At 43.3% G+C, this 67785-nt stretch overlaps 1 protein-coding gene and 1 long non-coding RNA gene across 9 annotated transcripts; one reads left to right on the top strand and one right to left on the bottom strand.

Moving 5' to 3' along the window:
• Positions 1 to 8084: 8084 nt before the first annotated feature.
• LOC128323501 (uncharacterized) lies at positions 8085 to 12114 on the bottom strand. 2 transcript variants are annotated; one of them, XR_008306297.1, is made up of 3 exons: positions 11805 to 12114; positions 10717 to 10851; positions 8085 to 9358 (listed from the first exon to the last, which is right to left on the bottom strand). It is a non-coding gene; the product is annotated as an uncharacterized LOC128323501 (long non-coding RNA). The 2 variants fall into 2 exon arrangements; XR_008306296.1 differs by having other exon boundaries at positions 11809 to 12113.
• A 2195-nt stretch (positions 12115 to 14309) lies between these two features.
• SSX2IP (SSX family member 2 interacting protein) lies at positions 14310 to 52049 on the top strand. 7 transcript variants are annotated; one of them, XM_053246752.1, is made up of 15 exons: positions 22707 to 22851; positions 23568 to 23626; positions 27274 to 27406; positions 28331 to 28497; positions 28684 to 28884; positions 32013 to 32123; positions 34596 to 34731; positions 35303 to 35378; positions 35466 to 35643; positions 36854 to 37004; positions 38753 to 38889; positions 39449 to 39622; positions 41693 to 41804; positions 50203 to 50323; positions 51164 to 52049. In XM_053246752.1, the coding sequence occupies exons 3-15, from the start codon at positions 27364 to 27366 to the stop codon at positions 51339 to 51341; spliced, it is 1785 nt and encodes a 594-aa protein (XP_053102727.1). In that variant the 5' UTR covers positions 22707 to 22851; positions 23568 to 23626; positions 27274 to 27363; the 3' UTR covers positions 51342 to 52049. The 7 variants fall into 7 exon arrangements, with proteins under 7 accessions (XP_053102726.1, XP_053102725.1, XP_053102727.1 ...); XM_053246751.1 differs by lacking the exons at positions 22707 to 22851; positions 23568 to 23626 and adding an exon at positions 14310 to 14426; XM_053246750.1 differs by lacking the exon at positions 23568 to 23626 and having other exon boundaries at positions 22695 to 22851.
• The last annotated feature ends 15736 nt before the right edge of the window (positions 52050 to 67785 follow it).

Genomic DNA, 67785 nt, shown 5'->3' with positions numbered 1-67785 from the left:
TCTTCTCCATATTTTTGTGAATATCCTTTTGCTACTAATCTGGCTTTGTAGCGCTGAATCTCACCATCAGCATCATGTTTGAGTTTGAAAACCCATTTGCAGCCAATAACTTTTCTTCCTTGTGGTAACTTAGTAAGAGTCCAGGTTTTGTTTTTCTGTAGAGCCTCAAGCTCTTCAATTGCAGCCTGTTTCCACTTCTGGGCTTCTGGTTGTGGTAGCTGGGATATTTCCTCCCATGATGAAGGTTCTGGTTGTTCCGCTGTTCTTGCGAGGTAGGACAGCCTCGGAGCTGGAACACCTCTGTTTGAGCGCGTTGATCGCCTCACCTCACCCTCTGTGGTCCCTTCTATCACCTCAGGTGCGTCTGGTGGATCGCTGGGGGTCTCTGTGTCAAGTGTGGTTGGATCTGGATCTGCTGTCTCCTCCTCCTCCTCAGTTCCTCTGAGATCAGGAAGCATAATCCAGTCATCAGGGTGCTTGGTCTGGTTGCTTGCTTCAGTGTAGGCCCCCTCTGAAGGTGTAGCTCTTTCATCCTCTTCAAAACACACTGCTCTGCTTATGGTTATCCTGTTGGTGTCAGGATCCAGAATTCTGTAGGCTTTGGATTGTGCTGCGTAGCCTACAAAAATCCCTTTTGTGGCCCTAGGCCCTAACTTAGTCCTTTTTTCCTTTGGGATGTATGAGTAAGCCGTGCTTCCAAAGACACGCAGATGCGTCATGGACGGCTTATGACCATGCCAAAGTTCATAAGGTGTTGTTTCAATAGGTTTTGTGTTCATTCTGTTGTGTATGTATGTAGCAGTCATGATGCCTTCTCCCCAGAATTTCTGTGGGAGGTGTGCGTCAGCAAGCATGCATCTTACCATGTCCAGTAGAGTTCTGTTCATTCTTTCTGCGATTCCATTTTGGGGCGGGCAGTAAGGCACCGTAGTTTGATGCACAATTCCATGTTCTCTTAAGAACTGCTGTGTAGCATTGGACATGTATTCTCCTCCATTGTCTGTGCGCAGGATCTTTGGCTTCCAGCCAAATTTGTTGCTTGCCATCGCCACATATTGTTTTAATTTCTCCAGCATCTCTGATTTTTCCTTCAGTAAATAAACACACGTGTATCGTGAGAAATCATCTGTTATAGTTAGAAAATATTTATGATTACCTATGGTTGCTGGTAGTGGTCCAGATATGTCACTGTGGATCAGATCCAAGGGTCCTTTCGTCTTCCTTTCACTCTGCTTTGGGAATGGCTTGTTTACTGCTTTGAACTCGAGACAAGAAACACAGTTAGTTACAGTGTCACATGGTACAAAATCAATGCCATTAGCTAATCCCTGTTCCTTCATGTTTTGAATTGATTCAAAACTTCTGTGTCCTAGTCTTCTGTGCCATAATTGTAAGCAGTTTCCATGCTGACACAACTTGGCTAGGTTCATTACATTAGGCTGGTATGCCTCAGGTCTGGACTGGGCTGGTCTTTCTCTGTCTGTAAATTGCTCTTCCACATGATAAAGACCTTGAAATTCCGAGCCCACAAGGCAAACTTCTCCATTCTGGGTAACAACACATTGTCCATTTTTAATATACAATTCACAGCCTTGTTGCTCTAGCTTGGATATTGAAATCAAGGAGCTTGAGAATTCAGGGATATACAAAACATCTCTCAGAAAAAATGGTTTAACAGATCCATCCAGCAATTTGCAATATAAAATTCCTTCGCCCTTTTTCTTTGCTTTAATTGTAGTATTATTGCCCAAATAAACGGTCTCTTCAGGAATATCAAACAGTTCAGTATAGAAACTTAGATTTTTAGAAATATGGACAGATGACCCAGAATCTAAAATCAGCTTTTCATTATTTTTCATTAAATTAACACTATAGTTCTTGTTGAAATGTCTGTCTGTATACTTGGAATCTCTATTTTCATTCTCCTTTGTTTGACTGATATTCCCAGACCTCCTGGTCTGATTCTTGGGACAATGCGCCACCCGGTGGCCAAATTCGTTACATAGGAAACACCTGAAGGCTTTGTTTCCAGCTGACCTCATTTCAGCACTGGCGGTCATGTGACCTCTCTCTCTGGGCTGAGTTTCTCTGGTGTAATCGGCTCTCTTTGTATGCAAATGTGAGGTGCCCATGCGGTTCCCTCTTGCAGCATTTCCTCCAGCATTCCCTCCCCATCTCGGGTTACGTCTGGAATGATCAATTGTTGCTTTAAGAGCAAAGTTGCTAGCCAGTTCACTTTCATAGCGTGAGTTTAAAAGGTTTCTTCGGTTTGCCTCCGAAGACAATGTTTCTACAGCCTTTTCAAAGTTTAGATTGGTGTGGGTTTCCAATTGCCCAATTATAGTGCTATAGGAAGCAGGCAAGCTCAAGAACAGAGTCTCCAGCTTTTGACTCTCTGTAAATTCCTCTCCTGCTTGTCTAAATTGGAAAAAGAAATCTTCCAAAGTCCCAATAAAAGTAGAGAAACAGTCCCCATCTTTATATTGGAGATCTCGCAATTTTCGGCGTAAATTAAACGTGTATGCCCATCCTTTCCTCATATGCATAGAATCTAGCTTGTTTAGCATCTCCTTTGAGTTTCCAAGATCACAAATAGCATAAAGGAAAGTTTTACTCACGGAAGCTGCAATCATCGCTTGTGATTTTCGGTCCTTAATTAGCCAGAGTTCCTTCTCCTTTTTTTCAGCGTCCGAGGTTCCATCTGGCGGGGGGTCTTCCTCAGTAACTTGGTGGAGTCCCTCTGCTTTCAGTGCAATCTTCAGTCGAGTCTTCCATTCCAAGTAATTATCCGCTTCCAGGATGGTAAGCCTGAGTTTTCCCTCCAGGTATGCAGCCATGCTCACCGGCTCCAAAAGGCAGTTGCTGTAGATTAGCAATTCAAAGTGTCCACGCTAGATCTCAATGGATCTCCTGGAACAAACCTAACTATCTAGTTGCAGCACACGCAGCTCAAAATACTGCTCCCATAACTGGCTGGAGCCCATAACCTGTTGGAAATTCTCTGTGGTGAGAGAATCCCTTTTTCAATATAGCAGAGTGCACAGAGGCACAAACACAGCGGATTTAGTTATGCATGCATGTGTGCTAAGAGTAAAGTAACTTGGAGCCAATTGCTTGTTTCAAATCAATATAAAAGGTATTTATTAAGGAACTCCATTCTAGATAGGAAAGTGAGGATTTAGGATCTCTAATCTATCTATCTAAATGGATGCAGATGGATTCACCATCTTCTCTGCACATATGGTGCAGGGCAAGAGACTTGCCATGTTGCAAGGTCAACAGCCAGGTAGGAAGAGAGAGAAGGAGGAAGGAAGTTGAATCCCCTAAGATTAGCAATCTACATTTCAAAGGGATAGCATCAGAGCAGCAGGAAGTGATGACCAAATGTCTTTGACCTTCTAGCCCTCTGACTTACTAGTCTGTCCTCCACTGTCTGAGGCAAAGAGACAGCGCAAAGTCCTTTCCTTCCAACAACAGATACAACAGGATATTCCATCTAGCTCCTCTTTGGCCCCCTTTGCCTTGCATGTCTTGGGCATTAGAGGAGCAGGGGCTAGCAAACAGGAACAGAACATGGAAGATACTGGTGACAAATTCATGTTTTTCTAAAACTTTGGACTTTATATTGAAGAGTCTGCTGCAAATCTGTGTTTCAAATTAGAATATGGGCCTGTACCAAAAGAATTAAGGCACTAGGGCCTGTCCTTCCAGCTGCATCTGCTGCCTCTTGTGAGGAGCAGTCAGGCCTAGTATTTATTTATTCACCCTGGGAATGGCCATTTAGGGCACCACATTCTCCCCATCTTTTCTGTGTACTGCTCCTGCTCTTTCCTTGTTGGCACAAATTGTGAGTGAGTGGACACTTTTTAGGACATATCAGCCCCTGGGAATATTGCAAATGTTACAAAAAGACATTGTTACACACCAAACAGTGCTTGACATTCAGAGCAATGAACTGCTGGTAGAGTGAACAAATTTGCACCTGTGCAAGAAGTCAGTTTAGTTACACTAAAAATGAGGATTTGCAGAATTATGCTACAGTGCTCTTGTGCAAATATTCCCATGAAAACAAATAGGCATGCTGCAGTTGTGCAACAGTAGCCTGGAGCACAAGCACAACCAGCTAGCACAACAGTTTTGAACTAATACAATTTCCTTCCACAAGCATTTCATTGCTCTGGATGTCAGCCAGTGCTCTTTAACGATCAGTATAAATAAACATTTTCTAATTACAGAACTGGGTGTTTCTCACAGCAAAGTTGAATAACATTTCAAATTATTTTGTTTCTTATTTATTTATTTATTTATTTATTTATTTATTTATTTATTTTTACATTTATATCCCGCTCTTCCTCCAAGGAGCCCAGAGTGGTGTACTACTACATACTTGAGTTTCTCCTCACAACAACCCTGTGAAGTAGGTTAGGCTGAGAGAGAAGTGACTGGCCCAGAGTCACCCAGCTAGTATCATGGCTGAATGGGGATTTGAACTCGGGTCTCTCCGGTCCTAGTCCAGCACTCTAACCAAACAAGAAAAAGAAAATATTAATATGAAGCTAAAAAAGGGTAGGAAAATAAAACTAGGATTTGGAATGTTACATGGAGAATCTTGTATCCGCTTGCAGGACCTTGCAAGTGGAGTTATAAAACAGGCAGTTTCCCAAGAAAGTCACAACCATCAGCTTAAAAATAAAGCAAACCATTTTAATGAGTATAAAATGAGAAGCTTGACTATGATGTTAATGAGGGAACTCCCATGTGATGCAGACATGAAAGATGTACACCTGTCTGTGTTTGATGCTGTGTCTAGTAAATGAACATTTACTGAACTGATGACAGAGATGGGGAAGGAAATGGTGGTGAATGGTCTACTTAATGGAAAGACAACTCGTTGGGGAGCAGGGAGAGAAGCTGGGAGAGCAGGAAAGGAAGTAGTGAAAGAATCAGGAAGAGAATGGTGATAGAGTGGACATGGACAGAGGAGGTGAAAGGGACCTGAGGAAGGAAAGAACCCACTCAAGAGTGGGAGAGGACTGGGAGAGAATCGGAGAAGGAGAGAGGGGAACTGGTAAAAGAATTGGCAGAAGGACTGAGGAAGAGAAGGCACTGGGGAAAACCTAGGGAGAAAAAGACAGAGAAACCTCATTTTGCACTAGCTGCAGTTTCCGAATATTTTTCAAGAGCAGCCCGATATAGAGCGCATTACAGTAATCCAGCTGTGACGTGACTAAAGCGTGGGGAACTGTGGTCAGATCTGCGTTCTTGAGAAAGGGATGCAGCTGATGCACTAGCTGAAGCCGTGCAAAGCCAAAGCCACTGCCTCCACCTGAGCTTCCAAAAGCAGAGCTGGGTCCAGCAATACTCCCAAGCTGCGTACTTGCTCTTTCAAGGGGAGTGCAACCCCATCCAGAACCGGGAGAATCTCCCCATCCCAACTGGCTCTCCTTCCTACTTACCAACATTACCTCTGTCTTGTCTGGATTCACTTTCAGTTTATTAGCCCACATCCAACCCATCATGGCCTCCAGCCCCCAATTCAGGAAATCCGCTGCCTACCTAGGAACTGGTGACAAGGAGAGATAGAGCTGAGTGTCATCTGCATATTGCTGACAATTCAGTCCAAGTCCCTGAATGACTTCTCCCAGTGGTTTAATGTTGAAGGAGAACCGGCTGTCAGTGCTCCAGTGGAGGACAGATATAGGGGCTGGATAATGCAAATCTCAAGAAGTTGCTTGGAACCAGGAAAACAAAATAGAGAGAGAGAAGCGGTTCCCTGTTCTTCCGGGATGGGGGTGGGAGGAAGGCAAACTGTTCTGAAGCTACTTGGTGTTTTTTTGAGAGGAAGGGAAAGGAACAAAGATGGGTGTGTGAACGAGGCCGCTTTCACTGAGAGGGACACTCAACAGATGTCCCTGGCTGGAAAAATTGGTTGGAAATTATCCTTGCTTAGGCTCTGCCCTGTGCTACTTGTAAGGGAGCACACTGTGCACTCCTGGTGTGGATAGCATTAGGTTGCCAACAATTTTGCTTATGTCTGAGCACAGTGGTCCACATCTTTGATCTTATGGGATCAGTAGTTCCCAGTATCTCCTGGAGTTATCTTTTTACCCAGGGGTGCCCTCCCTGATTTTTGGTGCTAAATGATAGACCTAACAGAATTTCCTAGCCTAACCTAGTGGTAACATACACTCATGCACACTCACACAAGAAGGGAAAAGAAAACTGAGTAGGGAAGGGGGGAAATTCTGGGAGCGGAGGAAGGAGGGAGGTGCAATGGCGAAGAAGCAGAGGGTCACAGTCTCCAGATTGCATCCCAGAAACTGTGACATCTGGGGGGCTTTTTGTTGGCTGTTTATAAGGGGGAAAGATCCCTTGTGTACTGGAGCTACCGTACATGCTAAATCAGTCCTCCTCTGGGTCAATGGTTATGAAGGGTGACTCCTGGTGGGGGACAATGAATTTCCGGGTAGTTAGATGTGAAGAAGGGGTTTTCTTCGGACAAAGGTAGTTTTGACTCTAGAGATATTGGCTTGTTGATTCTGGAGATTTGGATGATCCGATAGGCATGACTTGGTGGCATCAGTGCCAAGGATAGGAGACAACGATGTGAGTGAAGGGGGAGTCATGGCTCTGGGTCTCAGGAGCTCTGGGGCTTACATAGGGGAAAACTCTATTTAGGGTGTTGGAATGCTCAGTTCAGGCTTCTAAAAAGTGGAGAACTGCAGCTGTGCTCCCTCCTTGGCTAATCTCCCTATGTTGCTTCTAGTCACAGTGGTGAACACTGTCAAACTCCTGGACCCTCCTTTGGACAGGCTGGTCCAGACTGCGTGCAAGAGGGGTGCATGGGGCCCAATTCTGGACCTAACAGGAATTATTAGGGTGTAACTTTAATTATACAGAGGAGAGTAAACCTGCAAAATACTTTGGTTAAAGTATCTATCTATCTATCTGAGGTTGAAGAAATTTGCCATAGCAATGTCAAAACACTGCAGTGGATTTTTATAGGTACAGTCTATAAATTATCCACATGCCCTGTAGCACCCCCAAACTGTACTGTATAAACATTCTTTGCTTTGCAAAGGGCAACAAGGGTAATCAGATCTTACGCTTCAGTGTAAGCTGATCACAGTAGTGAGAAAAGGAATGTTTCCATGCATATACTATTGCAGAACTAGCACAATGAACTCTGAGGTTTTCACAACTTTATTTGGAAGCAATCAGTTTGTGATGATATATCATAGAAATATATCAAGCCAGCTGGTCCAAACTGTTAGGATAGAAATTCTTGTCTCTAGTCACAAGAACAGCCATCTTATTGTGTAGCAGAATATATATGTTTAAAGGGCAAATGACATAAAATAAACCCAGTGACCATTCCAGGAGATTAATATTACCGTAGCATTAAACATCAGATTCAAATAATGTATGGATTTTCCTTTTAGTGAGGCCACTTCTCTAATCTCTAGAATTGTAACCAGGATCTCATATTCTGTAATGCTGCAGAAACATTTACAAATGACACTGATTCAAGAGCATAGTGCTTTCTGAAAAAGCATTATTTTCCTAGGATTATATGGTTTTCTTTCTGCAATTTAAATGCAAAGTCCTTATATTAGTTTCAACAGTTGAGAGGCCATGCTTTGAATCTTGGCCTCTGGAGCAGAAAACATTAAGCAAGTAATTGTTCTTTGGGCGATGTGACTCTCATTTTCCCAATGTACTTTGTGAGCACCGTTTCCATCTTTCTGAAATCTGCTTCTCAAATGTCTATGCTATCCGGTTAGCAAAAATATTTCACACGGCTTTTTGTACAGGAGCTTTTGTCCTCTGCAGAATTGCTCATATCACTAAGATCACAATCTTAGTAAGTGACAGGAAACACTGGACAGCACAGGAGTTATATAGTAACCAGACTCAAAGAATAAAATACGCAAATTCTGATTAATACAGTGATTATGAAGGGCAAGCCCTTCAAAAGCTGAACTTTTGATCCCAGAAGCCTGGAATATTTTTACAGTTACGTTCCTGCAAATACATGCTTTATTTTAAGTGAATAAGGAGTTCCAAGCACAGAAGCAAGCATGTCAACTGAAAGCCACTTTAATGAGGTTTGATAGCATGCCTGCCAAAGTATTTTTAGATATAAAATATACATTTCCTTGCAACTTGGAAAGCACATATTCAAATTTAATTGCCAAACTTTTGTTCTCTAAATGCTAAACCTTTATGGATTTAAACATTCAGTGCACATTAGACATTAGCAGATTGAGATCCAGTTCCCAGATTAAGGCAGACATTATTTTACCAGCTACGGTAACTACAGTTTGTAGGCATGCACTAGCATTACAAATTCTGTATACCAGCCAACAATTCAGTGGTTAACATTGGACTAAATTTCCCAATAGTACTTCTCAGGGAGTAGTCTAAAGGACTACTACATTTCAAAGGACTTCCTCTAATAAATTTAGTTAGGATGTCAGCCAGTGTGATTAGTTAGTGAATATGTAACCGGATCCCACATAATCCTGGTGTAAGAGTCAGCCACACATGTGTTGTTATGATTCATGGCATTTCCATAGCTGCCCATGTGTTGTTGATTCATGGCATTGCCATAGCGCCTCCCATTACTGTAGTGTCCACTCCTATTATGATGAGATAATAGGAGTGCATGAAGCAGCTGTGATGTCATGATTCCTCAACTTAGATTTAAATGTTAAATACGCTTATTGGGAAGTAAGTTTCGCAGGAATCAATGCAACTAATTATCACTTATAGGCTGAAATCCTATGCACAGTTTCTTGGGATCGAGTTCCAGTTACTGAAATCTGTGGAACTCAGTGGGAAGTGGGGTTCAGTGGGACTTCTGAGTAAACATACAAATAATGTATTAATTATTTAAAATAGAAAGTGTCTGTGTATATTTCCACTCCAACAGGTATCCAACAAAATACTTCACAACAAAATTCAAACACATCCTAGTAAAAATAAATAAATAAAATAAAAAGGAATAAAACAAAAATAAAAACTAAATGTAAGGAACATGGAGCTGTCTGTCTTAGCCCCATTCTCAGCAGAAGCTCTCCAGAAAGGAGACATTTTTGCCCATCTCTGAAGAGAGAGGAGGGAAGAGGCTTGTCGAATCTCCTTTGGAAGGGCATCCTAGATGGGTAACCAACAAAGAGCTGCTGCTTTTTGGTAACAGTTAATCCAGGCTCCAGTGGAGGTAGAACACGAGGCATAATCTGAGATGATGACCTGAACAAGCAGGCAAGTTCATACGGAAGCAGGTGCTCCCACACACACCCTGCTCTCAAGTTATTTAGGTCTTTATAGGTGAAAACCAGCATTTTGAATGTGCCTGGAAACCAAATAAGAGCCAACACAATTATTTCAGCACTACAGGCAAAGCAATAGGGATCTGTCAATAGTCTGGCTACCACATTCTGCACTGACTGCAATTTCAAAGGTAACCCAATGAATTCAAACGTATTATATAAAATACATTATAGTAGTCTAATTTGAACACAATTAAGACATCTCCCCGCTAACAACTGACATCATGTGGGGAGGCTGTTACAGCTGCCATCAGGTCGTCTGGTGGAGTAACTGCCCCAGGGTTTTGGAATGTACTCCCTGTCAATATAAGAACTTCTCCATTTCTGGCTGCCTTCAAAAAATTAAGACACATCTGCTTTCTCTGGGCTTTTGTTAAATCTATTTTTAAATATTGTTTTTATTGCGTGTTATTATTTTAAATTGCTGCTTTAAGATGTTTGTGTTAGGAGGTTTATAAATGTGATGGATCAGTCAAACAAACAAACAAACAAACAAACAAAAAGTGACAGCAAAACAAATAACTGTTTCCAGGAACTTGAGCACATTCCTTTTGAGGCAAGGCTACAACACCTGGGACATCTTAGTTAAGAAAAAAGACGACTGAGGGGACATGGCAGAGGTCTATAAAATCACGCATGGAGAAAGCGGAGAAAGTTGATAGAGATAAAATTTTCTCCCTCTTGCATAACACATCAGGGGTCATCCCATGAAACTGACTGCCAAGAAATTGTGGGAAAAGTAAGTACTTTTTCACACAACACATAATTAACCTATGGAATTCTCTGCCACAAGATGTGGTGACAGCCAACAGCCTGGATGGTTTTAAGAGGGGTTCAGATAATTTCATGGAGGACAGGTCTATCAATGGCTACTAGTCTGAGGGCTATAGGCCACCTCTAGCCTCAGAGGCAGGATGCCTCTGAACACCAGTTGCAGGGGAGTAACATTAGGAGAGAGGGCATGCCCTCAACTCCTGCCTGTGGGCTTGCCAGAGGCATCTGGTGGGCCACTGTGCGAAACAGAATGCTGGATTAAATGGGCCTTGGGCCTGGTCCAGCAGGGCTATTCTTATGTTCTAACTGAGAAGGGCACAGCAATTGAAACTGATAAAAAGTGCACTTGGGCATGATCACCACCAGATAGGGGGTCTAGTATCATTCCCAAAGTGTGGACTCCTTAAGAGGGAGTACAACCTCTCTAGAATAGGACAACCCCATAATCCAGGTCACCAGATCCCCCTCACCATTAATATTTATATCTTTTCTGGATTAAGATTCAGTCCATTTGCCATTTTCCAACTCAGCCACCAGTTCAAACAAGACTGACACACCTGGGTCATATGAAAAAGGAAAATCAGAATTGGGTGACATGACAGCTCACCTCAAATCTCCTGCCTGCATCATCTAGTGGTTTCAGATACATGTTAAATAGCATAGGGTATAAGATGGAATCTTATGGTGCTCCACAAAGCAGCTGCCAAGGGGTAGAGGAGAAATCCCATTATCAAGAATTTACCTGTCAAGCAGAAGCAATTTAAGATGGAAGTTCTACTCTCTGAACAAATGCAAAATAGAACATGTATTAATTATTAAAATCAGCGTTAAAAGTAAGAGATTGTACAGTATGAATAATGTATAGACCTGTCATCTATTTAAAGAAATTCGAGTCAATTAATTGTATGAATGTTAATACATCCATTAATATGTTAAATGTGCATGCAAAGCAATGGTTTTGAAGAACAAAATTCTCTCTCTCTCTGTATATATATATATATATATATATATATATATATATATATATATTCATATTCACCACAAACCCCCAGGTCTGGGCCAGAGTGCATTTGGGTGGCGGAGTGTGGTGGGGAGAGAACTACACAACCCTCAAGGAACCATACATGTTTTTGTTTTTGATCATTCAGCACAAGCCTACAGATCTGGACCAGAGTGCATTTGTAAAGAAAAAAGAAAAGAAGACTACACGAGCCCCATTAGATTCACATACTTGGCCATTCTTGATTCTTGACCATTCACAAACTAATTAGAACACAACGTGTGTCCCTTGCTCCACAGTTCAAACACAAATCCAACTTGAACATATAATGTATTCATAAAGGGGGGCGGCGGAATTAAAACCACAACACATGCCCCTTGCTTCACTGTTTCATGCAGCCCTTTTGCTTTTGGGTCACAAACCAACTTGAGCATGGTGCATTTATTTTTTTAAAAAAATGTTGCTTGTTTATTCAGATGTAACAGTTCCACTTTCACTAGGTGTGAAGTACTCTATGGTTAGAGATAACCATAACCAGCTTTTCTCCAGTAGGGGAAAAATCATTTAAAATTAGGGATGTGCTTGAAGTGTTTAAGCACCTCTATTTCCAGGTACCAAATGCTTCAAGCTGCCCTAGCTGAATCCTTTTGGCTGGAGGTGGGCGGACACTTTAAAAGGAGAAAGGCAGGTCTTACCTACCCCTCTGTTGCAGCTCCCTTGTCCTCTGCCACCCCAGAGTGGCGCTGTCAGCATTAAGCAGCTAGGCTCTTTGTTTGCTGGCTGTATTTGCTTAGGAACACGAAGTTCCTTGTTCTCAGCAGGAAATGGGATGTAAGCATGTGCAGACAGGAACAGTGAACTTCCTGTTCCTAACCAATCCAGCCGGCAAACAGAGGGGCCGGTAAAACCTGCCTTTCTCCTTTTGAAGTGCCCATTCTCTACTGTCTCGGATATGCACGAAACGCTTTGCGCACATCCCTATTAAAAATCAAAGGATTGACCAATTATCTTGGAATAAAAAAGCACAGAGTCTTGCTATCTTGGACTATATGTGCCCAATTTCAGAACTCTAAGCCCAGCCAGTCTGGAAATATAAAGGGTTGGGAAAAGCAGAGGACATGTTTCACTTTTTTTATGAAAGCAAAGAGCAGATTCCATCATATGTAGATGGAATGATGGTCAGGGGTGTGTGCTCCATTCACCCCCTAACACACATTAAAACTTCCATCCACATAACATCCTCTTATGGCCAGTTCAATACACTTGGGCACTTGGTCGTAGAGGATTGCTGGATGTTCTATATTTTAAAGGAGTTCTTTTATTTTAAAGAGTTGTTTTTATTTTGGGACATTACAGTGTCCTAATGAAAACAATGAGGGATTCCTTCTTTATTCATTCTTCCATAAAACACAATGGCTAGCCTGTACATAGGAGTTGCAAGGGGTGGTGGGTGGGTGGGTGGGGGAGCAGCCTGTTTCTGCATCTTTAAGAGAGGTGTAATATCTGAGCTTCATGGCATGAAAATAAACATTATAACCTGCTAATTGCTGCAAAGTGAATACTATTAAAAAGACAGATGCAGGAGTTGTTCAAAGCTGGCAATGCTTACAGACATTGCACTTCAATCACATTCAGACTTAGGTATGCCTAAACCAATTTAAACATATGGGTTAAAAAGAATGATCAACTCTGCATAAGACTGCAGCCTCACTTGGAAATTAGTCCCACTGAAGTCAGTTCCCAAGCAGAGTGTCTGGTGGTCCTTATTCACAGAGGCTGGCTCAAACCATTTCCCCACACCATTGTTCCAAAGAGCTTTTAATTATTTGAAAACAATCAGTATATTACCCTCCTCCACTTTGTAATCCTCTTTCCCTAAGCTTAAAGACATTCAGGTCTTTTCAATCAGCCCGTCTTCATAAGATTTACATTTATCTCCTTGGCAGTCTGAGAAATCCTAGAAATTCCCAGACCAAATCCACCAGTGAGAGGGGTTTGTGACAGGTGTGTAGACCATATGGTGACTTGCCAGTCTGCCTAGTATGAAAGTTTTGTCAGATAATGCTGGGAAGGATGAGTCAGCAGTCACGGTACATGTTGGGATCAATGACATTAGAAAATGTAGCCAGGTGCTCCTGGAAGCCAAATTTTGATTGCTAGACTGGATGTTGAAGTCTAGGATCTCCAAGGTAGCATTCTCAGAAATACTACCTCTTCCATGTGCAGGACAAGCTACAAAGGCAGAGCTGAGCAATCTCAATGTGTGGATGAGAACAATCTCACCACCATGAGTAGTGTTGGGAAGAAGGGTATGAGTTTGTTAGGCACTGGGGAACACTTTAGATAAGCCAAGTCTGTACCAAAGGGATGATCTCCACTTGAATCTAAATGGAACCTGACTGCTGGTGCTTAACATAAAAAAGACTGCAGAACAACTTTTATTGACTTCTGGTGCTTTCCAGATTACACCCTGCAACAGGGTCACGACGAATCTCTGAAGTGTGCTTCCACATTTCCTGTGTTGTGACACCGCAGTTCCTACACTGACAGTTCAGAGTTCCAATGCCTTGTTTCAAATTTAATTGCTGTGATATAGTGCTGTGACGTCGTATATCAGGCGTAAAGAGGTTGCTGTTTTTTCAGGTTGTTCATTTTCGCAAGGCTGCTCCCTCTGCTGTTTACGTTTTGCAAGTGATTTGCCTGAATGGAAGCCTTTTGCTGCTGTTGAGTGGCTAACCTGGAAAGCGCTCTGGAGAAAAGCTGACAGAAGTTGGGCAGCATCCAGTTGGGGAAATATTATCCCTATGGGAAAGATGGTGTTAAATGTTCCAGAGCATCCAAATACTCCAAGGGAATAGGATAGCATTTAGAAATGAGGATATAAAAATAGGATGTAACAGCCAGTCAAAAAGACCAAAAAGCCACAGGAGAGAAGGCATGCACACCCATAGGCGTAACTGGGGGGGAGGGGGCAGGGGGGCACGTGCCCCAGGTGCCATTGAGGTGGGGGCGCCATACCAGTCCCTGCCACCCCCACCCCATTGCCCACCTGCCCAGCCCCAAGGCCCCTCAGCCACTTGCCTCCAGCTCCGGCTGATCGGCAAAGAGGCCTAGGATCGGCAAGGCCTGCAAACTGCAGAGCTCTTCTCTCCCCGCCTCTCAGCTGATCGGCGGGTGGGCGGGGCTTCCAGAGAGGCCTCCGAGTAGGCCTCCCTGAAGCCTGAACTCGAGTAGGCCCCAAGCAAGGAAGGAAGGAAGGAGGCAGCAGGCAGCAGACCCTCTGCCCAGACCAGACCATCCAGAACAGCTATTGCTAGGTAGGCTGTGAATTCCTTTTTGTGGTTACCCCCATATATAGGGATCTGCTTGCCATTGATATGGGGGGGTGGGGCGAGACTGAGAAGTCTCTGAATATTTAATTTAAAACAGACTGGAAAATGTGCTGGCTTTAAAAACAAAAACTATCTAAAAAGGCCTATAGGCGGCTTGTTTCATGTCAGAAAATTACAAACGCTTCTGGAACAAGTATATTTCATTTATTTTCATTCATTCATTCATAAATGCACTTATGTTCAAGTTGTTTTGCAATCCAGAAGGTCTGAGTGAGAACTGTGAAGCATGTGTTGTGATTTTATTTTATTTTATTTTATTTTTCTTGTGTGTGAACTGCTCCCCAATAACTTGCAGGGACTTCAGGGTCAATCTGGCCAACATGTGAATGCAGCACCTCTATTCCAGAGGAGATGTGTGTTAAAGGGCTTTAAAAGCCTGGTGTGAAAAGACTCCTGGAATCAAACTTTACTGAATTTGTTCAGAATTCTGAGAAAACAAACATAGGCTCACCCTGCATGGTTGAAAGTATCATTTGCTAATCTGCAGCAAGGGGTCTATTTTAATAATTAGCATTGCTAGTGTGTTCTAGGCATTAAAAGTAGCACAAATATATAGTACTCAATGTATATCACTATATACTGTGAAGTGTGCATGTGTGTATTCAGTGAAATGTATTTCCAGGCAGCATACTTATTTTGAAATATCAGACTTAAATCCTTGGGGGCCTGGGGTGTGTGGAGGCCCTGGACTTTGTGGGTCTGGGGGCCCATTTTGAAATCCTGTCTCTGGACCCATTCCAACCTTGCTATGCCCCTGGAGGAATAGTTACATATGTATTGATCACTACACATGGGTTTCTGCACAGCACCTGCACAGAAGAAACTTCCATGTAGAAAATGTGTCTCTTATAAATTGACCCTGAATTTTTCATCCATGACTGGGATATCTGAGAGTTAGAGTCAATAATAAAAGAACAGCACACTGCTTGTGACAGGAAGGGGCAAATTACAATGATTTCTTAGTTTGGCAGGGGCTGGTTTTGGCCCTGGCAGAACTTGGCTATCTGCTCCTGTTGCAAATTCCTCTGTCTAGTGTGGCAAACTAATGTATCCTCCTCCCTCTTGGTGTCAAAGTAAGCACTAGTGTGGTGAATGCACATATACCCCATCATGAGCCAACAGTCATCATAAGACAAAGGCTGGCAGGAATCATTCACTGGTTTATAGACACACACACACCCCACCACCTTCTTCTTCCCCTATTTTGCTAGTGGCTATTTGGGCAGGTGATCCTCTAGGACAAAGTCATGTTTTTTAAAGAATGAGAGGAGACAGAGAAAATGACACTTGGAATCCTCGCATAACTCCTGACTGTTGTTCTAAGTCTTTTACAGAGATGGCTCATGTTTTCAGGTTTTGATCAACAACCATGTCTAGATGGTACAGTGTTCCTTTTAACGGGGATTTCCAGATATTGCTGACTACATCCCATCATTCCTGCTTGGACAGTGGCCCAAATCCACAATCTCAGAAAATTAGAATATTGCATGGAACCAAGAAGACAAGGATTGAAGAATAGAACAATATCGGACCTCTGAAAAGTATACGCATGCATATGTATTCAGTACTTGGTTTGGGCCCCTTTTGCAGCAATTACTGCCTCAATGTGGCGTGGCATGGATGCTATCAGCCTGTGGCACTGATGAGGTATTATGGAAGACCAGGATGCTTCATTAGCGGCCTTCAGCAAGTCTGCATTGTTTGGTCTCATGTCTCTCATCCTTCTCTTGGCAATGCCCCATAGATTCTCTATGGGGTCAAGTCAGGCGAGTTTGCTGGCCAATCAAGCACAGTACACTGTATACTTTTCAGAGGTCCGATATTGTTCTATTCTTCAATCCTTGTCTTCTTGGTTCCATGTAATATTCTAATTTTCTGAGATTGTGGATTTGGGGTTTTCATGAGCTGTACGCCATGATCATCACAATTATAACAAATTAAGGCTTGACTTATCTCGCTTTGCATGTAATGCGTCTGTCTCATATATCAGTTTCACCTTTTAATTTGCATTACTGAAATTAATGGACTTTTGCACGATATTCTAATTTTCCGAGTTTCACCTGTAGATGTTTATACGGAAATAGGAGAAGGAGGAGAATTGGAATGCATGGTTCAAATAAGAACATAAATATAGTGGACATAACAGAAACCTGATGAATCAGAGCAGGGTTACCCTTAATGGGGAACATGAGGACATGAGTCCCAGGAGCGCACACTCCCACTCCCATACATGTGCCTACTTTCTTTATACATCCTATAATCTAACCTACTTGCTCCAGGAAACCCAAGATCTGAAGTTAATTTCAGCTGTAGAACAGATGATCTCAGGTTCTCTGGAGCAAGAGATATGCTGAGATCGGTGGGTTCAGATGTTGTGCCTAATCTAGGCATAACTTAACCTACATAGGAGGTAGGCACTTGAGTGGGATGGAAGGGGGAGCATATGCTTCCAGGGCTGAAAGATTTAGAGAGAACCTCAGGTTCCATGTTGTGAACTAACTCGCGCCCATAACTAGAATACAGTTATTTCTGGATAAAAATTCTATAGAAAGGACAGGGAGGGGGACATTGTGGTAGTATAGCCCTGAATGTCAATACGAGATCTAAGCACTAATTTGTTATTGGGGGCATACCATCACCCTCCTGATCAAATTCTGAGTATAATCTTGAGCTGGAGAAAGGAATTATGGAGGCAATCAAGGGGGGAAGTGTTATAATAATGGGTGACTTCAGTTATCCTCACAGACTGAGTAAACTCATGTTCAGATCATAAAAAAAGAGATCAGATTTCTAGATCTCCTAAATGATTAGGCCTTGAAAAGCTGGTCATGAAACTAATGGGTTGGGGAAAGGAGAGGCCATTTTGGACTTAATCCTAAATGGTGCCAGATCTGGTGAGAGATGTAAGTGTTGTTGAATCAATAGGGAACTTAACAGTGTTATCAAATTCAAAATATATGCAAGTGGGAACACAAACAAATTGAACACAGCTCAACACAGACATATTTGACTTCAAAAGAGAAAACCTCTCAGAAATGAGGGATTTGGTTAAAAGGAAGTGGCAAGGGAAAGTTAAGTGGGTCAAATATCTCAAAACTGTGTGGAAGTTATTTTAAGCCATAAAATAGCTCAGCTAGATTATATATCACAAAGCAGGAAAGAATCCTGGTTTATGCTATACACAAAGTATTTGTCTTAAAATCACCAGGTCCAACAGGATACCAGCATGGCTAACAAGTCACAAAAGACATGAAGGCTTCCTTCAGAAAATGGAAGTCTTGCCCAAATATTGAAAACAAAAAGGAACACAAACTCTGGCAAAAGAAATGTAAGCTGACAGTAAGGAATATTTTAAAAAGAAATGGGGGAGTATATTACTAAATATTTCAAGGCAAACAATATATCAGAAACAGGAAATCTGCCAAGGAGGTGGTAGATATATTAGATGACAAAGGAGCGAAAGGGATGCTTGAGGAGGCTATTATGGAGATCACAGGGAAGCTGTATGTGTTATCTGCAGCTGCCTTCATTACAGAAACATATGGCAGATACATGTGCCTGAAGCCATCTAATGGCACAGTGGGGAAGTAACTTGCCTAGGGAGCTAGAGGTTGCTGGTTCGAATCCCCACTGGCATGTTTCCCAGACTTTGGGAAACACCTATATCAAGCAGCAGCGATATAGGAAGGTGCTGAAAGGCATCCTCTCATATTGCGTGGGAGATGGCAGTGGTAAACCCCTCCTGTATTCTACCAAAGAAAACCACATGGCTCTGTGGTTGTCAGGAGTTGACACTGTCTCGACGGCACAGCTTTACCTTTAGTTTACCTGTGCCTGAACTGATCTTCTCAGAGAAGTAATCTAAAGAATTGAGTCAAATAGAGATGGCAAAAGATGATATTCTAGGAAATACTGACAAATTAAAAATTAACAAATCATTGGATCTGGGCATTCACTCTAGAGTTCTTAAAGAACTCAATGTGAAATTGCTGATCTTCCAACACAAATATGTAATTTGTCCCTAAAATCGGCCTCTGTGCCAAAGACTGCAAGGTATGTAACACGTGTGGATGCTGTGGGAATCCAGGAAATTACAGGCTGGTTAGCATTTCTTCTGATATAATTGGTGGCAAGTATAAATAAAGATAAAAAATTATTAAGCATATAGAAGAATGTCTTACTGAAAGAGAATCAACATGGCTTCTACAAAGGTAAGCCTCGCCTCTCTAATCTTATAGAGTCCTTTGAGAGTGTCAACAGGCATGTGGATAGAGGCAATCTGGTTGGCACTATATACTTGGATTTTCAAACACTTTTAAACAAAGTCCCTCGCAAAAAACTCTTGAATAAACTTAGCTTTCATGGCATAAGAGGATGGGTCCCTGTATGGGTTGTTAACTGGTTGAAGAACAGAAAGTAGAGAGAGCAGGACAATTTTTCCAACAGAGAGAAGTAGGAAGTGAGATACCCTCAAGGATCTGGATTAGGATTGATGATTTTTAATTTGTTTATAAATAATCTGGAACAGCAAAGTCTGCAAATAACACCACACTATTCAGAGTGGTAAAAATAAGAATGGAGCTCCAAAAAGATCTCTCCAAATTAGGTAAGCAAAATTGTGAATACTAGCTGGGCTGGGTGCAGAGCATCTGCGTCTCTGACGGCCCGCCCGCCCCGCTTCTCCCCACCCCCGCCCATGGTTTGTGGCCAGCTTTCAAGCCAGCCCATCCCCTCCTGCCACCGCCTCCTCATTTTGTCGGCTGGCCTGACCCGCTCCCGCCTCCTCATGACGACGGCTGGGCCCGTTGCTACCGCCTCCTCCTGGCAGCCCAGCCACCTCCTCATCCCAGTGGCTGGGCCAGGCCTGCCACCACTTCTTCATTCCGGCGGCCGGGCCCGCCACTGCCTTATCATGGAGGCTGGTTCAGGCCCACCGCTGCCTCCTGGCAGCCCGGCCACCGCCTCATCCTGGTGGCCGGGCTGGCCTGCTGCCACCGCCTCCTCATCCCAGCTGCCATTTTTTCCATGTGCTGTCGCTAGTCTGGCAGCTTCTTGCAAGATCTGCCATGCATGGTTTTAATGACAGGTATGCCTAGGATAAATAAATATATAGACGTTTTAATCTAAACTAGCTACTAACTATTAACCTTCACAGAGCATCTGTGCACTAATACTTGATTGCCCCCCTCACCCCCTGCCACAGCCCCCCTCACCTCAGAGATCTCTCCACCCTAACCTGAGCCGCACTCCTAATCCTCCTCCTCCATCCCGTTGATTCCATCCCCCTTACCCCTCTTGGTCACTCCTCCATCCCCCTCACTCCTCTTGGTCATGGCTCAGCATAGCTGGTACCTATTAGCCAAGCTGCAGCCACCTATCCCCAGAGACCTCCCCACCCTCACCCAAGCCCTGCTCCTGCTCCTCCCCACAGGAGCAGCAGCAGCAGGGGTTTACCGGGCCCTTCCTCGCTGCTGCCAAGGCCACTCATTCCCCTGAGGCCGCTGACAGGGCCGGGCCGTCCCGTCCCTCTTCCTTCCTTCTTTTTCTCTTTTTCTCTCTCCTCCACTCCACTCGCTCTTCCCCTCTGTCTTTCTTTCCCCCCCTTTTTCTTTCTTTCTCTCATATATGGGAGGGAGGGGAGAGAGATTTTCCTCTCCTCTACAATCCAGAACATCTTCAATCCAGTAACAGTTGCATTCCAACTGACTTTAACCATCACAGGCTCCTCCTCCCTATCTACATATGGAATCCCCACCATGGTACTTCTGCTCTCATAGGTTCCTCCTCCCTATCTACATATGGAATCTCTACTGCCCAATCACCACTGTGCTTCTGCTTGCGAACTCTTGAGAGAGCTGCCACACACGGGATTAGCCACAGGTACGCCTTAGAGAATTATAGAAGATAAGAGTACACACTGAGGCAAAAAAGACCAACTTCACATTTACACTGATATGGTGTGAGTTGTGAGTGACAAACCAGATAAGAGATCTTGGGTTCATGGTGGATGATAGCTGTGAAAAAGGCAACATTTATTTATTTATTAATTAAAAATTTCTTATATATTGCCTCCTCCAAAGACTCTAGGCCGGGGTGGGGAACCTTGGCCCTCCAGCTGTTCTTGAACTACAACTTTCACCATTCCCAGCCACAGCTGGAGGACCAAGGTTCCCCACCCCTGCTCTAGGCGGTGAACAACACCACCACCAATAACAATTTTTAAAAAATTAAAGAGCAAAAGCCTGGTGAAACAGGTAGGTCTTCAGAAGGGCCTTAAAAGAGGCCAGATAAGATAGGAGAGCCAATGTGGTATAGTGGCTAGAGTGCTGGACTAGGACCGGGGAGACCCGAGTTCAAATGTCCATTCAGCCAAGATACTTGCTGGGTTACTCTGGGCCAGTCACTTCTCTCTCAGCCTAACCTACTTCACAGAGTTGTTGTGAGGAGAAAATTAAGTATGTAGTCTGGGCTCCTTCGAGGAAGAGCGGGATATAAAATGTAAAAATAAATAAATAAATAAATAAATAAATAAATAAATAAATAAATAAATAAATGCAACTAAAGAGGGGGGCTGAATGAATCTGCGGGGGGGGGATGTTTCAATGAAGAGGGGCCACAGAGAAAGCCCTCCTATGGGCCCAGGCACTACGCACCACACCAGGGCCTGGGACACTACGGAGGGCCAGCTGAGAAGACCTCACAGGACGGGATACAACCGGCTGAGAGAGGCGATCCGGGAGATATACAGGTGCTAAGCCCATATGGTCATGATCAAGATCATTAGGAGAAGGGTAGGTAACAAAACTGCTGATGTTTTAGGGCCCTTATACAAATATAAGGTGCAGACACATTAGCAATACTGTGTACTTTGGGTTACTGCATCTCAAAAAGGATATTGTAGGGCAAGTAAAATGATCAGCAGCACCTTTCTTACAAGGAAAGTGTACAATGTTCTGGACTTTAGTTTAGAAAAAAGGTGACCAAGGTTAGGCTGGGGGATGGTAGACATGACAGCCATTTATCAAATTAGGAATGGTGTGGAGAAAGTGGCTGGAGAGAAGTTTCGCTTTCACATAGGGGTGTAACTATAATAGGGCAAGGGGAGACAGTTGTATGGGGGCCTACTGCCTTGGGGGGCAACCCAGAGGCAAGTCACATGACTGACTCCCCCAGCCGCGCACCTGCCCGGGCTTCCTTCAGTTGTATTAATCCTCCGAAATTGATGTGACTGTTAAGACCTGGAGCTACCAGAACAGCATGTCTTTCTCTAGTACCATTAAATGACTTGCATTGTCCACAATTTACAAAACCATATATATATATATATATATATATATATATATATATATACACACACACACACACACACACACACACACAATGCTTTTTGTTACCACAATTCAGCCTCATTTAGGATTTCTTTACTTCATGAGCTGAGCTTCAGTGGGGGGGGGGGGCATTTTAAAATCTTGTCTCTGGGCCCACTCCAACCTTGCTATCCCCCTGCTTTCACAATACTAGAACCGGGAGTAATCACATGAAACCTATTGGTAGGAGAGCTGGGACAGACAAAAGTATGTCTTCACAGAGGGTCCATAATTAATATGCGGAATTTGCTGTTCCAAGATGTGATGATGGCCACTAGTTTAGATGGTTTACAAAAGGATTGGACAAGTTCATGGCCGACAAGTCTATCAAAAGCTGCCTATGTGATGGCTATGTGCTACCTCCAGGCTTAGAGGCAGTATGCCCCTGAATACCAGTTTCATGAAAGCAATGGTAGTATGACTTCATTTCCTCTTGTGGGCTTCCCAAGAGGAACTGGCTGGCCTCGGAAACGGGATGTTGGAATATCGACCATCCATGGATGGCCTAATCCAGCAGGGTTCTTATGGTCAATGTCCTCCACTCCCCGCTTTTGTCTTAAAGCCTTTGCCTGATAGAAACCACTGAGATTCACTCACGCGACACTACGCCGCCGCCCTAGAATTTGGAGAATACAGAGAGAGAGAGAGGAGAGGGGGGGGGCGAGGGAGTGGGTGCTTGCAACAGGTGAGCAAGGGATAGTTGGAGGGGAGGCTTCTGGCGGGGGCAGCAGCTGCAGCCACGTCTCCCAGGCCCCTTGTTGAAAGGTCTCCTAGCAACCGTGCAGCCAATAAGGCCCTGCGTGGGAGAGGGAAGGCGGAGTGTGCGAGTAACCCCCCCCCCGCGAGGCGAGCGTGGGAGGGGCCAGGTTGGTCGGTTTGCCGGCGGAGAAGGCGGCGCGGCGGCAGAGCCTGCTGAGATTAAAGACCGAAGCTGGCTGGCCGGCCCAGTAGGGGTCGGGTTGCCCCGCCCCCTTCCGCAGCAGGTGGGGGGTGCCCGCTACAGGGCAGCTGCCAGCCGGCTCAGGAAGATGGGGCAGATGGCGTTCCGCTCGTGCCTCTCTTGCCTGGAGCTGGTTTGGGCTTGATCTCGAGGGAAGGGAGGAGCAGCGCAACTCTGCGCACGTGGAGGAAATGGGGCGGGGAGCATGCACACGTGGGGGGCTGAGGATTAGCGGGTAGGCATAGTGGGGGTAGGGCGCGCACTGAGGGAAGTCGGGGCAGCGGCGGGTGAGGCCACAGACCTCCACGGGCTTTTGCCAATAAGTTCCTAAATGTATGGGTTGGCTTTGGCGTATGCAGAAGGGTAAGTGAATGTAGTTGGCAAGGGGGCGACTGTGCCTGTGGGCCAGGGGGGCACGCACTGTGGGCGTGTGGGGAGGAGCTCAGACAATCCGACTCAGTCATCGGGGAGTCAGAAGCAGGCACCTCGGGAGGCGACTCGGTGTCGGCTGGAGGGCGGCGGAGGAGGCAAACCAGGGGAGTGGCAAGGCTGTTGTAAACAGAGCAAACCTGGTGGATGTTGTGTGTTGAGGCACTGGGCGAGGAGGGTCACTGTAGGTGCCATATGGCAACGATGAGCCTCGTGTAGTTTTGCTATCGCTCCTCGAGTGCTGTTTGGGTGCGTGGGGGGGCGTGTATCCTCATCTTCGCTCTAAACGTCACGTTGTGTGATGATGTAACATTGTTTTGGGCATTGCAGCTCTCTTCGAGACGTTCTGTAGCTGATCACCTGTTTGGCTGATCCACAGAAACAGCATGGTGTGTGAGAGAATCCAGTGTAGTCTCATTGAAATCTGTTTTAATTCATTATCAAAAACAATTTGCTTTAAAAAAAATGTGTGGATCTGGCTGGTGACTGGGAAGGATATACACTAGATTGTTGCATGTCATGGAAGGGTTACATCTTTCTGTTTTTTAGCTGGTAATCTGCATTCTGCAAACTGCTTTCTAGCTGGTAATCTGCAATTCAGCTCTTGCAGGCTGCAATATGTATTTATCACATTCCTTGTAGATGTCAGAAAAGGACATAATACTGGATGTAGATATTTAGAAAGGACCTAATACTGGATAATCCAGTATGTGTACAATGTTTACTTAGATTGACATGCATCAGAAGGCTGGTGAGACAACTCAACATGATGTAGCTTGTATTATACCTAAAACAATCTGTCTATAGGATGACAGGATTCTTAAATCCAGTTGGAAAGTTCATTTTTCACACTATTGCTACACTAAATTTGCTATACAAGACTCTGTGATTTGTTAACTCCATAGGAGAAGATATTTGGCAAGGCTCACTAGTTTTAGAAGGACTAATGTGAATGACTGATGTGTTTTCTTACACTTATTTTTAATCAATAGCCGAATTTCTTTTTTAAAGATCTGTTGAGTGTTCCCCTCACCAAAACCTAGTGTGTTGATTCAGTCCACAAGATTCTTAGATCTTTGTGAGTGTTAACATACTACTTGATATTAAAGCACAAAGATATTGCCTATGAGATATGAAAAACGGTTTGCCTATCCCCTATTTGCCTCACTAGTATTCATGTGTCTCTTTCAAGAATGCAGTTTCTGAGAAATGATGGGTAAAAGAAACAAAATGGCTCTTATTATGTTTTAAAGATTAGGCATAGGGTTGTATAACTGAATGACTTCTGTGGCCCCTTAAATCATCCTTCATAAAACTGGTTTTGTTTCATCCGGCTAACAGAGCTGTCTGTGGGAGGGATTACTTCTCAAATGAAAGGCTTAAACTGTGTTAAACTGTCTTTGCAATCTAATCTTGGAACATGGTTCCCCAAGTGCTGCCCCTTGTTAAGTGTAGCACATTATGATGAACTAACTTAACATGTATGCTTGCACAAAAGTGTGTGAAAAGAAAGATGAAATGAAGTTACTAGATGCTTCTGTTTTGATGCTTTGTTTCAACACTGGAAAAAAATAGTTTGGACTCGGTGGTGGTGTCCGGGAGAGGTATATACAATGCTACCATGAAAAGGAGCTTGGTGATGCTAGACAACCCCCCCCCCCCTTTGTGTGTGTGTGTGTGTGTGTGTGTGTGTGGCATAGCATGTGGTATTGAAAGGCCAGATGGTGTAATGTAATGTGCTTGCACTGTAGTATGTTATCTGCTTCCAAAGGGGTAGTTGTTTTTAGTATGTAGCAGCAAAAATAAGTCTTATTGTGACACCTTAAAGACCTACAGAAAAAAAGTATAAGCATTTGTGAACTAGAGCTAACTTTATTTGATGAATGAAGTGTTATCTTTAGCTGGCAGAAACATATATTATGTGGGTATGGAGGCGGGGTGTAATTATTAACTGTGGACCACATGGCAAAGACGTAGAAAAGAAAGTTCCTTGATATATTAAAGAGTTACTCTATCATCTTGATTCAGGTCTGGATGGATAGAATTTGTTTGATTCTAGTTCAGCATTCATACCCTGGAATCTCTCTTGAAGTTCCCATGTTAAAGAATAGTGTCTTTCAAACCTGCAACAGAGTGTCCTGGGAGTCTTCCTTCTGGCTTCTGAATATTGCCATTTTTAATGTCAGATTTGTTCCCATTTATTCTTTTGTATGTGTACTGCTGTTTGTCCTGTATGTCCTGTGTAGTCAGCAGAAGGGTAGTGCACATCACATTGGAGCATGAGTAGGTGAATGACCCCTTGATGTGCATAGTTGCTGCTATTAGGTCCTATAGTGTTGCGTGTGCAGGCATGAGATAGAATTGACACCTGGGTTTGTTGTAGGGTCTGGTCCCTGTGTTGGTGTGGCTCAGGGGCATAGCTATAATTGAACGAAAGGGTTCAAAGAACACGGGCCCCCAGCTCCTGAGGGCCCTCCAGCTCCATCCTTTCCTATTTTCTCCATTGTCTCCCTCAATCTGAGGGGCCACCAGAGAGAGGGATGAATACGGGCCCCTTCTTCTCTAGCTACGCCCCTGGTGTGGCTGTTATGTGGTTTGTGGCTGCTGGTGAGGACCTGTTTAAGATGGGGGTTTGTAAGTAATGACAGACCTACCATCCAAGGGCTGTGAGTGGGAAGTGTTGTTGTACAGGACAGGCTGTAAGATGTTACTTTGGAGTGGTTTAAGGTGGGAGCAAATAATGTCCTGTCATTTTCTGTTTTGGTACTGTTCAAAGGGAAACCTCAAGATGAAACTGTTGTATTAGAATTTACCAAGAGCTTTGCTTCTAACTGTTGGAGCTTACGTCTAGACAATGATTTCTTGACACATTACGGGGTTGATTAGGTTTGCATATAATTAGGAGGATTTTGATGTCAGTTACTGCTGCTCTGAATTTTTACTGTGCTCATGTTGTATGTTAAGCTGCATTTGCATTCACACACATCTCCCCCCACCCCCCGCTCGTCAAACTGGGATAACACTTAAGTGAACTGTAGTCTGTGAAAGTTTATGCTACAATAAATTCATCTTTAAGGTGCTACAAGACTCTCTGCTACTTATCTTGTCACTTAATTCTGAACTGTTGTTTAAACATACCCATCAGCTACAAACGTTTACAGTAACACCATATGAATTTATAATTGAACAGTTCTGCATCAAAAGGCTTGTTTAGCTAGCACTTAAAATTAGTAGATTCTTCAGCTCAACTTTTGTTTAAAATTTTGCAGCAGAGGAACAATTTCCCCTGACACTGCTAATTTGGCTTGCATTATAATTCTCTGAGTACTTTCTGGTAGTAAAACATTATTCCACTATTAAGTACAGTGGGCAATGTCCAGACTTGGCAGATATCTTTAATGTAATTAACGTTATTCAACTAACATAATGTCAAGTAGCAATGTGAGGTGTCTTATCCTTTTTCCAATGCTGAAAATCATGTAAATATTTAAAAAACCTAAAAAGTACTAATATATATGTAGTAGAAATTAGATTGCCAGTCTGTTTGAAATGTTGACTGTACATACAGGAATGTGTGTTCCCTCTTTTTGCAAACTAACCTTCTGTAAGAGGCACCAATACTTTCCAGCTGAATGCTTTTTCTTTTTATTCAGAGATGAAACTGCATGTTGCTCACATGCTTCCAAGTTGTAAAACCTTCTATTGCTTGCTTGCAGGAGGCTTGTCATGTACTGAATAATATATACTGATAACGAGGTTGCCCTAGATAAATTATTGGCACTTGTCTTTACAGGGTGGTGGAGTTTTGATTTGTAATTTATGTCTAATCATTGCAAACAGAAATATTCCTCTGTTTGGTGATATATTTTTAAATATTTGTCCAGTCTTATGAATTTGAAAATACAGAATGTGGCTTTAACAGAGCAGAATATGCTTTGTTAAAGCCACATTCTGTACCTAGATTCTTCTATGCCTGCTTTAGCCTCTCGTTTGAATGAAATACTCTTGTTAATCTAAAATATTCTTGCTATTTTAGGAGATGCTTACATAGGAGATTTAACCCACAGTTGTCATAATGCTTCTCCACTGAAGCGGCTGATCAGGTACTCTGGATGTGTTTGTTGCTATGGGAGATTGGAACACTATTGCAGTGCCAGCACTGTTGCCAGGTAAAATATTGAAGCCATACATTGAAAATAAAGTGTGTTTATTGCAGAGGAATGACTTGATTAGTTAACAATAAATATTTAGTAGTTGCTAGCCTAGGAAAATGAAACATCTGGCTACAAAATACCTGCTGTTCTTTAAAGTGGAAATGCAGAATGATGTGACTGTTTAGAATGTACTTTGCGATAGTAGCTCACTTTTCTTTCTTTCCAAAATTGTGATAATTATTTCTATATATGTAGCTAAATACTCTTTAATAGTGTTAAGTTTAGTGCAATACATTGTACTTTTAGAGTATTCTGGCTAATGTTGCAGTAAGCTTTGCTGGGCAAAGGGAAGTTTAGACACACAGTAGTGTATCTGAAAGAAATCCATATCACAAATATTGACTACATATGAGAAGGCATACAACAACAACAATTTATTTATCGCTTTTCAGCAAAAGTTTCCAAAGCAGTTTACACAGAGAAATAATAAATAAATAAGGTGGCTCCCTGTCCCCCAAACGCTTACAATATAAAAAGAAACATAGACACCAGCAACAGTCACTTGAAGTACTGTGCTGAGGCTGGATAGGGCCATTTACTCTCCCCCTTCTAAATAAAGAGAATCACCACGTTAAAAAGGTGCCTCTTTGCCCAGTTAGCAGGGGGAAATTCATTAATCACAGTAACACTTGAGAACAAGATTTGTTACTATGAATGTTTTGGGATTGTTCTGATAAACTACCTGCTAAATGTTAAGAATTCTGTTTTTTAATACAGTTCTTTTAATATAGTTCTAAGTAACTTCAAGTATTTAATTGTCACTGGCTACTTATTGATCTGGAATTGCCTGGTTGTATGTTCTCTGATTGATTAGTGCAGAAATTACAGTACTACTTGTTTGGTATTCCTGACTTGCATTGTTTTGATTTTCCCCTCCAGATAATACTACTACTTGGTATACCTCAGCCAAAAAGATGTCCCCCTCAAGCTTAAGTGTGCAGCAAGTGTCACGTTCACCACTGCCTTTGTCAAAAAGTGCGCACAGCTTTTTTAGTGCCTTTTGCACAGAAGAGAATGTTGAACAGAGTCTCTCCTATCTTAACAGGGTAAATCAACTGGTTGTGCAAGTACAAATATGAATGTGAAGATGCTCTTCTGGAGAATAGTCTGCCATCCCCAATGTCTTCAGTAGCAGAGATAGTAGTGGGATTTGATACGGCTCTGAATGTTGTGAGGGAGCCTACATGTGAAGAGAGAGTGGCTTTTAAATAATTTCTCTTCTCTTGTGCTAGGAACTGACTACGCTTGGCTTCCCTTCACTTTATGCAGACTCCAAAGGTAAAGAGTTAGGTGTAGTATCGGTTTTAAACTGTATGAATGAACTGCTTCTGCTTCAGCGCAAGAATCTCCGAGCTCAGGAAGAAGCAGAAACCCAGCATTTAAAACTGGGCAGTGATATGGACCATCTGCAGAACTGCTATACAAAATTAAAGGTATAATGACTAGAACACTGTTTCAAATTATGCTATAGTACTCCTGCTTAGTAAATATACACCCTTGAATGTTTTCACACGCTTGTTTTTGGTTTTTATTATTTGCTAGTCAAATTAATCAAATTGAAGATTAAGGTGGGTGCAGGGGGCTGTGCTCTCTCTCTCTCTCTTTTTTCATTTGTGTGTAGAATGAGTTTTGTTCTGGGTGGCAATATCAAGGCAGTGTGTACACATATATTCAGAGTGGGACCTTGCTGATTCAACCTGAGTGGGATCTAAAAAATGTGTGAGCATGCACACACCTTAGAAGGAACAGTGGCAGAAGGCCCTGAATTTAGCTTAGTTCTCAACACTTCAGAATGTGTAATCACATGCTATTTAGTCAGGTGTCCTCAAAAATGAAGGAATTGGATATTACTGTCATGTAGTTAATGTCCAGCTAACTACAGACTGACATAGGGCTGGAAGTTAAATCTTTTAATCTGCTTTGTTTAATTGTGATTGACTATCCTTCCTAAGAAGGAAGTTGCTTGTCTATAACCTTATTTGTGCTCCTGTCACTTGTCCCTTTAGAATCTGGCAATTGTAATTGATGTTTCAGTGGAGCTTTAATTTCTGATACAAATATGAATGTTTATCAGATTCAAAAATAATGCAGTTGCTTAAAATTCTGGTTACTTGTAACAGTGGCTTACATGATGACAGCCTTTCAGCTATGGAAGGAGGACTATGGGTCTGCAAGTAGCCTTCAGTGTCCCTGTGCTGAAGGCTTCTTTGTAAAAGTGGACTGGACACAAAAAGGGCGTGGAGTTTTTGTGTATGTCTCCCATCCCTCCAAAATGTAAGAACAACCCTGCTGGATCAGGCCCAAGGTCCCTCTAGTCTGGTATCCTGTTTCCCGCAGTGGTCCACCAGGTGCCCCTGTAAGCCCACAGGTAAGAGATGAAGGAATGCCCCTCCTCCTGCTGTTGCTTCCCTGCAACTGGTATTCAGAGACATGTTACTTCTGAGCCTGGAGGTAGCCTATAGGCATCAAGGCAAGTAGCCATTTATAAACGTTTCCTCCATGAATTTATCCAAGTCCCTTTTTAAAGCTATCCAAGCTGGTGGCCATCCTCACATAGTGTGGCAGAGAATTCCATAGATTAACTATGCACTGTGTGAAAAAGTACTTCCCTCTGTCAGTTCTAAATTTCCTGGCTGTCAGTTTCATGAGATAACATTGGTTCTAGTGTTGTGAGAGAAGAGTTTCTGTCTCTTTCTCTACCCACTCTTTCCACACCATGCATAATGTTATAGCCCTCCATTATGTCTCCCCTAAGTCGCCTCTTTTGTAAACTAAAAAGCTGCAGACGCTATAGCCTTGCCTCAAAAAGAGGCCCCTGGTCATCTTGGTTGTCCTCTTCTACCCCTTTTCCAGTTCTAAAATGTCCTTTTAAAGTTAAGGTAACCAGAACTACACATAGTAATCCAATTATGGCTGCACCATAAATTTGTATAAAACCCTTCCTATTTGCATAAATCTGGTCCTAAGCATTGCACAACATTGGAAAGGAGTGCTTCACTGCTGCCTGGAAGCATGTTGAAGGCGTTCCGCAGCAGCCCTGTTGCTATATCATTCAGGCTGCCATTGAAATTCTGTTGATGGTGGGTCGCTGCTATCAACAGAGGACTGCCCATGTCGGGCACCAGCAGAATTCAGCAGGAGGAGTAACAAAATCAAACAAGACATAAGCAGGTCAAAACTAATAAGAAGCTTCCACCTAGGAAATGGTATATGGCGGTTTCCTATGTTCATATGCATGGATGGATTCATAGGGGAAGAGGTAGTCAAACTATTTAGGGCTTTAAAGGTCAAAACCAGCACTTTGCCTTGCACTTGGAAACTCACTGGAAGCCGCCAGTGAAGGTTTTTATAATGTGCTCAAAACGATAGTGCCCTGCAAATTCCTAAACTACTGTGTTTTGATTTAACTGCAATTTCTGAACACTCTTTATTGGCTGCCCATGCTGAACGCATAGTAGTAATCTAATCTGAATGTGACTAAGGCATGTGCAACAGTGGCCAAATCTGCATTTTCCCAGGAAACGGTGCATCTAGTACACTGCAAGCTGCCGAGAGGGAGAGATACACATTCGTGTGTGTGTATATATATGTGTGTATATATATATATATAGTCATTAAATGTAAGACCTGCTGAATACCTAACTAGTTCAACAGCAAAATTCAGGAGAGCCATGACCCTTGCTCAGCTAAATGCATTCCCCACTGAGGTTTTAAAGGGGAAGTTCAAGAAATTACCATACTCAGCCTGCATTTGCCCTTGTGGCTCGGGAGAATAGAAACAACTGCTCATGTAATTCTTTACTGCATATTTTACAAGGATATTTGAATCAATTTTATCTCTGCTTTTAATGCAGTTTCCTGGCCACACCAAGGACTTTTATTTAGATTACCTGCTGTCAAATTTTAAAGACACTGTGTCCAGGAATGTGGCCAAGTTCTGCTATGTAGCTTGTAGAACCCATAAAAAACTTATTATTTGATTATTATTGGCTGTTATTCTGTATCTACAAATGCTGGTCAATGACCGAAATAAAGCTATCTAGTACACTGCTGAAACCTGACAAAAGTGCTCCTGGCAACTGCTGCCACTTGAGCATCCAATTGCAGTACTGCGTGCAAGAACCCTTCCAAGCCGTGAACTTGATTCTTAGGGCAAAGTTCCACCCATCCAGAACAGTCTGTACAGCAACTCTGGATTGGTTAATTGACTGACTGACAAGATCTCTGCCTTGTCTGGACTAAGCTTGTTAACCTCATTTCAGTTCTTGACTACTTTCAATAGGTCATTCCTTCCATGACCTCTTGGATCTATGAAAATGAAGGCGAGACCCTGGTATAGTTTGCATATTGATGACATTGCCCTCCAGATATACAGGCAACTTCTCTCTGCAGTTGCTTATAGAAATTTAATAGCATGAGGGCCAAGATATACTCCTGAGGTACCCCACAGGCCAAGAGGTCAAGCAGCATTTACCTTGTGAAATCTGCCTATTAGAAAGGATTTGGATCTTTTTAGTAAATTTCATTAATTTTGAGTAATATTTCCCTCCCATTTTAATAGGAACAGCTGGAAACCTCAAGAAGAGAAATAGTTGGACTTCAAGAAAGGGATAGACAACTACAGTGCAAGAATAGGAATTTGCACCAATTACTCAAAAATGAGAAAGATGAGGTTAGTTAGCCTGTGCCTTTTTGGTAACTGTTCTGGTACCTTTCATATACTGGGGGGATTTTTGTAAGTAGCATTGTTTTTTCATTTTATAGGAATTCCTGTACAAGAGGGCTTAAAACCTATTTTTCTGCTATCTTATTTGCTTATACAACAAATGAATTCATCGTGCATGTGTAAGGTGATGGTTCTCCTTCCTGGTCCTCAAGGTGGGGCTTGCGGCCTCTTCTGCACCTCATAAGGGTGGGAGGGGGTTAAGTCACCCTCTTCCTTCTTCACCAGCTGGGGAGAGGGGATGCCTGGCTCCTCACCAGGAGACCCAAACCCTGCTACTGCCTGTCTCCACTTAACACCTCCTTATTGGCATGAGGCCCTCTAAATAGTCTGTTACACCTGTGGCTCTGCTTTGGCCCTGCCCTGCTTCTTCTCCTACCCCTACTGTGCTCTCTCAATCACCTATTTGCCTGGTTTCCCATAGGGTTGTTTCCCAAACACAGCTTCCTCCCTCTCATTCTGTGGCCCTGCCACTCTGTCATACGGCATCATTTCCTGAGCGGAAAGTCTGTTCAGCTTGCCGCAGTCAAAAATCTGTACGCTGGACCAAGCATGCCCAGCCTCCAGCTTGCTGCCTTCCTGGCCCACCCCTATGATTGATTGATTTGATTTATATACCGCCCTTCCAAAATGGCTCAGGGCGGTTCACAACATGAATAACCCTATGTCAGGGTTAGTGCAGTGTTCCCTCTAACAGAGTTTCCTAGATGTTGTTGACTATAACTCCCAGCCAAAGGCCGTTGTAGCTGGGGATGCTGGGAGTTGTAGTGAACAACATCTGGAAATTCCTGTTAGAGGGAACATTGGTTGGGTGGCTGCTGGAGGCCTGTGTCATCAGAGCTGATCCTGCTGATGTCATGCCCACTGTTCAGGCAGAGGAATGGGCTGGCTGTTGGGGTGAATGCCAGATAGCACTTGGGGTTGGGGTGTGTGTGAGATTTTTGCCAGTTCCCCATCCCTCCAGAAGCTCTCGGTGTGATCTGGAAGTAGGTCCTTGGGGACCTAATGTGGAAAGTGGTGCCACTAGTAGTGTGTGCATGTTTATTTCCCCCCTCCCCTGCCTGCCTGTGTGTTGGCCACTATGTGTTTCTAGAGAACTTTTCATATCATGTTCTTATGTGATTGTTATGGGATTAAAAGAATGTGCGTCAAGCCTCTTATTTTTACTAGTAGTTTTAACTTGTATTCATTTATTGTTAAATTTATATACTGCCTTTCATTAAAACAATCCCAAGGCGGTTTACAGCAAAATTTAAAAACAAGATTGTACAAAAGACACAACATATTAAGCTAAAACTATAAAACAAATCTGATTAAAAATTTAAAACAAAAGCATAAAAGCAATACAGAGTACAAAGAGCAGCAGCAGAGACAATCAAATAAAAGCCTGGGCAAAAAGCCAAGATTTTACACTCTTTCTAAAAGCTGTGATGGAGACAGAGGAACGAATAGCCACTGGTACAAACTGGTAGCCAGTGCAGCTCTTTCAAAATGGGTGTGATGTGCTCCCACCTGGCAGCTCCAGATAAAACCCTAGCTGCCACATTTTGCACTAGCTGTAGTTTCCTGATATTCTTCAAGGGCAGCCCCACGTAGAGCACATTACAGTAATCCAGCTGTGACGTGACTAAAGCATGGGTAACTGTGGCCAGATCTGCCTTCTCAAGAAACGGACGCAGCTGGTGCACTAGCTGAAGCCGTGCAAAGGCACCACTGGCCACCACCTCCACCTGAGCTTCCAAAAGCAGAGCCGGGTCCAGTAATGCCCCCAAGCTGTGTGCTTGCTCTTTCAAGGGGAGTGCAACCAGCGTGAGAGCCAGTGTGCTATAGTGGTTAGAGTGCTGGACTAGGACCTGGAAGACCAGAGTTCAAATCCCCATTCAACCATGATACTTGTTGGGTGACTCTGGGCCAGTCACTTCTCTCTCAGCCTAACCTATTTCAAAGGGTTGTTGTGAGGAGAAACTTAAGTATGTAGTACACAGCTCTGGGCTCCTTGGACACAGCGGGATATAAAATGTTAAATAAATAAACCCCATCCGGAACTGGTAAAATCTCCTCATCCCAATTGGCTCTCCTACTGACCAACATTACCTTAGTCTTGTCCGGATTCAATTTCAGTTTATTAGCCCACATCCAACCCATCACAGCCTCCATTTTCCCTCTGATCCACCCCTTGAATTGGTAAACAAAGAGGAAACCCATAAACGGGTCAAGGGATGATTATCTGAGAGAACTGGTTGCCTTTCATCACACTTGGGGGAAAAAAATTACTGGCATTGTGGATTTCCATGGGTAGATCTGCTAGAGTTTTTTTTTTTTTCTTGGTGCCCAAGTATTATTGATTATACTAAGTAGTTTTTTAATAACAGGTCTTAAAATTTTAGATTTTGAGTAATGTTTAAAATGTTTGTTTTGTAGGTACAGAAATTACAGAACATTGTTGCAAGTCGGGCAACCCAGTACAATCATGATATGAAGAGGAAAGAGAGAGAATTCAACAAACTGAAGGAGCGTTTTCATCAACTCCTTATGAACAAAAAAGATAAAAAATGTGGTATGCTTGCTACTAACATTTATTTATTTATTTATCTATCAAATTTATATCCCACCCAAACTTATGTCTCTGGGCGGCCAACAACAATTAAAACACATATAAAAGTTAAAACAGTTCAACATAAAACACAAAGTTAAAACAATACAATAATTTAAAAGCCATAAAATCAAACTAACAGTATTTTAAATTAAAAACCTGAGAAAGCTTGGGTAAAAAAAAAGGGTTTTCAAATGTTTTTTAAAAATAGCCAGGGATGGGGAGGATCGTAACTCACATTCCACAATCTCGGGACAGCAACCAAGAAGGCCCGTCTCTGTGTGACCACCAAACGAGTTGGCGGTAGCTGTAGACGGACCTCCTCAGACAACATCAATGGGCGGTGTAGTTTCTCTTAGATACTCAGGACCTAAGCCGTTTAGGGCTTATAACTAGCACTTTGTATTTTGCCCGGAAACTGCTGTCTTGAAGCATCCACTGCCATCTTGAAGCATGAAAGTTGCAAACATAAATGCGAAGTCATTTTTTAATCTTTCATTTTGTATGTGTGAAATAACTTCTCTCCTTCTTGTAGCCATGGATGTCCTAAACTACGTTGGCAGAGTTGATGGTAAGAGAGGTGCATGGAGAACTGGGAAAACAGAAGCTAGGTGAGCTGGTTGCTATGAAATTATTTTTTTCTCACGATATTGGATGTTTCATGTTTTAGTTTTATATTTTAAGTGCTCTGCTTTTAGGAATGAAGAAGAAATGTACAAAGTTCTCTTAAATGAGTATGAAGAGCGCCAGAAACAGCTTCTGGTAGAAAATACTGAGCTCAAGAAGCTACTTCAGCAAATGAAGAAGGAAATGATTTCTCTCCTTCCACCGCAGAAACAAAAACCTAAAGAGAGGGCTGAAGATGGCAATGGAACTGTAAGTGGCATCTAGTGTGCACAAGTGTACAAAATTGCACCATTATGTCACTAGATCTTGCAAACATTTAGAACATAACATCCCTCCTAGATCAGGCTCAAGGTCAATCTAGTCCAGCATCCTGTTTCACACAGTGGCCCACCAGATGCCTTCAAGAAGTCCACAGGCAGTGGGTGAGGGCTTATCTCTTCTCCTTCCGTTGTTTTCCCTGCAACTGGTATTTAGCGGCATCATGCCTCTGAGGCTTACATTAAATCATATTTGCCATTTTGCCACCCACTCCTCCAAGTTTGGAGAGATCTTTTTGGCCTCACAATCTGTTTTGGATTTCACTATCCTAAATAGTTTAGTGTTATCTGCAAGCGTGGCCACTCAAATTTACACAAGAGTCTTTGGTGTGGAACTTTGTCAAAAGCTTTTTGGAAGTCTAAGTGTACTATGACAACCAGATTAGCTTTATGCACCTGCCTGTCGACACTCTCAAAGAACACCAAAAGGTTAGTGAGGCAAGACTTGCCCTTGCAAAAGCCATGCTGATTCTCCTTAGCAGGGCCTTTTCTATACATTTTTGAATTTGTTCAGAACTCTTGGGTGGATTCCATCTGGCCCTGGCGATTTGTTCACTTTTAGTTTTTCAAGACAGTTTAGAACATCTTCCCTTGTCATCTCAAATTCGCCCCGTTCTTCAGCATCTGAGCCTGAGAAGCTCAGTTCTGGAGAGGATATATGGTCATTATCCTCTGCTTTGAAGACAGATGCAAAGAACTCATTCTTCTTCTTGGGTAGCTCTGAACCTGGGTGCATCTGGTTGGCTTCAGTGCCTCCTGTAGGTATTCTTGAAGTGCTTGTGTGTTGTAAGTAGATGTGCAGCTGAATGGCTAAACTGATAAATAGCAGCTGTAAACTGGTTGGCCACGGGAAGTAAGTGAATGGAGATTTCTGCAAGGATTTAGTTTATAGTCGTGAAGATTTGTGAACTGCTTTTCAGTTCAAAACATTACAGTGTTAAAACATGCATTTTAGCATACACTAAAACATTCAAGGCAAAAGGCAAACTAAACCAGTGGCATTATCTTAGCATCAGCAAGAATAATACAAACTAAGGGCCAACTGCCCTAAGGCAACTCCCTATTAGGGCTAATAATTTTTTTTTAACCTCCCTACTGTTGTTTCACAGTTACTCTTAAGTTACAGGTTTTTGCTTTTGCAGGTCCTATCAGACATGGAGGAGGACTCTGGAGAAGTAAATAAAGAGAACATGTGGGAACTCTCTTGTGAAACAGTACGAGAGCAGCTTGCTAACAGCATTAGAAAGCAGTGGAGAATGCTGAAAAATCATGTGGAAAGGCTGGACAACCAAGGTAAGCCTGGGGTCTGAATTGTGGCATACTTTCTGCAATGTTGCTTATTTATTTTAAGTAATGCAGAAGGCTACTGGTCTATAAACAAAGCATTTTTACATGGGGAATTTAGATTTATTTAAAATATATTAAACCCAAGAAAAGAAATGTTTCATGTTGCACATCAATAGAACACAGGGGAAAATACATCCAAGTAATTGCTGTAAATAATACAGAAGGGCCTCGATATCTGCAGTTTCATTATCATCTGCGCTCAGGTAAAAGACACTCGACCTCAGCATACGTGAGGGAGGGAAAAACATATGTCAACCTCACGTATCCGTGGGTTGGGGTTGGCCAGAAATGACCGTGGAGGTCATTTCTGACCACCATTTTGTGTTTCAGAGACTCAAAATGGCTCCGTTTAAAAAACAACAACAACCCCCCCATTTTTGGCCAATTGGGGGGCATTCCTGGGCACAGCGCAACTCGGGGAGCAGCTAGGCATCTTCCCCCTGTATTTTCCCCCACGAAAATCAATGTTTTTCAGGTATTTTCCCCTGACTGGGAGCCTAACCCCCAGTTCCCCATTACCACAGTGCCTCAATATTCGTGGTTTCCATATCTGAGGTACAACTGCAGAACAGAACCCCCACAAATATAGAGGTCCTCCTGTAGATCCAAATCACAGTTTTACTTGCACGTTTTCTAAAAAATGAAGTTTCTTGCTCTCTCCAATCTTCCCCTCCTGATTGTTTTAATATATCATTTTGTCTGAATTGTTTCAATTGCAAATGTTTTGAGAATAGTTCTCCAGTTATTTCCTCTTTCTCCAGGCAATGGTATACATTAAACTGAATGTTATTGCAAATAATTAAGAATTGGGAGAGAGTAGGTTCATGGCCAAGCATTAAGCTTATTGAAAGCGTTAACCAGTGTTTGTGTATGATTTTTATTCCTGTCTTTAATGTTCATGAAAGGCTCTGCATGTTGGCTGTTTTCCTTCAAGTCTCTCAAAATTGTCGTCTTTTATATATGAGACTGTGTAATGCTCAGTGTATACCATTTTCTTTTACTCCTTTATACATTAGTGGAGTGAATGTGATTGCCTACTTAAAGTTGGTTGGAGGCTTGCCAGTGGTTTCAATAGATTTTTCTGAAAGTACACTAGTTGTTTATCTGATGAGGACTAAGTGGCCCACACAATCCCAAAGAGCATAAGCAATTAAAAGACAATTCAGCCTTATTTTCAATTTATAAAGAATATCTCATGTATATTTCATATCTTGTCCATTTGTTGAGAGGATTGGAATGCTTGACCTCTGATAGTCTGAATTTCTTGGTCTGAATAGATCTTTTTATGGTACTTGATCAGATACAGCAATTAAAGTTCATAACAGCATACAGTCAATCTAATATGTTAACAACATTAGGTTAAAAAAAAATTCTAACAGGGTGAACATCATGACCTAGTGAGCCTTAAGCATTACTTGTCAGATTTTATACACAATAGTGTAAAGAAGTAACAAATACATTCTTATCAGAGAAAAGATACGTTCCATAAAATTCCATGGACCTTCCCGATAAATCCGTTAAAAGGGGAAAAATCAACTTACTGTATGGAGTACTATAAAAAGCACAGTGAAGTAAAATATGCGCGATATCTTCTGTTGGTTTGAATCTATATAAGACCAGTTTTAAATGTTCTGTACAAAATTTAGTAACTTCTAATACAAAAAATTAAGGAAAGTCACTTTTTGAACTTGTAGTATCACATGTGCACTCTGGAACACTGAATGATAAAGATACAATCTCAAGAGAGGAACATGAACTGGAAATTGAAAGGCTACAGGTAGAAATTCAACAGTGTAAAGAGATGATAAAAACTCAACAGCAGCTCTTACAGGTGAGCTCTTTTCAAACGGTTGACTGTGTGGTGCAGAGGTTAAGATAAGTAAAGTGCACAAAATGAATACGTGAGATCTGTCTTGTTTTTCTTATTGACATTTGTGTACTCCAATACCTCTCTGTGTGTGGGTGGGTTGATGCAAATGGAAAAGAACCAGATCAAAAGATCTTACAGAGTATTTGTACCCTGGTCTGCTTCACATTTGTAGTAGATGGAAGGGATGGAAATGTCAACTCCATGGGATTTTCCTTGTACTTTTTAGAACTCATTAGTCTTGCATACATGCTACAGGTAGTATAATGTTCAAGTACAGACCAGCTGAAGATAAATGGGATGCTTTCCTTATTTGATAGTTCAACCTTTGGTTTCCTCCCTCGCACCAACATATGTCATCCTGACTGCCTGGCCTAACAAAACACTTTGTCCCTGATCCCAATTAGATTTTCCCCCCTCACTTGTTCAGCTCTTCCTGCAACTAAGTTTTATTTTGCTATGGCCAGAGTAGGCTTCCAAGTAACCACTTCTGATTTTTCTGTACTTCACATCTTACCTGCAGCAGCAGCTAACTTCTCCATGTGATGATGATACCAATATGTTGCTACAGGACTGTTACTTACTGGAAGAAAAAGAGCGATTGAAGGAGGAGTGGAAACTCTTCAGAGAACAGAAGAAGAACTTTGAGAAAGAGCGGAAAAGTTTTACAGAAGCTGCTATTAGACTAGGAATTGAGGTACCTGATTGTTAGTTCTGGAGATCAGGCACTCCTGCATTTTTTAGGAATGTAAATCTAATTACTAAGCATCAGAGCTGATTTACATCACAGGCTTTGTTTTTGTTTTCACCATCACATGGTACCGTGCTTGGCCAAACTTGTGTAACCCACACATGTGTGAACCAAAATCTACCTTGAAAATAATCATTGGAATTATCCGGAACCAAATTTGCAAGTGGGAATAATACATGGATTCCAGTCCAGACAGTACTGTGCCCCAGAAGAGCAAATGGACTCTAAGATGAGCACTTTTAAGACTAAAGTTTTTTTTGTTTTTTTTTACGGAGAAGAAGCACAATGCAAAAATGTGGTATCTGGCAAACTTAGTAATGCAGAGAGTGAAGGCAGTTCCCAAGGAGGCAGGGGGAAGGTGGAGGCTCAGATAACTTTGCAAGAGGTGGAATGTGGGCTGGGGAAATGGAGAGTGGAGAGTGGGTGAAGAGCTAGAGAAAGTAAAGAGCAACTTTATACATGCACTTTTAATCTGATGTTTTGTACGCAAAACCAAGGGAGTGGATGTTATTGAAGAGATTAAAAGGTCCTATCCAGTAAGCTGTTGCCAGTGTTGTAGGTAAGAAGGAAGCCATGTTCACCATTATGTTCCTCAGTGACGGGTGAGAAAGCACCAGGATGGCACCTTAAATTTTCAATCCGGCTTGGACTTTCCCAGATAGCAGGTTTCACCACGGGTTTATTGTGAGTTCGAATTTGTCCAAAAAACCCGATGCAAAAGTGGATTTTCTTTTTAAACAACCGAAATAAATCTGGCTAGATTCTGATGCACAATGAAAAACCTGAATCATGTGTGAAGTGTCCCCAGTATCTCGCACAGACTTCAGCACGAATCCGGCCGATGTGCAAATGCACACCCTCCATTCTGAGCTAAAAGCCCTGTCTGGAAATGCTCCAGGTGGCAGTTCAGGAATTGATGCATATACCAGCTTTTCGGGAGGATTATGAGGGTACTGTTGGAGGTAGGAACTGCTTGGGATACTAGGGAGGGCAGCATAGTGTGTGGCATCAACTGTGTTGAGTACTCCTGAGGTAAGGATAGAGTGCAGTAGGACACTAGAGGGCCAGAATGCCTGCTACAATCTTGTTTCCAGAGATCACACATGTGTGTTTAAAAACAGAGACGGATAGGTTTTTTCTTTCTGAGGTTCCTAGAAGAGGTTGCAAAGGCAGGAAAGTTAAAGGGCAAAGGAAAGAAGATGGCTAGGAATTTTTATTTCGGTGACAGAGGAAAATGCATGGATGAGGAATTTGCTGTTTTATTGGATCGCCAAGACAAAAGGGCACTAGTACACCAGCATCTAGTTAATTGTACAAGAGCTTGCCATGGCTGCATTTTAGGGTGTGGTTACTCAGTTTTTCAGGACTCACCTTTTGCCCTCCTAAGGGCCATGTTTACTCCATATGGAAATTCAGCCTAAATACAAATGCAAGGAGATAAAATGGGTGCTTTGCCTTTCCAGTCTATATACACCAATTCAAACTGCATGGCTATGCTGTCTTGTTCCAAATGGAGGCTTATTTTCCCTGGAGCACCAACTGCTTGGTTCTGTAACTGTCTCGCTCAGGTCTCAGTCTTGCTCAGCTGAATTTCAAAATAGAGGGAAGGCAGTCTTATAACACATAATGAACATTGCAATATCTGTAAGGAGGCATGCCAGCATGTGCTTGGGAGTGGTGGGTCAGCTGTAGTTCCTCAGTACGTGTTTATTTTATGTTTAAAGATGTGCGTCTTATATTCACACTAAAATGTGAATGTCTGCTTTGTTTTCAACCAATTGAGCAGCTGAACAATCTAAGAACAGTTTGGATTGTTCTTAACAACAAGTACTTGCCACCTGTGGAAAGATCTGCAAGGATTGTCTAAAGTCTTGTAGTAGGTTTCTGCCTTCCTCAGTAGGAGGCATTTATCTTCTTAACATATGATTGTAAGTGCTCAAATGTATGTTGATTCAATGTGAATGAATATATTTGACACAGAATGACGACATTGCACTTTTTTTTTTCTTGGTGTAGAGGAAGGCATTTGAGGAAGACCGCGGGGCTTGGCTGAAGCAACAGTTCTTGAGTATGACTTCTGATCACAATAAGACTGAACATGTAAAACCTCAAAGTGCCTTCTCAGGAAGTAAGACATTTACTATTGTAAAACAGATCATTCTTGCACTCTGTTTAACAGCAAATTATATATGTGTACATACAAGTTGCTACAACCTGAATCTGTATCAGTATTACGTATACTGTAGTTGATTCCACTACTGCTGTACATTCATAATATTAGTAGAGGACATAATCTCGAAACACAAATAGCACACCACAACTATTCTTTGTTTTCCTAATGGATGGTTTGTTGTAATCCTCTATCCCAAACTGTTCTTTAAACTCTAACTTTAATCAGTCACTCTTGCCCTTTGCCAGGTTAGTGATACATGGACTGAAGCCAAGATGGAGGTCCCGTTCCAACTTGTTTACGTGGCAATTCTAATAATGTGTTAATAATTAATCCATGATTTTGCAAAGGCTACTAGTTGCTTGCCTTTGGCTCCTTGTAGAAGTCCCATTAAAGTGCAGTGGGTTCCCCCCTCTAGCTTTAGTTTCTACTTCAGAACTTCTGTTCAACACTCTATAAATAGCTGTCTTGTTTGAAAAATAGCTTTCTTTCAATTTTTATAAACTTTAGCCATAACCATATATTTTATTTTGCTTCTAATCAGACACTGTTTCACTCTAGAGCCTCTTACTGATGCGTTTTACTGCTTTTATTTTTTAAAGACCAGCATTTAATATTAATACCATATTCTTCAGATTCATATTCTTATTTCCTAATTGCTTTGAGTTATCTCTACTCTTTTTGGAGACATTTCACTTTTCTTTTGGGGATTTATTTCAGCAGCAATCCTAAGCATTCATTTTTAGGAGTACACCCAGTTGATAACAAGAGATTTGAGTAAACCTAGTTAGGATTAAGCTGAAGTACTGTCCACCAGGAAGCCTTTTCCCTGCACGTCCTCTTGAAATGAATCTGTACAAGTTAATTGCTGTGCTTAAAGTCTACTATGCTCATGTGCAACTCGCTTTAATTTCACTTGAGAGTGTGTAGTAGAATATCGAGATAGAGTGTTCCCATGTTGCTTAAGAGAGAGTGGATTTTTATTTATGTTACCTAACATTACATTTATATGCCACATATTTATATACTGTGTTTCATTAAAAGTAGTCCCAAGGCAGTTCACAATGTATTAAAACATTATCAATCTGTTGAAAATTAGAGTATAAATACTAAATACAAACATTAAAAATACAAACCTATTAAATTTTTTTTAAAGCACCCAATAAAACAATTGAAAGAAGCGCACAAAAAAGCAGCAGCAACAGAAAAGGAAAACAGCACCCTTTTATATAAAGGCCTGAGTAAAAAGCCTGCTTTCTAAAATCTGTGAGGGAGACTGATGCGGATGCTTATTGGCAGAGCATTCCAAAGCCTGGGGGGCAGTGAGCAAGAAGGTCTGATGTGCATGACAACTGAGCCTGCCTCATACATAGCCAGCATAGTTGTTTCAGAAAGGTATAACGAATTTTTAGCTTTTCAATTACAACTCTTTAAATTTGAAACTTTAAAAAAAACTTGTAACTTGTAAATGTGGTAACATCTTTCAACTTTTAAACTTTTTTTTTAAAAAGTTCTATATTGTCTATACTTTATTAATGTTGGAAGCTGCCCGGAACACCCCCGGACTGGAGGGGTGGTGTATATAAAAAAATTATACCCTGCCCCTCGAGTACACTACTTCTTGGGGCAGCTTCCAACATTATTTATTGTTCTGTAGCGTATCTTTTATTAAATAAGATAAATAAGTAAAAATTACTAGCTTATCCCATGCAGAGCATCTGCGCACTAGTACTTGATTGCTCCCCTCACCCCCTGCCACAGCCCCCTCACCTCAGAGTTCTCTCCACCCTCACCTGAGCCGCACTCCTGCTCCTTCATCCCTTTGCTTCCATCCTCCTCATCCCCTCACCCTTCTTGGTTGCTCCTCCATCCCATTGCTCCGTCACTCTCACCCCTCTTGGTCATGGCTGCAGCGTTGCTGGTGCCAATTGGCCAAGCCGCAGCCCCCTAACCCCAGAGACCTCCTCACCTGAACCCCACTCCTGCTCCTCCCCACAGAAGTAGCAGGAGTAGCAGCAACCCTTCCTCACTGCTGTCGCCATGGCTGCTCGTTCCCCTCAGGGCACTGACAGGCTCAGGCTGTCCTTCACCTGCCTGCCTGCGTCCGCCAATAGCCTCTGTAGCTCTGAGCAGTGGCAATGGGTGACCTTCCTCATTGCTGCTGCTGCCGCCATGGCCACTTGTTCCCCTCAGGCTGCTGACAGGCCTAGGCCCGTCCCTCGCCCTTCATTCTTTCTCTCTTCCCCTCCCTTCTTTTTCTCTCTCTTCCACTCTCTCTCCCCCTCTGTCTTTCTTCCCCTCCTTTCTCTCTCTCTCTCTCTCTCTCTCTCTCTCTCTCTCTCTCTCTCTCTCTCTCCGTCCTCCTGAGTTAACAGATCTTGTTCATCTTGTTTTCTGATCTAATTCACACAATGGCAGCCTCCTTCTCCTGAAGGGGCTCTTCTCCCCCACCCCCACGACCCCTCTCTTCGCTTACCCTTGCCCACTATCCTTTTTTTTTTTTTTGACCAGTTGACCTTAACCATCATAGGTGGTTGCTCCATATCTGTATATGGAATCTCCATTGCCCAATCACCACAGTGCTTCTGCTTGTGAATTCTTGCAGTAGCGGCCACACATGGGATTAGCCATGGGCACACCTTAAATAATTATATATATGGATGGTCCTAGCAGGCAGCTCTGGACATAACCAGATAGCTGCCGTATTTTGCAACAGCTGCAGCTTCCAAATATTCTTCAAGGGCAGATGCATGGAAAGGTATATAGAAATCCTGTATCTGTCTATCATGTAGCAACTACTGCTCCCATTGTTAAGCAACTTGGTGTAGGTATTTAAGAATACATTTGTTGTAGTGAAATATGTATACTTTTTTAACCAGGGCAATCCAAAACAGGACAGTGCTTTTCAAAAATTTACCCATTGTTGTTGCACACCAGCATTGCTGTGCCAATTGTGCTGATGCTCCTTGTGTTGCCATACTGCCGTAGCAACAAGGACACATTTCCGTTTTTCATTTCTTCCCCTCCTTCCTGCTGACACGCCCACATTCTAAGTGAGCAATGTTTTGCTCTCAGTGATATCCCCATGTAGCCAAATCTGACGGTTGCTGTTATCCTCATGTTCACTACTTGATTCCTGACTGGCTAGAATTGCAGAGGGCATGAGGAAGCGCTGACACAGCTGTAGACAGGTATGAAAAAACCTAGTTTTTCCCCAAGAGATACTTAATCTCCTTCAAGAGTGCACTCCTCATAGTTGGTCAAACTATGGGAAACACCTATATCAAGCAGCAGTGATATAGGAAGGTGCTGAACGGCATCATCTTATACTGCGTGGGAGATGGCAATGGTAAACCCCTCCTGTATTCTATCAAAGACAACCACAGGGCACTGTGGTTGCCAGGAGTCAACACTGACTCGATGGCACACTTTACATTAGCTAAAACATTAACTCCTAAAATGGGGTCAAAGTGTTGGTAACCTTTTTCTGGCACAGATGATGTATATTTTAAAAATGTCTCTCTTACATTATCCAACAATTCAGGTCCATGCTGAACTAGTGTCTTTTGCTGGTTTGAAAAACACCCATTTTGTGAGTGTTTCACATGGGTTATTGTTTGAAATCTTTATTTAGCAGGGGGAGAGTAACTGGCCCTATCCACCCCTAGCACAATACTTCCAGTGACTGTTGTTGGTGTCTATCTTATCTTTCATTTTAGAATGTGAGCCCTTTGGGGACAGGGAGCCATCTTATTTATTTATTATTTCTCTGTGTAAACCGCCCTGAGCCGTTTTTGGAAGGGCAGTATAGAAATTGAAGCAGTAGCAGCAGCAACAACATTGACCATAAAATTCAGCCATCCCAGGTCCTTGGGAAGGACTCGATGTCTGGATAAAACAAACCAGTCAATAACACCTGTCTGACTGTGTGTGTAAGTAAGTAAATAAATAAATAAATAATAAAAGTCCCCATAATTACAGGGAAAACATACCTAAGGACACCGATCAGTGATTCTGCCCGCTGCGGGTTCTGAAGCCAGAGTTGGGAGAACCTAAGGACAGCCCTGCTGGATCAGGCCCAAGGCCCATCTTCACTAAGTTTCACATAGTGGCCTACCAGATGCCTCTGGCAAGCCCACAGGCAAGAACTGAGGGCACACTCTCTCTCCTGCTGTTGCTCCCCTGCAACTGGTTTTTAGAGTAATCTTGCCTCTGAGGCTGGAGGTGGCCTATAGCCCTTAGACTAGTAGCCATTGATAGATGTGTCCTCCATGAATTTATCAAAACCCCTCTTAAAGCCATCCAGACTGTTGGCAGTCATCACATCTCATGGCAGAGAATTCCTATAGGTTAATTATGTGTTGTGTGAAAAAGTACCGTTAGTGGAACTGCTCCTGGGGAATTGGCACGGACCCTGTACTATGTTTTAGGCTTGTGTGTGTGGGGGGGGAGATTAGCTAACTTGAAATCAAGCAGTCCCAGTTTCAGAATATATTTGTGTAGAGCTTTGGTCATGGAAAGAACTGAACAGAGATTAAAGTTCAAAAATAGAATTAGGTTTATTGAAGGGTTTTTTAGGGGTACAGGGAGAGAAAATAATGTTCAACAGGCAACAATATTTAACTAATAAGACTAAGAGATTAACAGGACTCGGGCAATTTGGCTTGAATATCCGAATTGAGTTCACTCAAGGCTGGCATGAGAAACAGGTTTTAGATTTTTAGGAGTGAGTGGAAAGAGTGAGAGATTTGAGAACAGGAGTTAAATACTATGATGCTTCCCAGAGGGGTGCTGTAAATGCTTGTAGCTCAGTTGTTACTACGGGGCTTCTTTCGTACAAGTAAAGCAGAAGCGGGAACCTAGGCACCAGGCACAGATCTGGGAGCCAGGAAAAATCCAAAAATGGACTGGAAATCTTGGAAATCCAAAAACCGGACTAGAGTCTCACAGCCAGGAATGCTGCACAGACCAGGTTAGGAAAAAGGCTGGCCTGGAGGCAGAAAGGAAAGTAGGAGCGAGTCAAAATGGAGCATGATGGAGGTGCCAGTGCCAAGACACAGTGAAAAGCATCTGGTGGATCCAAGGAAGAAACACCTGGTGAAACTGGGGTAGAGAAGCGGGAGACCCAGGAGATACACGGATTGAATGTGTCTTGATCTCTTATAGGAAAACACTTGCCTGAAGGCATTATGCTGATCACACCTTGAAATTAATAGGGACAGAGGACAGGATGAAGCATTGTCCTGTTCAATTGTGAGGAGTGGAGCTCTTCTTAAACAAAGGCTGAGAAAGGTCTAAAAGACCCGTGTGGAGAGAAATGAAATGGATGTATCAAAGTTTATCTTTTGTATCATTTAGAATATCTGGGAGCGACTAAAATGTAAACAAGCTAGCTTCACAGGCCTTGAGCCAACCATTAGCGATTGGCTCTACTCATTAGCAGAGGAGATGACCTGATACCTTGTCGCACCTTCCTGAGGAGGTGATATCGTGACCTTAACCACTGTTCCAGCATAGGGAGAATACTTGGCGGATTCTTGATAAGAATAGTGCTGATTCAGTCACAGCAATCAAGGAGGCTTGCACTGGGAGACACACCTGCAGTCCAGAAATCAAACTTGACCTGAGAGCTATCATCCCAGGCTACACGCCAAGTGACACGCCCTATCAGTTAGCTCATGTGAATCAAAATTGAGATCTCATGGTCCCATGGGATCTGAGCAGCAAAATTTGGGAGGTACCAGATGTTAGCCCCAAAATAGGTATGGAGTGCTCCAGGGAGCTCCCAAACAGGCTCTCATGGTAACAGTACTTCCTTTTGTCAGTCCTAAATTTCTTGGCAATCAATTTCATGGGATGACCCCTGGTTCTAGTATTATATGAGAGAGAGAGACATTTCTCTCTCTCAACTTTCTCCACACCATGCATGATTTTATAGACCTCTCTCATGTCTCTGCTCAGTTGTCGTTTTTTCTAAACTGAAAAGTCCCAGGTGTGTTTAGCCTTTTCTCATAAGGAAGGTGGTCTAGGCCCCTCATCATCTTGGTTGCCCTCTTCTGCACCTTTTGCTGTTCTATAATGTCCTTTTTGAGGTATGGTGACCAGAACTGTACAGAGTACTCCAAATGTGGCCATATAAGGGCATTCACAATATTAGTAGTTTTATCATCTCTCTCCCCCCCCCCCCACTCATGGTTCCAAGCATGGAATTGGCCTTTTTCACAGCTGCTGCACATTGATTCAACACATTCAATGAGCTGTCTTCTGTGACCTTAAGATCCCTTTCCTGGTCAATCACCAACAGCTCAGATCCCATCAGTGTATATGTGAAGTTGGGATTTTTTTTGCCCCAATATGTATCACTCCTGTATTCTATCAAGAAAACCACATGGCTCTGTGGTCACCCGGAGTTGACACCAGCTTGATGGCACAATCTTTCCTTTCCTATGCATCACTTTACACTTGCTAACATTGAACTGCATTTGCCATGTTGTCACCCACTCCCTCAGTTTGGAGAGATCCTTTTTCGAGCTCCTCGCAATCTCTTTTGAATTTCACTACTCTAATAGTTTGGTGTCATCTGCAAATTTGGCCTCCTCACTGCTTACCCCAACTTCTGGATCATTTATAAATAACTTTTAAAAGCACCAGCCCCAGTACAGATTCCTGGGGGATGACACTTGTTACTTCCCTCCATTTAGAGCACTGTCCATTTATACCTACCCCCTGTTTCCTGTCCTTCAACCAGTTACCAATTCATGTTTTGAGAACACTTTTATTGAAAATGATATATAAATGTTCTTAATATTTCTGTTGATCTTGTATTGATATTTGCATCCTACTGCTTTTATATACCAAAATACTTAGTTCAACAGCTATTTGTTAAACCACCAGTTCTGAAAATATTTTAATTAGTTGGATCAAACATTAAGGAATGAGCCTATATTTTACACCGTATGCAAGTTTACACCTTACGTATTTCAAATGCTTCCTAACACTTGGTTCCATGGTAGTCTGTATTGAACATAAACATCAAATGCTAAATTACTCAAATATATCATTACTTTATTACCCTTTTCTGCCTAAACATATCCCAAACAGCTAACAGATTAAAATATAAATCAACAGGAATTAAATAAACATATAAAAATAAGGCAACCAAAACAAAGCAATGAGCTACCAATAATATTATCCGGTATAAAATAGTCTATTGCAACTATCAGTTTGGCTTATCAGGTCTTAAGTCCCTGAACCAAAAGCCTCCATCTCAGTCTCAAAATGGCTCACTGTGAAACTGGAACTATATGGTAAGGCAGATACATAGCTGCTGCTGAAAATGGCAGCCATGTGTTTAGTTCCTCCCATAGTAAGATCTAGTGCAACTTCTCTGTGTCCTGATTTGCATTTCTCAGCCTCCTGTCAGTGGCAGCCAATGTTGTGGGTTGAAAAAATGCATGTCATCAGGACACAAGTAAATAGATCAAGGTTCCCAACCAGTGGTGCTCCAGTAAATTGTCACTGGGGATAATGAGAGTGGTAGTTCAGCAGAATCTGGAGTACCGCAGGTTGTGAAACCTTGTACTAGATAGTTCCAGTGGGAAAGGGAGAACTAGATGCACCCCCTCAGTCTTTCCTTGAGTCTTTGCCAAAGGGCTTTTTGCAGTCATCAGCCACCACACTGCTAAATTGCTCCCACTTGGAGGTAGGAGAAACTGATACAAATCTTCTTTCATCTGTAGCCTCTGCCTAGAGATTGGTGCCTTGCATACAGTGTGCTAAATTGTATATCCAGTTACAGCATGGGCAAGTGAGCAGAGCTCCTTATCTTTGAGTTTCACAAACGTGATACAAGGATCATAGTGTCTGATTTTTATGTGGTATAAGTGCAGGCTATTGGACTTGGTAGTTTTTTTCTATAAGTGTGCATATCCTATGGTAAAAGTTGCAGGTGGCAAGTAAGGATTCCCTCCAGGAAACCTGGATGCACTTCCTGGTCTTGCTCTCCTCGCCCATTGGTAGTGAGGACAAGCCAGTCCTTCTCCATGTGCCCAGCAAAGGGATGCTGTGTGGCTGACAGGCATTTTTCTCTTTCTACCTCTCCCTCTTTCTGTCTGGAAGGGAGAAACAAAAAGAGACATGCTGTCACAGCTGTAGAGGCTGAATGTGGACTTGCATTCTCCAGCCCACCAAGAACTTATTGCCTGTAGTTCTAAGGTGCAGCTTCTCTCTTTCTCCCTCTGCCATTAGCAGAAATGCAGCACAATGCTATTGGAGAATGCTTCTTTGGGCTTCTCCCCTGCCTTGTTCAAGCATTTTGATATGTATCATTGGTTAATGAGCTATGTTTATGTTACAGGTTCTGACTCGGATAATCCGTTAGCGAATTTAAGGGCTCGCCAAAAGAGACTTAACCACTTGTCCAGTGTATCCAAGTTCTCAGACGTTTGTCAGGCAACCCAGCATATTCCTGAAAACAGGTAGGTAGCTGTGCTTTCCCATCATGTATCTCTTCGCCCCTCCCAACAGCATGAAAAACTACTGAAGTGTTGTAGAAAACATTCATGAGCCCGGAAAAGATTAGAGCTTCTTCAAGAGGTAGCGGTGGATCTTAGCTGTGTGAAAGATATATGACTAGCTGTTCAATCAAGTTACTGTCTTCTTTTAACTTATTTTTAGAGTAAGAGGCTTCAGCAATTCAGGATCCCAAAGTTCCGACTTGTAGGTACCCTTTGAACATGGGTGGCTGACTTGTACTGAGTCAGACCATTGCTCTCTCCTGCTCTTATTGTCTACACTGCAGAGTGGCTTTCCAGGGTTTCCAACAGGTCTTTCCAAGTCCTAAGATAACAGGAATTGAACTTAGAGACCTTCTGCATGCAAAACATGGGTTCTACCAGCTGATGGCTACTCCAGCTGACAGGGACTTATAGGCATATGCAGTTAGCACTGTTTTCTTCTGCAGTGCCAGTGAGGTAAGGAATGGGCTTGCCTTTTACCAGGATCATTGCCATGCTCCTGGATGTATTAACAGTTATTAGAATTGTTTAAGATAGAGCAAGCTTGCACAACTAGTGACCCAGCAAGCCAAATTGCAACCCACCAACCATGTCATTGTGAACCCCTTGTAATGTATTACCAGTGAAGTAGCAAGACAGGAGCCCATGATAGGCTGACGGACATAGGTGGTAGGCTGTGTTGCGTTTGGGCCACATATTCTGTACTAGGGCTTTTAATCTGTATCTCACTCTGTGTCTGTCTGTGTGAGCACATTGAAGCACATCCATTCTAACTCTTGTTTGCTTGTTTTTTTCACTCAGCTCAAATGCTCGGCTGGATAAAACACTTGAAGACCGAAAGCCAAGCCAGGTTCGAAGGGAGCAGCTGAGAAAGATACAGGCTAGCAATGCCAGCCCTGTTGCACATGATGATGCGTACAGTTTGCACATGCTGCTGCCAGCAAACTCTGACACAGACCGCATAGATAACTTGCCTTAGATCTCTCGCCTCTCTCACTCCCTTTTTGTGAAGCAAATGTGTCCATAAACTTTCTGATTTCATTTGGTGAAACAGGGTGTCTTGAGTGGAATTGATCAGTGAAGGTGATAGCAGTTGTGCTGTATGTGTGTGGCTCCCCCCACCCACCCAAACCTTTCCTATCTGTACCCTTTTGAAAGGCTTTAAAAATCGTTAGATATATGTATATTCTTGAAATGGGAGACTTCGTTCTTTGACTGAAGGAATGTATGACTCTTCTAATAATGAAATGCTTCAGCCTTTGTATTTTTTACTTTGGGCAAAAGTAGCACTTTTAGCACTAGGTAATGGTGAAATGCTCACTTGCGTCTCAAGTGTAACTAGCATTGAAACTTTTTTCCTTAACTTGAATGTACAGTATATTGTAGATGATTAACATGGCAGGCTCTATATTTATTGTGTGATTTCAGATTACCTCTTTGTATCTCTTAAACAAAAAGCAAGATCTTAGCTTGCAATTAGATGAGATATAAATGATTATGCGAAGATGCCATGAAATGAAATGCACGGATCCAAAAATCATAGTATTTTACATGCCAACTGTAATGGTGGTTTTTTAAATTGTGCTACTATGTTTACAGATGTTTTTTGAACAAAATCATTTCGGTCAAGAATAAAATTCTCTTAAAATGCATCTGCAAATAAATGTAATAAGTATATTCTACAAAATGTGGGTGAATGTCTTTGTGTGTTCTTTGTGGGGTGCAAGCATTTACTGGCATTGTAATTAATGCTGCATGTGTGCAGCCAAAGGATGCCTACACACAGCAGCTGCACTCCAGTTTCAGCAGTGCGGGTGGCCGCATGCAGAGGTGTGTAGGTGGTTTTCACTGATCTCCTATTCCCCTGGAAGTGCTCTGTGAAACTTGCAAATACATATCCCTGAGGGTGATGCAGCAAAAATTGACCCCTGCACATGCAACTCCCCAAACTGCTGAACTGGGATCCACAGCCATTGTGGGTGTACATCCTTTGGCTGCATGCATGCAGCATTAGTTAGGATGTTAGCCATTGTTTACCTAGAGTTTAAAGGTAGCCAACACTGCTAATAGGGTTTGCCAAGGTCTTCCGTAAGTTCTTTGGAACTGAACGACCAAAGATTACAGAATACAAATATGTGCAGGCTAAATAGTGTAAACTGATGACATGCTTTGACCTGACAGACAGCTCACTTTGATGACAGCTATTTCTGCTGAGCAGTTACTCTCTGCTTGTAATTAATTTTGGTTTTGTGTGAGGAAGAGGCATGGCAGCATGATCTCATTCCACAAGACTGAAGGCTCAAACTTCATATTACATTAAGCCTGCAGTTGGAGCTGATTGTACTTGTATTTTTAATAGGCAAATTGCAATTGGTTGCGGTGGGGGAGGGTAGGCTTTAAGTATTTACCTCCACCATAGTCCTGGTCCACAAAATACACTCCAAGGTCATTCAACAACCAGCCCTATCTGAGTAGAACAGGGCTTGCCCCAGTAGGGCTGGTCATGTGACGTGCTGAGATCTCTCCCAGTTGCGCCACTCCTTTGCTCCAGGCTACCAGCAGCCATTGTAATCAGAGAGCCAAGGGGGGAAAGCAGCAAGAAGTTTTCCCAATGCACCACATTGCTTGTGTGGTGCATTGTGGGATACCTGGCAGCCCTCCCCCCCCACATCAGTGCTTGTGTGGGTGCGCCATTTGTGTGGGCAGTGGAGCCCTGATTGGGCTTGGGTCATCTGGACAAAGGCAGGTAGGCCTGTCCTGTCCCCTTGTGGTTGTGTGAACAACCTTTCTGTGGTACCAACAGAAACTTGCCTTCCTGGGAAAACTGCCTTGTGAGGAGTGGGTGCAGATCTGGGTTAGGACTGTGGTTAGGCAATAGGATTTAAGCCCTTGCTCTCGACACGTGATGGTTTGTCTGGATGTCCGTCCCCCCCAATAAATAAATAACACATTGAGGCAATTCTCATGATCCACCAAAAGCAGGCTAAGGGAGCCTAGCCTGCTTTTGGAGGATTGTGGGCTGCAACGGGAGCTGCGTGGCTCCCGGGAGCTAACCCGCCTATTTCCCCTTCCCCTTAGCCAAGGTTAACAGAGTGAGCACTCTCTTAACCTCGTCTTCCTGATCATGTATTGCTGTGGTGCGGCAACACATGAGGAGACCCCCGCCGGCATGCTGAAACAAGTCTCTTGGCCCTGGGAGTCTCTCCAGGATGCCCTGATCCCCACAGCCCCTGCCGGCTTCGTGACGGAGCCAGAAGTCGTGTGGGCAGCTGGTCCCACTGCCCAGGGCTGCTTTCCTGCTCATCTGTGGGGAGAGCAGGCTATGCCCGCGCTCCCTGCAAACCCCTTCCCGTCAAGTCTCACTGATTGTGAGACTTGCCTCATTGATTCCAATCAAAGAGTGTAGTCAGAGTATTGATTCATGGAGAGATTCAGTTGGCAGCCTCTTCTGTATATTAAGGGTGTGCATAAAAAATTGGCTGGCCCGGTTTAGTTCAAGTCCAAACTGGAACCAGACCGGACCAGTTCGGTCCAGCACTCCCTTGAAACCCCCACCCTGTTTGGTTCAGTTTGGGGGTGGGGTGTGTGTTCACGAATAAAAAAAATTAGTTACTCCCTCTGGGGTTGCTAGTGTGACCGTGGGGGGGGGGGGTGCTCCCGAAGTGCTGCTGGCCTCTGAAATTGCCCCCTGGCCCGTTTCGGGCACTCTTTAGCCCATTCTGGGAGGCTGCTGCACATACCTAATGGGCCTCTGTGTGGCCTGACAGGCGAGGGGGGCAATTTTGGAGGCAGGCGAGAACTTCCATAAAAGTGTTCCTAGGATTGCCTCTGGGGAGCCCACAGGCAAGAGGTATGTGCATGCCCTCTCCCCTGCAACTGGTATTGAAAGGCATCATGCCTCTGAGGCTGGAGATGGCCCACAGCCAACAGACTAGTAGCCATTGATAGACCTGCCCTCCATGAATCTGTCTAAACCCCTTTTAAAGCCATCTAAGTTGGTGGCCATCACTACATCCCATGGCAAGGAATTCCATAGATTAATTATGTGCTGTGTGAAAAGTACTTCTGCTTGTCGGTCCTAAATTTCCCGATCTTCAGTTTCATGGGGTGACCCCTGGTTCTAGCGTTGTGAGAGAGGGAGAAAATTTTCTTTCTGTCCACCCTTTCCGCTCCATGCATTATTTTATACACTTCGATCATGTATCCCCTTAGCTGCCTCTTTTCCAAGATAAAGAGCCCTAGATGCGGTAGCCTAGCCTCATAAGGAAAGTGTTCCAGGCCCCTGACAGCATCCTGTTTCACACAGTGGCCCACCAGATGCTGCTGGAAGCCAACAGGCAGGAGTTGAGGGCATGCCCTCTCTCCTGCTGTTACTCCCCTGCAACTGGTACTCAGAGGCATCCTGCCTTTGAGGCTGGAGGTGGCCTATAGTGCTCCAACTAGTAGCCGTTGATAGACCTCTCTTCCATGAGGAGATGTCTTCTGATGAAGGAAGAGATGCGTTGAATCGGGGCACAGCTTGCTGTGGGCGCAGAGCGCCACCCACTGGAGTCTGGGAAGGTGCCGATGGAACTTGAAGAAAAGCAACAGGCTTTTCTGTCTCTTTCAGGACAGGGAATCTTCTGCAGGCAGCCAAGGGGATTCTGGTGGATTGCAATGCAAAGATAGACTTGCAGAGATTGGAGGGTGGGGTGGCTTCCCTTTGTTCTCCCAGCTGCCTGCCAGTGCCCTCTGGCTCAGTCTGAGTCATCAAGTCAAAACAAAGGGACTCTCTTTGTTTTGCAAAGTATAAGCATGCATATGTATTCAGTACTTGGTTTGGGCCCCTTTTGCAGCAATTACTGCCTCAATGTGGCGTGGCATGGATGCTATCAGCCTGTGGCACTGATGAGGTATTATGGAAGACCAGGATGCTTCATTAGCGGCCTTCAGCAATTCTGCATTGTTTGGTCTCATGTCTCTCATCCTTCTCTTGGCAATGCCCCATAGATTCTCTATGGGGTCAGGTCAGGCGAGTTTGCTGGCCAATCAAGCACAGTACACTGTATACTTTTCAGAGGTCCGATATTGTTCTATTCTTCAATCCTTGTCTTCTTGGTTCCATGTAATATTCTAATTTTCTGAGATTGTGGATTTGGGGTTTTCATGAGCTGTACGCCATGATCATCACAATTATAACAAATTAAGGCTTGACTTATCTCGCTTTGCATGTAATGCGTCTGTCTCATATATCAGTTTCACCTTTTAATTTGCATTACTGAAATTAATGGACTTTTGCACGATATTCTAATTTTCCAAGTTTCACCTGTAATGTTCAATTTAATTTTCAGTATGATTGTTATTTTGAGTTAATTGAGTAGAATTTACAGGCATAGGTAGGGACTATTTTTTAAAGGGTGAAAATAAGGAGCAAGGACTACTTGAGTGTTTTGCCTGCTTAATCATGAATGTATGCACAAACTGTTAATTGGCACAAAGAAAAAAGCCTGTGTGTGATCTTGTGTAAGTTTCAATGATGAGATAGAGGGGAGTAAGAAGGATTTTGTGAAGGTGTTTGTTCATGCTGGCCAGTGAATTGCTATGAAATGAATACCTTACTTATATGTTACACCTTAGTTTAAAGAATATATATATGGATCTCGATCTCTCTCACACACACACGCACACACCCCTCGTTCAGTTCTGGACATGTAAAGGTAAAGTGTGCTATTGAGTTGGTGTCTACTCCTGGTGACCACAGAACCATGTGGTTGTCTTAGGTAGAATACAGGAGGGGTTTACCATTGCCATCTTCCGCGCAGTATGAGATTATGCCTTTCAGCATCTTCCATGTAGCATGTGTATAAATGTGGTGTAGTGGTTAGAGTGCTGGATTAGGACTGGGGAGACCCGATTTCAAATCCCCATTCAGCCATGAAACTAGCTGGGTGACTCTGGGCCAGTCACTTCTCTCTCAGCCTAACCTACTTCACAGGCTTGTTGTGAAAGAGAAACTTAAGTATGTAATACACCGCTCTTTGCTCCTTGAAGAAAGAGCGGGATATAAATGTAATAATAATCTGTAAGGGACAGAGGAGCCATGAGATTTCATAACCCCATGAGAAATGAACCTGTTCTTCTATATGCCATAATATAGCTTGAGAGGCAGATACTTATCTCTTCTCAGCTATCCTGGAGACCTTACTTCTTGTAAAGTCAGAGCCAGAGGTGAGGGGCTGGAGGTGAGATATAATGTTTTTTGTGTGCCACACTGTGCATGGCGCATTATTTGCGTGTAGGAACATAGGAAGATAGGAAGCTGCCATATACTGAGTCAGACCATTTGTCTATCTAGCTCAGTATTGTCTTCACAGACTGGCAGTAGCTTCTCCAAGGTTGCAGGCAGGAATCTCTCTCAGCCCTATCTTTGGAGAAGCCAGGGAGGGAACTTGAAACCTTCTGTTTTTCCCAGAGCAGCTTCATCCCCTGAGGGGAATCTCTTCCAGTGCTCACACATCAAGTGTCCCATTCATATGCAACCAGGGTGGAGCTCACTTAGCTAAGGGGACAAGTCATGCTTGCCAGCACAAGACCAGCTCTCCTCCTATTGTATCAGTTTGAATCTGTAACTGACATTTCCATCAGTTCCCCCTAATTGTCCTTTCAAGTGGCAATCACAGAAGCTGATGACAAAGGTGTGCTATTCCTTTAAATGCCACAGGCCTTGGATGGTTCTAAGCCAGGCCTGCCTTCTAACAGCTGGGATGGATTCTTCAGCCTTGAATTTTTCAAACAGGCTTGGCTGCTGTTCCCTGATGGCTTGCTTGAATTCTTGCAGTCCTCAATCTGGTGTCTCTCTCTTTTTAAAATTTTTTTATTTATTTATTTATTAGATTTATATACCGCCCTTCCAAAATGGCTCAGGGTGGTTCACAACATGATAAACAATTAAAACAAATTAACTATTAAAACTGGGTAGCCATTCCCCAGGTCATCAGTATCTAGCCAGCAATGACTCTCTTCCCTGGTAAACTGACTTCCTGAAAAGGAACAGGTCCCTTAGCTCTTTGCCTGCCCTTCCTCCTTCAGCTCTGACTCCATCTTCCGCCTTCTTCCTAAGATTTCCATCCCATGCAGTATCTTCCACCCAATCTGCCTGAAACCCACTAGGACCGGGGAGATCCGAGTTCAAATCCCCATTCAGCCATGATACTTGCTGGGTGACTCTGGGCCAGTCACTTCTCTCTCAGCCTAACCTACTTCACAGGGTTGTTGTGAGGAGAAACCTAAGTATGTAGTACACCACTCTGGGCTCCTTGGACGAAGAGCGGGATATAAATGCGAAATAATAATAATAATAATAATAATAATAATAATAATAGAAATACATAATTATATTATATACAATGTTATGTACATAATTACATAAAATCTTTGTGTATTAAATTTTGAATACACACTAATTGTATTTCGAATTTTTATTTTTCATGATAACTAAGGGCGCGCAACAGAGTGTTGCATCTGGGCGCCAGATCCCCTAGAGCCGGCCCTGAGGAGATCTAGGGGTCGTGGTGGACAGCTCATTGAAAATGTCGACTCAGTGCGTGGCAGCTGTGAAAAAGGCTAATTCCATGCTAGGTGTCATTAAGAAGGGGATTGAAAATAAAAATTCTAATATTATAGTGCCCTTATGCATATCTATGGTGTGGCCACATCTGGAGTACTGTATACAGTTTTGGTCACTGTATCTTAAGAAGGATATTGTAGAACTAGAAAAGGTGCAGAAGAAGGCAACCAGGATGATCAAGGGCCTGGAGCACCTTATGAGGGAAGGCGGCTACAGCATCTGGGGCTCTTTACCTTGGAAAAGAGGTGACTAAGGGGAGACATGATTGAGGTGTATAAAATTATAGATTGCGTGGAGAGGGTGGACAGAGATAAATCTCTCTCCCTCTCACAACACTAGAACCAGGGCTCCCCATGAAACTGAAGATCGGGAAATTTAGGAACAACATGAGGGAGTACTTTTTCACACAGTGTATAATTAATCTATGGAATTCTTTGCCATGGGACGTGGTGATGGCTACCAGCTTGGATGGCTTTGAAAGGGACTTAGACAAATTCATGGAGGACAGGTCTATCAATGAGGCTATTCACACGATGGGGGGAAATTGGGCTAAGGGAGCCTAGCCTGCTTCTCTCCCATTGTGAAACCACTGGGCTCGTGGGTGAGCTTAGTGGTTTCACGGGGGCTTGCCTGCCTAAGAACCCTTCCCCTTAAACCAGGTTAATGGAGCGAGTGCTCCGTTAACCTGATTTTTTTGTTCATGAGATGTGGCGGTGCACCTCCACGCTGCGGTGACTTGTGTGGAGACCCCCGGCAGGGAGGCTCCAACAAGCCGTCTGGCCTTTGGGCTCTCCCCAGAACGCCCCGTGCATTTGCACAGGGCATTCTGGGACTTCTGGGAGCTGAGTGATTTCCGATCCCTGCAGCCCCTACCAGGTCCTTGACAGAGCCTGTAATCGTGTGGGCAGCTGATCTGGCCGCCCAGGGCTAAGAGCCTGCTCATGTGTGGGGAGAGCGGGCTTAGCCCATTCTCCCTGCTGAACCCATCATGGCACTTCAAACTAATTGTGTGAAGTGCCCCAATGGCTACTAGTCTGGTAGCTGTGGGCCACCTCCAGCCTCAGAGGTATGATGCCTCTCAATACCAGTTGCAGAATAGCAACAGCAAAAAAGGGGGCATGCACATACCTCTTGCCTGTGGGCTCCCCAGAGGCATGTGGTGAGCCACGGTGTGAAACAGGATGCTTTACTAGATAGGCCTTGGGCCTGATCCAGCAGGGCTGTTCTTATGTTCTTATCACTATTATTATTTATTATTATAAGTTAGAGGCTAAATACAGGTTATAACTGTATTTACCCAAAACAAAGAGGACTCTGAATTTAAGATTCATATTTAATAGGAAAGAACTGGGGGGAAACCTCCTCTTGGGTTTGAGTAAATACGATAATCCACTCATTCATCAGCAGATTACCTACCTCCCTCCACCACCTGGAACAGAACACAAAATCCAACGTATGGCTTGTTAACTGCATGGGAGCAGATGTCAACTAAGACAGACCCATGGCTATCATGGAGCTATGAAGTCCTAAATCATTCCGTATGAATGGGCTTTGACATGATGAGCTTTGGAAAAGGTCTTTCAAGACCATAAGTCTGGGGAACTAGCACACCAACTACAGTACAAGACCACTTCAAGCATCTCAGGCAGTGAGTCTATTAGGCAACTGGGTGGGTAGAACAACTACATAATCCTGTTTCCATTTCAGGTACCTACATTCACATTATTATTTATTATTTATTTATCATATTTTTACACCGCCCAAAACTTACGTCTCTGGGCGGTTTACAAGAAGATTAAAAAGTAAAACATTAATTAAAAACAAAAGCAAAACAAAACAAAAATTTAAAAGCAAGAAATGTAAAACACAATTTAAAATTTTTAAAACAATATTCTAAAAACAACATAATGTGTCCTGCAATTCACATTAATTCTTGCAGCTAGCTGCGTTCTATACACACACACACATTTGAGATTAGGTTTTTGTTGGAGAGGGCACCAAGCAAGTGAGATGATAAGAAGATCATCATCTACCTGGTCTGTTGCTAGTCAAAGAAACAAATTAACATCCACCTTCAGTTTCATCCAGCCATGCCACAGTAATACAAGCCAGGTCAGCATGCACATCCTGAAACAGCAGAGGTCTCCTTTATTTACCGACCTGTCATTCAGCAGCAGTACACAAAGACCTGGGGGAGTGTTGCCAGAACAATCCAGATATTCTTGGCCCTCTCTAGGCCTCAGAAGGGTGCTCGCAGCTTTGTCACAGTATTGCAAAGATGAACAACTTGAAATAAACTACCAAAAAACTTAAGATCTTAGCCTTTGCCAGAAGACTAAAGACCCGCTGCTGGAGTATCGATGGCCACAGAATTGAACAGGTCAGCTGTTTTACATATCTGGGGGTGGTCCACCAGGTCTCTGACGCAAGAAAGGCCCACTGTGAACACACTGCCCTAGAGGCACAGAGGAGCTCCACTGACATCTTGAGGTTCCTTCGAACTAGAGGTGGCCAATATGTACTGGTAGCACTCAGACTATTTGAAGCCAAGCTGCTGGCACAATTACTCTATGGTGCCACCCCTCTAACTTTAGTATATTGGAGCGTGTCCAATCTAAATTTCTAAGAGCAGCCTTACAAGTGCCTAGCTGTATCTCCAGTTCCACTCTGCATCTGGAAACCGGCATGATAAAAATTGAGGCTAAAATTTGGATGACTGCTCTCAGTCACTGGCTCAAATTAGCTCTTTGCCCACAGGGCCTGGCCCCATTAATACAACAGGACAATTTCCAATCCTCATGGAAGAGGGCAGTCAATAATAAGGTGGCACTATTGGGCTTCTTCCCGTCTCACCTCCTTGCCATGGGCAGTGACAAGGCAAAAACAGCCATCAAAGAGAGGATCCTGGATACGGAACGCCAGGTAGATCTGAGTGTAGTTCCTGGATGTCAGGCCTTGGACAGCTCTAGGTTCACAGTATCCCCCCTTACATATTTGATCCAGCTGGAAATACCAAGTCACAGAAGGGCGTTCACCCTTGCCCACTGTCATGCCCTTCCATCCATTGTTTTGGAAGGTAAATACAGGAAGATCCCATTTATGGAAAGGCTTTGCCCCTGTGCCTCTGGGGAGGTGGAAACCACTAAACACATACTCTTGTCTTGCCCATTTTATAAAGATAACTGGGAGAAGCTCATACTTCCTCTACTTCGCAACTACCCCAGCCGTTTCAGTCAAGTCTACAGTAAGATGCTGCTCTCAGATGAAAAGCGAACCTTCACGTACAATATTGCTAGGTTTTAGGTTGCTAGATTCTAGGTTCTAGGTTGATAGAAAGGAAAGCTGGTCTTGTGGTAGCAAGCATGACTTGTCCCCTTAGCTAAGCAGGGTCTGCCCTGGTTGCATATGAAAGGGAGACTAGAAGTGTAAGCACTGTAAGATAGTCCCCTCAGGGGATGGAGCCGCTCTGGGAAGAGCATCTAGGTTCAAAGTTCCCTCCCCAGTTTCTCCAGGATAGGGCTGAGAGAGATTCCTGCCTGCAACCTTGGAGAAGCTACTGCCAGTCTGTGAAGACAATACCGAGCTAGATAGACCAATGGTCTGACTCAGTATATGGCAGCTTCCTATGTTCTGTGTGGCAGCATGCAAGAGCCGTAGGACCCTGACTACCGGCCCATAACCCATGGTTTAACTACTGGCCAATTTATTCTAACATTTTTTAAAAAATAACTTTTACTATATTAGTTGCTTTTAACTTATAGTTAGATATGTACTTATATATTTAACTATGTTTTATCTCCTTTTTACTAGTCATCCCGTTAGAGTGGTATCTCCTTATAGACCAATTTTTTATATAGATTGCACTAAATTTCTTATATCAGTTAGTTGTTTTATCAGATTTATTAGTCTTATCAATTGTCTTCCCTTATTTTTTAGCTACCCCGCATTTACCTTATAGCTTATTTTAAATATTTGTACTTCTTAGACATTTTTATATTCACTGATAGTTGTATGTATTTACCTATGCTGGTCTTTGAGCATAATAAAGCTGATAGATATTCTTGGCTGGCACAAGTCTAGAAGTAGGAATAGCACTTAACTGCCCTGTCCTGTCCTGTAGCGGTCTGTCCTAGATCCACCACCAATCATATCTCTGCTTATATCACACACTCAAGATGGGAGCATCCAAGCTCTCATAACCTCATCACTTCAGCTACTTTTTAAAAGCATATATCCATAGCTCCAGCAGCCACCAAGTTATAGTAGGTGACATGATGTGCAAGGATAGTGGGGCTGGAAGACTGTGGAGCTGCAGCCACTGCTGTGTACACAAAAGGAGTGGTACTGCTGCCTTGACCAGTGAATATGACAGTGGTTTCTCCCACTGGCTTTCCCACTGTAGCAAATGGGAGAGACCTCCAACTACATGCAGAACTGATACATGTTTTGAATACAAAATTTGCCATTTTAACGAGCCTAAAGTATACCCTGAGTGTCTTTTTCTCTTTCCAGTCAGGAAGTTGCATCAGGTTTCCTGTCCTTGTTCTCCCATATCTAAAGAAAGTTTTGCAGGCAGAAAAATCTGTCAGGAACAGTGAGAGCGAAGAAGGAAGGAAGAGGCATGGGAACAAGATGCCCAATCTTAGGTTGCAGCCTTTCCCCCTCACTCTCACCTCTCTGAATTTATTTATTTATTTATTATTTATTTATCTATCATATTTTTATACCACCTGATATGCAAATCTCTAGGCAGTGTACAAATTTTAACATTAAAAATCACAGGTTAAAAAAAACAATAAAACATTATCAAACAAATTATTAAAGTTATTAAAATTCTAATTAAAAGCTTGTGAGAACAGGGAAGTATTGAGGATCTTCCTGAAAACAAATGGAGAAGATGCTCTTATTTCAGCAGGGAGCATAGTCCAAAGCCCTGGGACAGCCACAGAGAAAGACCAATCCCGAGTCACCACCAGATGAGCTGGTGGCAACCATAACTGGACCTCTCCAGAAGATCATAAAAGGCAGGAGGAGGTACTCTCTTAAATAGCCTGGACCCAAGCCATTAAGGGCTTTATAGGTAATAACCAGCACTTTGGATTTCACCTGGAAACATATCGGCAACCAGTGTTGTTCATTCAAAACCGGTGTTATGTGGTCCCTTTGTGTTGTCCAATCTGGCTGCTGCATTCTGTACCAATTGTAGTTTCCGGATATGTACAAAGGCAGCCTCGCGTAGAGCACATTACAGTAGTCAAGTCTGGCGGTTACCAGCATATGTACCACTGTTTTAAGGTCATTCATCTCTAGAAATAGACGTAGCTGACTTATCAGCTGAATCTGATAAAAAGTGCTCCTGGCCACCGCCTCAGCCTGAGAAACCAGGGAGAGCTTGGGGTCCAGGAGCACTCCCAAGCTATGTACCTGATATTTCAGGGTGTGTGTGTAGCCCTATCCAGAACAGGCAGCTCTAAACCATCTCTCAGGTCCTGACAGTCAGTACTTCCATCTTATTTGGATTCAACTTAAGTTTGTTATCCCTCATCTAGCCCATTACCACCTCCAAGCAGGCATATTTAGGGAAGATATGCCATTTCCTGAGGAGGTCGACATGGAGAAGTAAATCTAGGTGTCATCAGCATATTGATAACACCCAGTACCAAATCTGATGATCACTCCCAGCAGTTTCATGTAGATGTTAAAGAGCACTGAAGATAGTATGGAGCCTTGTGGAACTCCATACAGTTCTCACTATGCAGAGTAACAGTCTCCAAGTGACACCATCTGGAATCTACCAGAGAGGTAGAAGTGGAACCACTGTAAAACAGTGCCAACCGATCCCACCTCCCTCAGGTGGTCCAGAAGGATACCATGGTCGATGGTATTGAAAGCCACAGAGAGATCCAAAAGATTCAGCAGAGTCACACTCCATCTGTTGATAGCCAGTTGGAGATCATCCATCAGGCCGACCAAGGCAGTCTCAGCCCCATAGCCCACACAGAAGCCAGTTTGAAATGGGTCTAGATCAGGGATTCTCAGTGGTGGGTCCCCAGATGTTATTGGACTTCAGCTCCCATAATCCCCAGCCCCAGTAGCCTTTAGCTGGGGATTATGGGAGGTGAAATCCAATAACATCTGGGGACCCAACGTTGAGTATCCCTGGTCTAGATAATCTGCATCATCCAAAACTGCCTGGAGCTGAGAGGCCACCACCCATTCAATCACCTTGTCCAACCATGGAAGGTTAGAAACAGGTCTGTAATTAGCTAATTCCAAAGGATCCAATGCAGGTTTCTTCAAAAGTGGTCTAATAACAGTCTCCTTAAGACAAGGTGGCATCTTGCCCTCCCTCAGAAAAGCATTTATAATACTTACCAGACTCTCTCTGATAATATGATTATCAGATGAGATAAGCCAAGTTGGACAAGGGTCAAGAGAGCAGATTGTATGGCACACAGTCTGAAGCAGTATGTCCACTTCCTCAGGAGTCACAAACTGAAAATGATCCAATCTAACCCCATAAGAGGAATTGCTGGACACCTCCACAGTAGATTCTGCAGTAACTGTGGAATCCACCTCGGCCCAAATGTGAGAAATTTTATCCTCAAAAAAGTCATTGAAAATGTAACAGCAAATAGCCAATGGGTCCAAGTTTAAATTCAAGGGGGAGGGGGTACATACTAGCCCCTTTACAACCCTAGACAACTTTGCTGGACACGAGTTTGCAGAAACAATGCGTACAAAAAAGAACTGCTTCTTTGCTACCCACAGTGCCAGAGCATAGATCTTCAAATGTACTCTGTGTTGTACCCGATCAGACTCACGCCGAGTCTTCCTCCATTTGCGCTCTAGTCATCCAAACTTCAGCTCACATAGTTAATCCTAATACGACAGGGATGTCTTTAAAGCAGGTTGGAGAGGACGCTTAGGCATGATTGTGTCCTCTGTTCTAGAGAGTTCATTATTCTATGTTTGCTCCATGTCAACAGAATCACTAGCAGAGCCAACCCTAAACCCTTCCAAACCCTTCCTATTGGATCCAAAAACCTCCTTGGGTGGACCAACCTAATAGGTCCTTCACCCCTGCAGAGGTGGGCTGAGGCTGTAAGTTCTACCTTAACCAGATGGTAATCCATCCATGACAATGCGGGGGATGACAGGAGTCTCCACCCATGGAACACGATCCTGAGCAGAGCAAAATACTAAATCGAACGTGTGACCAGCATCATGTGTCAGTCCAGAGACCAACTGGGATAGACCCACAGTCGTCATGGTCACGATGAACTCTTGAGCCGCTCCTGACAACCCAGTCCCAAACTGAACATTGAAGCCTACCAACAACAACAACTTGGGCCACTCCAATGCCAACTCAGCAACCAGGTCCATCAGCTTGAGTGAAGAGGTGGGTTTTCAAATGCTTTTTAAAAATTGTTGGAGATGGGGAGGATCGTATCTCAGTAGGGAGCGCATTCCACAATCTCGGCAGCAACCGAGAAAGCCCGTCCTTGTGTGGCCACCAGCCAAGCTGGCGGCAACTGGAGATAGATCTCTCTGGACGACCTCAATGGGTGGTGGGGCTCATAATGAAGAAGACGTTCTCTTAGATACCCTTAGATACCCTCTCAATTACCTTGCCCAGCCATGGGAGGTTGGAAACAGGCCTATAGTTGCTCAACTCTGAGGGATCTAATGCAGGCTTCTTAAGAAGAGGTCTAATAACTGCCTTCTTAAGACAAGGAGGCATTCTGCCTCAGAGAAGCACTTATGATTTCTACCAGGCCTCCTACAACAACCTCCCTGCTAGATAGAACAAGCCATGTTGGACAAGGGTCAAGAGAACAAGTGGTAGGCCTCACCTTTCTGAGCAACTGGTCCACATCCTCAGGAGTCATAAACTGAAACTGATCCAGTCGAAGCACATAAGAGGAGTTGCTGGACACCTCCAGTTCAGACATCAGTAATTGTGAAGGCTCCATCTAAGTCAGCCCAAATCCGAGAGATTTTATCTGCAAAAAATTCTTTAAACACATCACAGTGGATAACTGATGGCTCCAAATTCTGATTCAAGGAAGTGGGGGCACATACTAGCCCCCTCACAACCCTGAATAACTCCACTGAACGTGAACTCATAGATGCAATACAGGCAGAAAAGAACCACTTCTTTGCTGCCAGTATTGCCTGAGCATAGATCTTTAAATGTGCTCTATGTCATAATCTGTCGGATTCGAGTCGAGTCTTTCTCCACTTGCGCTCCAGTCACCTACCTTGCTGCTTCAGCCCCTGTAGATCTTCCGTATACCAAGGGGCCAGTTTTGAAGCGGGTCGGAGGGGACGCTTAGGAGCATGTTATTCCAATTTTACACAAGGGCATTAACAGGATCACATGCAAAGCCAACATTAAATCCCTCCAAGGCTTCTTGGAATCCTATTGGATCCAATAACATATTCGGGTGGACCATTCTAATATGCCCCTCGCCCCTGCAGAGATGGGAAGTGGTTGTAAGCCTAACCTTAACCAGATGGTGGTCCATCCATTACAATGGGGAAATCACAGGAGTCCCCACCCATGGAACACCACCCTGATCAAAGCAAAAGACCAAATCAAGCATGTGACCTACAATATGCATTGGTCCAGAGACTACTTGGGATAGGCCCATAATTGTCATGGCTGCTATGAACTCCTGAGCCGCCCCGGACAAATTGGCCTTGAAATGAACATTGAAGTCCCCCAGCACCAAAAGTCTGAGAGACTCCAACATGAGTTCAGAGACCAAGTCCGTGAGCTCAGTAAAGGATTCCATCGGGCAGCGGGGCGATTGGTACACCAACAGAAGTCCCAATCTATCCCTGGTCCCCAAACGTAGGTACACACATTCAGTATGGTCAGATACCTCGACAGGGACCCTGGTAAGGGAGATATTATCCTTATAGACCCCAGCCACTCCACATCCCTGCCCACGTCCCCTCACCTGCTCCTCTACAGAATACCCTGGAGGAAGAAGCTGGGATCAGACTGGGCCACCAGCCTCCCCCAGCTAAGTCTTGGTGATACATACCAGGTCAGACCCTTCACTGACAGAGTAATAAGACAGAGTAATTCACTACACTTCACTTCATATCACTACAGAGTAATAAGGTGAGGTTCTGGGGTTGGGTGGCATTGCTCTCCAAGGTCAAAGAGGTTGTAGGCCTGCCGGAAGGGGCAATACCAATTAAATATCTGAATTCCCTTCCCCTGTAATGACCCACTAGCCTACCAATGCCATATTGATTATATGCATCAATCTTCGGGAGGTGGCAATTGGATGGAACAGTTGCTCCTCTGAAACAGGATTTCCTGGGGGCATTGTGAAAGATGCCCTACTGTAAAATAAAACTGTACATCCTCATTGGCTTTTGGGCACATAGTCAGCCAATTAGAGAGTGTGGCTGTGTGCAGGCTGGCTTTTATGGATTGGCAACTGGTCAAACAATGGGGAGCAGTGTTCTCTCTAAGGCATGTGCCCATGCATGTGCTCACAAGTTTTTTGGTGTCTGCTCAGTTAATTTTAGATCCCGCTGAAGTTGAATCAGGAAGGCCCCATTCTGAACGCACATGCGCACATACTGTTTTGATACTGCTGCTCAGAACAAAATGCATTCCGCACACAGATGGAAAAAATTAGAGAGAATATTGATGGGGAGTAGAAAATAGATGTATATGGGCAATTCGCCTAGTAACATCTGCAAATGGTTATTTATTTCCATTATAATGTCTCTGAGGTTATGATCAGGGCCGGCTCTAGGGGATCTGGTGCCCAGATGCAACACTCTGTTG

This window comes from Hemicordylus capensis, chromosome 4, assembly GCF_027244095.1.
Source record: "Hemicordylus capensis ecotype Gifberg chromosome 4, rHemCap1.1.pri, whole genome shotgun sequence".
In the NCBI taxonomy this organism is placed as follows: Eukaryota; Metazoa; Chordata; class Lepidosauria; order Squamata; family Cordylidae; genus Hemicordylus; species Hemicordylus capensis.
Note: the sequence above shows the minus strand (reverse complement) of the source record. Positions and strands in the feature narration are given on the sequence as shown.

Excerpts from the sequence above, each read along its gene's own strand:
- SSX2IP (XM_053246751.1), top strand. The coding sequence starts at position 27,364 with ATGGGAGATTGGAACACTATTGCAGTGCCAGCACTGTTGCCAG. Across the intron at positions 38,890-39,448 it reads CTCAACAGCAGCTCTTACAG|CAGCAGCTAACTTCTCCATG; the intron begins GTGAGCTCTTTT and ends TCTTACCTGCAG. Across the intron at positions 39,623-41,692 it reads CTATTAGACTAGGAATTGAG|AGGAAGGCATTTGAGGAAGA; the intron begins GTACCTGATTGT and ends TTCTTGGTGTAG.